Source organism: Nuphar pumila, chromosome 4 (assembly GCF_984573655.1).
Source record: "Nuphar pumila chromosome 4, dmNupPumi1.hap1.1, whole genome shotgun sequence".
Classification (NCBI taxonomy): Eukaryota; Viridiplantae; Streptophyta; class Magnoliopsida; order Nymphaeales; family Nymphaeaceae; genus Nuphar; species Nuphar pumila.
In genome coordinates, this window is record NC_143252.1 from 13,031,033 (window position 1) to 13,103,121 (window position 72,089).

General features: G+C 37.3%; 3 protein-coding genes across 3 annotated transcripts; 2 read left to right on the forward strand and 1 right to left on the reverse strand.

The window, feature by feature from the left end:
- The first annotated feature begins 11,262 nt into the window (after positions 1-11,262).
- Positions 11,263-40,577, forward strand: LOC149839415 (ethylene-overproduction protein 1-like). Its single transcript, XM_090004118.1, has 5 exons — positions 11,263-12,078; positions 12,328-14,175; positions 37,994-38,285; positions 38,379-38,688; positions 39,869-40,577. The coding sequence occupies exons 1-5, from the start codon at positions 11,897-11,899 to the stop codon at positions 40,084-40,086; spliced, it is 2,850 nt and encodes a 949-aa protein (XP_089860244.1). The 5' UTR covers positions 11,263-11,896; the 3' UTR covers positions 40,087-40,577.
- Positions 40,578-44,419: 3,842 nt separating this feature from the next.
- LOC149839416 (putative enoyl-CoA hydratase 1, peroxisomal) lies at positions 44,420-44,803 on the forward strand. The gene has a single exon (XM_090004861.1). It carries the CDS (start codon positions 44,420-44,422, stop codon positions 44,801-44,803), a length of 384 nt encoding a protein of 127 aa, XP_089860987.1.
- Positions 44,804-51,497: 6,694 nt separating this feature from the next.
- Positions 51,498-53,114, reverse strand: LOC149839417 (protein VAPYRIN-LIKE-like). Its single transcript, XM_090004862.1, has 2 exons — positions 52,251-53,114; positions 51,498-51,995 (listed from the first exon to the last, which is right to left on the reverse strand). The coding sequence occupies exons 1-2, from the start codon at positions 53,112-53,114 to the stop codon at positions 51,498-51,500; spliced, it is 1,362 nt and encodes a 453-aa protein (XP_089860988.1).
- Between the last annotated feature and the right edge of the window lie 18,975 nt (positions 53,115-72,089).

A 72,089-nucleotide genomic window follows, 5' to 3' on the forward strand; every position in this document is an offset into this window, starting at 1 on the left:
AAGTGCTTAGAGGAGGCTTATAAAGGTCAATTTTCTTATAAAATCTCAGCCTTGGTTAGATTAACTCTCGCCACTGAGGAAGGAAATGTTAGACCTTGTACCAGTGAGGACCCCACATCACTTGAAAATGAGTCAGTTTTAAAAATATATATTTTTCTAAAATCTTTTCAAAATAAAATCTTTTGTTTTCAAATATAGGATTTTAGTAATATATATATATATATATATATATATATATATATATATATATATATATATATATATATATATATATGTGTGTGTGTGTGTGTGTGTGTGAGAGAGAGAGAGAGAGAGAGAGAGTATTATGTAGCTTCCATACTATCTCCCAAACCATTCTTTTTAGAAAACATACTTGCATGTATTTTTTGCTTAATCTAAACTCATAAATGATCTTTAAGCTTTATTTAGTAGAAAACATGTATTGCTTTCAATATTTTAATATTTAGATGTGCTTTTTAACTCAACAAAAAAAAATCAAGTGGTTCGTATTGCACCAAAAACTTGATTAACTAAAAATCAAGGATTCTTATTAAGTTGATAGTCCAATGGTTTTTAGTGAATAAACAATGATAAACACATTTACATATTTAAATTAAGCAAAAAAAACACACACAAGTATGTTTTTTAAACGAGTCTGGAGGCTATATATATATATATATATATATATATATATATATATATATATATATATATATATATATATAAAGAGAGTGAGAGGTTGGATGGTGTTCCCTATGGGTGACCCGACAACATGCCCAAATGGTTTGCACGACTGCCGAAAGCCCGACCCAATTATTATGGGGTCAGGCCTGGCTCCACACTATTTGGGTCAGCCTTTCAATCTGGTGTCCTTGACCCACCTAATAGCAAGATACCCGAGAAAGCTCAATTTTGACCCGAACCCGATAGTCTAATACTAGGCCCGTATTCCCCTTCAGCTTTTTTTTTATAAACCTGGTATCTCTTCCCTCTTCCTTCTTTAGCTTTCCTTTTTTTTTTTTTTTTGAAAAATATGAAAAAGAAAAACAATTAGGAAGATTAGTATACAAAGAAAGAGAGAGAGGGGAGAGCTCCTTTCCTCCTGTCAAGTTGATATGACAGATGGTGGCAGTTTTGACAGCTGCCATCCAATTTTTTTTCAAAATTGTTTTATTGTAAAAGGCAGGAAGGGGGTGGGGAGTTGCCAAACATTTTTTTATAATAAAGGCTTGACTCAGGCTCGAAACCCAGCCTGAGCCTATCAGGATGGGCTCGGCCCAATTTTTATCAAGCAGAGTTTTCAAATTGGGGCCCTAGCCCGGCCCAGTGTTCACCCCTTGTGTTTCCCAAGTTTTGGCATGCTCTAGTGTGCTTCAGGGTCATGAACATCTCTTTCAGTCAATGTAACCCCATAGATGTGTTACACAGTTTGTTTGCTAAAAATCAGTTATGCTCTTTCCAAATAACATCATGATTTTTTAACTTATGCAAGAAGAACAGGAAAACCGCCCTTGAGATCATAAACCTAATCACATTGGCCAAGCTTGCCATACTGTCATTGTCCCGATGATGTAAACTTGTGACCATTATATGATCCAAACCATACTTTATTAAACAAACCAGGTAGTACATATATGGGATGGCATTTGCTACCCTTGAGGGTAAAGGACCCTTTAGCTAGAACTCATAGGAGAAGGTTGTTCCAAATCTGGCATCATGGATGTGTACTCAGTATGGTCGAAATAATAGGAATCAGCTTTTGAATCATAGTTTTTGAACATAAATTTTTTTTTTTTTTGAGTTTCAAAATTTAGTACATTGTAGGCTGTTAATATTTCAATCAAGGCAAAATCTCACATGTAAGAAAGACATGATCCGAAGATCACACCCACATGTGACAAGCTGGGATAAGTGGTGCATCCAAAAGAATCCTGTTTACAAGAATGGTTTCCTTGGTGACGTACATGGCATTCTGGAACTGTCATCACAAGTGCATGTGCAGCCCAGTGAACTAATTATTAAAACATGCAAAAATGGTCACACCCACATGGACCCACAACTTAAATGCATGTTAATTTATCAGTGAGCAGAAATGACTGTCAACTGAAAAAGGTTCAAGGCCACAACTGGTCTACAAGTCAAGCACATACTGACACAGTGCCAGCAAACTCCATATAGTCACTGAATAGAGATATCAGTCTAACAATGAACACACACACACACACAAGCGATCTCTGCAGCACCATTGGTAGCTAACTGAATACACGCAGTTCTTCTCTGAAACATGTGATACACGATGAGGCACGAGACATGAGTGTTGACAGCTCAATTTTTTGTAGTTAATGTGCCAACAACTGAAACAAATTAGGGGTTGGAATCTTTATCAACTTCCATGTTTAACCTAAACTCCCAAGTCACAACATAACAACTTTGGTATTTTGCCTACATTACCAATATGAACTTGCTGCATCATTTGGCAAAAAAAATTGCCATTTACTACATATGAAAAGTTGTGTATTCAAGTCTAGGAGAAAGAAGATTCTCTTCTCACTAGCACATGAACAAAGAACCTCTGATATTTCGGAAAATAAAATTATTAAGATATATCATGAAAAATATAACTTGTGAGAACAAAAAATAGCAATGTGAATTGGTTACCATGTGAGGCAGTCAAAAAACCATTTTTTTATTGCTCTACTTTGCAAGGTGGAGATGCAAAAACATCAAAGAAACCTGAATGGTAATCAAGAGGCTAGGATGCTCAAAAAAAATATTGGAGTGAAGGAGAAACTATGCAATAGAAGGGGATATCCGATAAATGATTGCACACAATTGCAAGCTACAACAGGCACACAATGCATTCAGGTTTATGCAACCAAGCACCATTAACAAGTTAAAAATGCTTTGAACCGATTGTACAAATTAAACAATTATGATATGTAGTTTTGGTTGGGGCTACTTGTATACGACAATAATGTTACAGCAAGCAAGAGGAACCAATACAAATAGAGTTTTTGAAACTGCACATTATTGCTGGCCCTTCATAGTGCTGTTCTAGCCAATTATTGGTGGAAGAAGAAATATCACAATCAACATAAGATTTGGATTATCTCAAGCTCAGGATCCACACTTGATTCTACTTTCAATGGTGTATAATTAAAAAATATCATTTAGGATATTGGATAATTGATTATCTGTCGGTTTGGTATATAAATGAAAAGTACCTCATATTTATGGTTGAAATCTTTTTTGCTACTTACCCAGCTAAATATGGCATCCATTAGGACCATGTCAAATCTGAAGAGGTTTGAGGGATGTTATCAAGTTAGCTTCCCTTGGATAGAATGGTGTGTAATGTTTCGTTGCAGGCAGTGAGCAGAAATGACTGTCAACTGAAAAAGGTTCAAGGCCACAACTGGTCTACAAGTCAAGCACATACTGACACAGTGCCAGCAAACTCCATATAGTCACTGAATAGAGATATCAGTCTAACAATGAACACACACACACACACAAGCGATCTCTGCAGCACCATTGGTAGCTAACTGAATACACGCAGTTCTTCTCTGAAACATGTGATACACGATGAGGCACGAGACATGAGTGTTGACAGCTCAATTTTTTGTAGTTAATGTGCCAACAACTGAAACAAATTAGGGGTTGGAATCTTTATCAACTTCCATGTTTAACCTAAACTCCCAAGTCACAACATAACAACTTTGGTATTTTGCCTACATTACCAATATGAACTTGCTGCATCATTTGGCAAAAAAAATTGCCATTTACTACATATGAAAAGTTGTGTATTCAAGTCTAGGAGAAAGAAGATTCTCTTCTCACTAGCACATGAACAAAGAACCTCTGATATTTCGGAAAATAAAATTATTAAGATATATCATGAAAAATATAACTTGTGAGAACAAAAAATAGCAATGTGAATTGGTTACCATGTGAGGCAGTCAAAAAACCATTTTTTTATTGCTCTACTTTGCAAGGTGGAGATGCAAAAACATCAAAGAAACCTGAATGGTAATCAAGAGGCTAGGATGCTCAAAAAAAATATTGGAGTGAAGGAGAAACTATGCAATAGAAGGGGATATCCGATAAATGATTGCACACAATTGCAAGCTACAACAGGCACACAATGCATTCAGGTTTATGCAACCAAGCACCATTAACAAGTTAAAAATGCTTTGAACCGATTGTACAAATTAAACAATTATGATATGTAGTTTTGGTTGGGGCTACTTGTATACGACAATAATGTTACAGCAAGCAAGAGGAACCAATACAAATAGAGTTTTTGAAACTGCACATTATTGCTGGCCCTTCATAGTGCTGTTCTAGCCAATTATTGGTGGAAGAAGAAATATCACAATCAACATAAGATTTGGATTATCTCAAGCTCAGGATCCACACTTGATTCTACTTTCAATGGTGTATAATTAAAAAATATCATTTAGGATATTGGATAATTGATTATCTGTCGGTTTGGTATATAAATGAAAAGTACCTCATATTTATGGTTGAAATCTTTTTTGCTACTTACCCAGCTAAATATGGCATCCATTAGGACCATGTCAAATCTGAAGAGGTTTGAGGGATGTTATCAAGTTAGCTTCCCTTGGATAGAATGGTGTGTAATGTTTCGTTGCAGGCAGTGAGCAGAAATGACTGTCAACTGAAAAAGGTTCAAGGCCACAACTGGTCTACAAGTCAAGCACATACTGACACAGTGCCAGCAAACTCCATATAGTCACTGAATAGAGATATCAGTCTAACAATGAACACACACACACACACAAGCGATCTCTGCAGCACCATTGGTAGCTAACTGAATACACGCAGTTCTTCTCTGAAACATGTGATACACGATGAGGCACGAGACATGAGTGTTGACAGCTCAATTTTTTGTAGTTAATGTGCCAACAACTGAAACAAATTAGGGGTTGGAATCTTTATCAACTTCCATGTTTAACCTAAACTCCCAAGTCACAACATAACAACTTTGGTATTTTGCCTACATTACCAATATGAACTTGCTGCATCATTTGGCAAAAAAAATTGCCATTTACTACATATGAAAAGTTGTGTATTCAAGTCTAGGAGAAAGAAGATTCTCTTCTCACTAGCACATGAACAAAGAACCTCTGATATTTCGGAAAATAAAATTATTAAGATATATCATGAAAAATATAACTTGTGAGAACAAAAAATAGCAATGTGAATTGGTTACCATGTGAGGCAGTCAAAAAACCATTTTTTTATTGCTCTACTTTGCAAGGTGGAGATGCAAAAACATCAAAGAAACCTGAATGGTAATCAAGAGGCTAGGATGCTCAAAAAAAATATTGGAGTGAAGGAGAAACTATGCAATAGAAGGGGATATCCGATAAATGATTGCACACAATTGCAAGCTACAACAGGCACACAATGCATTCAGGTTTATGCAACCAAGCACCATTAACAAGTTAAAAATGCTTTGAACCGATTGTACAAATTAAACAATTATGATATGTAGTTTTGGTTGGGGCTACTTGTATACGACAATAATGTTACAGCAAGCAAGAGGAACCAATACAAATAGAGTTTTTGAAACTGCACATTATTGCTGGCCCTTCATAGTGCTGTTCTAGCCAATTATTGGTGGAAGAAGAAATATCACAATCAACATAAGATTTGGATTATCTCAAGCTCAGGATCCACACTTGATTCTACTTTCAATGGTGTATAATTAAAAAATATCATTTAGGATATTGGATAATTGATTATCTGTCGGTTTGGTATATAAATGAAAAGTACCTCATATTTATGGTTGAAATCTTTTTTGCTACTTACCCAGCTAAATATGGCATCCATTAGGACCATGTCAAATCTGAAGAGGTTTGAGGGATGTTATCAAGTTAGCTTCCCTTGGATAGAATGGTGTGTAATGTTTCGTTGCAGGCAGTGACATTCACGTATCAGGTTGCTCAAGTTTTACCCATATCGACATTTCCAATACAATTAAATGACATGCAATAAGGGGTAAGAAAGAAACACGACCACAGTTGTCTCAGCATCAAAACTCTTTGATCAAGCTTATATGGGGTTGCAGTGGAAAAAGTGCCCCTCACTCAATGCCTACCATAAACATCCAAGCGTTAAGCGTTTGTACACACTCCAACCATTTTCAGATTATTGTATCCAACAAAATCCTACACCAACCAACATTTAGTTATCTTTAATTTCCCTACTGATGGCAAATATTTAACGTCAATCTGCTGCATTAATAAAACGCCCTGGTTGTTTGTAAACCTATCGACAATAAATGTGCAATAACCTCTCTCTCTCTCTCCAGCTAATCAAGTTATTAAATGAGCCTGCCATAATGTAACACTCTAAGGACGAGGATCAATAGTGATGATTTTTTAATGGCGACAAACAATCTCGCCGTTATTGATCAATCAATAACGCTGAGATTTTTATCTCTGTTAATTGATAAGTATTAGTAAGAACATAAATATATCATTGTTATTACTCTACTACAATCATGAATGTCGCCGCTATAGCTACATCAATAAAGTTGATATTTATGTCTCCATGAATGCCTTACCCCTGCATACATCTCGTCGTTAAAGACTTATGTATAACAGTGAGATTTTCTGGCTATTATATATTGCATTAAAACACATTAACAGATATATTTAATGGTCAGAAGATCTCATCATTATTGATAAATAACAACGACATCTAGCTATTGTTGTTATGTGATTACTATATATATAATGATGACAGTCTTTTGGTCGTTAGATATTGAGTTAAAACACATTAACAAATATATTTAATGGTAAGAAGATTTCGCCATTATTGATCAATAACGGTGAGATCTAGCTATTGTCGTTATAGGGTTACTATAAAATGACGACGGCTATGTTGGCATTATAGAGTAAGGTCAAAGCCCTCATTTGACCAACATTTAGAAAATTGTTTTAAGAGGGGGGCCCTGACGGAGGCCTCCCTCTGTTTCTCTTTCTCTCATCTCTCCCTGTCCTCTCCATGCTCTCTCGTCTCTCCATCCCTACTCACTCCGGTGAATCCCTTCCTCTTCGCTACTCAATCCAGTGACCCCCTCTTTCTTTGATGCTCACTTTGGTGACCCACTGCGCAACTCCCTCCCTCTCTCTTCCTCACTACTCAATCTTGTGACCCCTTCGCTCTTCTCTGCTCACTTTGGTGCCCCCCAACCCTGCTCGCTCCCTCCCTCTTCCTCGCTGCTCACTCCGACGACCCCCTCCATCTTTACTACTCACTCCCTCTTCACACTCTGCTCAGGCTCAATGTATAGTTATCTGACTCTATTTATTTTTAGGTTTTTGTTAATATTTTTTTATGATATATATCATTAAGCCATAAGAGAATAGGCCATTCTTCAACTTACTGTTTGCATGGTTGAGTACATTATGGATTTCATTTTTAGGGTTCCAATACATTTGATTTCAGTTGAGAGTTTTTTCTGTTTCTCCGCACCATAGAATGTTCACCAATAGTATGCTTGAAAAATCTTAACATTTTAAGTACTCAATACACATCTTATCACAAAAGCGCATCATGATCTCTTTCTTGTGTTAGAAACACATTTTTATCGTCAATAGATGGAAATTAACCATGACAATCTTGATAGAACTGAGTTTCAACATGAATATTCAAACATGGCTCAAGCTTGAGCTGAGCCTTAAGCCACCAAGCACAAGCTCAAACAATGCTTGGTTTTATAGATCAGTTTATGTGTAGGACCAACACTTTCAACTACTTTTTCTAACTAAATCATGTTTGCACAAGGTTCTGTGGAGGCTTAAAACGTAGTCTAGATGATGGGAGCTTCATTAAAACATTCCAGTGTTTTAATGAATTTGAGTTCTTTGGCTCTCTACAAAAAATTTCAATATAATTTCTTATGGTCCAGTAAACCATCATTTCAGCAAAGTCATTATGCTGAGGACAAGAAAATTCTTGTGCATATGTGTGTCCAGGTGTGTATATGCAGAAATTGAACATAAAAGGAAGTCAAAATGCAGATCAATTCAAGTTCATTGATCAAACAAAGGAATCACCTACTTGGAACCAGCCAAATTATTTTTATGCAATATGAATACCACAGTGAGGCACCATCTGTGCTTTTGAATAGCATGAAATATTGTGCAATATGCATATGTAATTTAGAAGAGAGTTCTGTATTTTTTGAATGGCATATCATACTGTACAATGCTTCTGAATTACATATGCATAACTGCTTAATACCAACTCTCAAATAGGACCAAATCAACTATAAATACATACTAAGTACAAAAACATAATCAGGCTAAACTGCATCTCAACTTCACACTAATTAAGGTTTTAGGGTTTTTTCAATAAGCATATATATATATATTATATGTGAATGATGTTTGTTTAGGTTGTTCATGTTTGCAATTAGGTTCTAAAATATTTTTTTTGAAATCAATGCTTATGTGCCTATGTGATTAGGTTCTGAAATACATTTTTTGAAATGAATGCTTATGTGTTTAGGTTCTGAAATATATTTTTGAAATGAATTCTTATGTGCCTATGTGATTAGGTTTTGAAATATATTTTTTAAAATGAATGCTTATGTGCCTATGTGTTTATGTTTTAAATGAAGAATGAACTTAATTTAGAATTTTTGTTATTTGTTACTCTTAAAATGAATTTGGTTGATCTTTTGATACGTGTGCCTTAGTAGGTCACGTGTGTTATTTTGAAATTCGTAAACACTACAACATGTCTCCATCACAAGTAGAAAAAGAAGACTCTGTATTATGAGAAAGTCCTAATTGGTTGAAGGACTCATGGCTAGACCTAGAAATTGATATAAGTGCAATTGAATACCTACCTATTGAAGAGTTGACAAAGCATTTAGGGTCATAAATGAAGTGTAATATAAATGCATGCGTTATTGCTCTCTTTTCTACCTTTATATTATTTTTTCCTCTTGGAGACGAGTTCAAAAATATATATGACCTTTATTTATATTTCATAATTATGTGTTATCTTAACTCCATGATCTTGTTGTTGTCGATCAATTGATATATCTGCAATTTATGAATCGTTTTCTCGTAATATATATCAAATTTAATGTTGTTCTTGTATGATAGTGAATATTCTTAAATGATTCAATTTTGTATAGTGTAGTATAATCTAATATTGTTTGCAACATATGTCGACATATTCACAACAGAACCTTCCTTCCTACATCTAAAATTTTTAAACTCTTTGCTTATATGATAAGTGCATATGTTTTGATTTCTAAACTCTTTGCTATAATTACTATAATTAAAATTTGATTTATGTGAATAATAGAAGTGTATATGTTTATTTCAAGCTTAGAGATGATAAAATGGAGTGTAAGAGGTTTGTATTTGAAGTGTGTTTGTTGTAAGATTTGAGATGATGTAGTGGGTTTGTATTTAAAGTGTATTTGTTGCAGGCTTAGATATGATATAGATGGGGTTTGCATTTTTTAAGTGTATATTTTTTGAAGTGTATTTGAAGTTTTTGTTGAATGTATGTTTGAAGTATATGTCATTAGTTTGAAGTGTGTTGAATGTTTTAGTATGTTTGAGGATGCATGTTTGAAGTTGAATGTTTGAGGATGTATGTTTCAAAGTGTATATTTGAAGTTTTTATTGAATGTATGTTTCAGTTGTTAATTTTAGTACATTTGAAGTTTTTTTTGAAGTATATATTTGACGTGTATGTATTTGAATATAAAAATAAATTTTTAAAACTAATCAGTAATTTTTAATTTGTAAGTTTATAGCCTATAACGACAACATTCCTGCCTTGCTGTTATAGACGAGATTCTTGTCTCGCCGTGATAGGCTGGTTATACCGGCAAGTTAATTCTCTCTGTTATAGCCTACAACGATGAGTTAATGCTCACCGTTATAGACTATAATGGCGAGACAAAAATGTTATAACTTATCCTATAACGCTGAGCCAAAGATCTTGTTGTTAAAATAACCTCGCCATTATAGGCTACCCCGCCACTATTAGTGTTCTTAATTCAGACCTTCACTCTTTAACAACAACCTATAAATGTAGTGATTATTGGTCAACAAAGGTCATTGTTTTGACAACTTATTCTTGCCATTATAAGCCAATAGTAACTAGAAATAGAACAATAGCAGCCAAAAAAATTGCGCTATTAACCTTCATCCTTATAGTGTAACTTGCTATTAACATTCATCCTTATAGTGTAACTTGCACGTCGACTATGCAACATATATGTCACTGAAAGCATGGCTCTCATCAAAAATCATGAACAGCCTGCTCATACGAGCACATTTAATCTATAAATGAGCAATGCCAATGTAGTGATATCTGAAAGTAACCACAACAGTATTGTTTCTTGGATTTCAACCTTCACCAACAATAACATATTGACAATTTACACTAATGAAATTGACGGGTGCTATTAAAATGCCAACAATAGCATACCACTCTTCTACGGAGAGGAACATTATTGAGCTCCTTGCAGGGTCCTGTTTTACCAAATAACAATAAACTAAACCGAAGACCATTGGATACCAAATTAAAAAAAGACGGAATCACATCACGAGATCTCAATATCTCATAAACAATATATAAAGCAATAAAATGTAGCTTGTATGCGAGAAGCCTTAGTCTTATATATATATATATATATATATATATATATATATGAATCAAGATTTTTATAAGTTTATTTTTTATTTTTTATTGTGTACAGATGTGATCTAGATGCTCCAACAAAATCTTTTAAAGCTTGAAAATCCAAGGCTTATAAGTTTTGTAAATATTTAAGCATAAAAAATGGCATTTCTTGATCTTATTACGCTGATCCAACAGTCAATTTTTAGCAAAATAGACCACGCTGACTGCATAGGGTTAGATTTGCAAAAACCTATAAAAATCTCAATTTATATCAACAAACAAATTTTGCTGGTAAAACATATTCCGGTTTCCTATATATGTGTGCGTGTCATAGATAGTTGGGATGTGGTTTGGAAGGAAGGGGTCCATGACGGAGAATGCTGATGGAGAGGGACGAGAGGAGACACACGACGACTTTTTAGCTCCATATTCAAGAATTTCTGATCCAACGGTAAGTAAAACCCACCTTGGTAATTCGAAAAAAAAATGGAAATTTTGTAGAGAGAAGAAAAAAAATTAGAGGTGGAGGGGGAGTTGCTTGTTTTGGTTCTAACGTCCCACATAACAACCTTCTCCCAACTGGTTGGCTGGCCGCCAACTCAAATTTACAGAGTTGTTTCGAGAGGTCAGCAATCCTCTCCTCCCCCACATCCCCTCCCTTCTCTCTCTCTCTCTCTCTCTCTCCCACCCACCATATTCCTTATTGTTATCCATCTTCTTTTGATTTATTTTTCTATATTTCGTACAGAACAATAAGAGAACCAACTCCCCACAAAACAAAAAAAAAGAAAAAAAGAACAAAGGAAAGCCCGTTGTTACAGAATCGACAGGAGAGGCCTGCATCATCGTTTGTATTCTCCTGTCGATTTTTTCTATTTTGTGCTGTCTGGATGATGCAGGCTCCAGCTCAGTGATTTGTTCATGTATTTATTCTTCGGAAACATTGTGTAGTTTTTTTTGTGATCTTTCTTGGATCATCAAATTGGTTTAGTTTGTTTTCCTTTTTTTGTAAAAGTGAGTGTTGGAATGTCGTGTTAAGTTGATTGTATTGGCTGGTTTCTTGAAAGAATCGGGGTTTCTTGTTTGATGGGGAGTTGGTGAAGGGGACCAAGGTGGGTTTTTTGTTTGTTGGTAGTTTTTTTTTCGAGGAGGAGAGAAGGGCTTTTTGGGAGAGGGAAGTTTGTGGTTGGAAAAGGATTCAAGAATGCAGAACAATTTTTTTACGACAATGTTGAGCCTTAAATTGGTGGATGGGTGCAAGGGCAGCCGAGTTTATGCTGTGAATCCTGGTGATAAGGTTCAGCAGGAGCCGCGCGCGAACCATCTCCGGTGTAAATCTTCCCATAATCGTAGCATTTCTGCCGAGGATTCTAATCTTCCTTACGGGTAATGCAATGCTGTGTCATTTTTTCCTTTTGGTAGATACTTCTGTTTAGTTTTCTGTCATTTTTCTAACAGATTTGTTACTGCCCATCTCGATGTGCTCATCTTATACGATCCTTCATTCCTTTGATGCTTACCAACTTTAACTGAGTTGACATGAGACCAGGGTTGTTGCTTACATCTTAAATTCATTTGAGGAATTAGGCTTATGATAAGGACTATACTGGTTACTGATAGTTTTAAAAATGGCAGTTTGCCTATTTCAGAACTGTTGGAACCACCCATCAAGCCCCATTTGAAATTTGTGGATTTTGTGGAGACTTTGGCCAGCATTTATACAAAACTCGAGAATGCATCAGACGATGAAAAGTCCGATTTGTATATAGAACAATTTATTGTCTTAAGAGGCATATCAGATCCCAAATTGCTAAGGCGCAGTTTGCAATCTGCACGTCAACATGCTCGTGATCCTCATAAAAAGGTTGTGCTTGGTGCTTGGTTGAAGTATGAGAGGCGGGAAGATGAGCTAGATGGTGTATCTTTTATGGATTGCAGTGGAAGAATGATGGAATGCCCAAAGGCAGCTCTAGTTGAAGGTTATGATCCGTATAGCGCCTTTGATCCTTGTCATTGTAGAAGACCACCACTGAAGCCAAAACAGCATGTAGACCCTTATTTGGGTGTGGGTGGGTCAGTTGATGTGGTCAGCATGTCGGAAGTTGAAGAGGAGTATGAAGAAGAGAGTGAATGTTCTACTTCTGATTTTGAAGGTGACTATGTCTCTTTCTGCATAGGAGATGAAGAAATTCGCTGTCTTCGTAGAAATATAGCAGCACTATCCTTGCCTCTTCACACCATGCTCTATGGTTGCTTTAAGGAGTCTTATAGAGAAAAGATCAACTTTTCGCACAATGAGATATCTGCAACGAGTATGAGATCTGTAGATAGATTCAGTAGAACAGGCAGTTTAGATAACTTTGCTCCAGATATTGTGCTTGACCTCCTACACTTTTCAAATACGTTTTGTTGTGAGAGTATGAAATCTGCATGTGACAAATATCTTGCCTCTTTTGTATGTAGCATTGAAGATGCCCTTATATTCATTGAATATGCTTTGGAAGAAAGTGCATATTTGCTTGTAGCTGCCTGCTTGCAGGTTTTCTTACGAGAACTTCCTAAGTCGTTGCACAATCCAGATGTAAGGGAACTGCTTTGCAACCCAGAGGGCAGAAAACGATTAGAGATGGTTGGCCATTCTTCCTTTGCTTTGTATTATCTCTTGAGTCAAGTAGCTATGGAGGAAGAGCTGCAATCCAACACAACAGTTATGCTTTTGGAGAGACTAGGTGAGTGTGCCGCATCACTGTGGCAGAAAGAGCTTGCCTTGCACCAATTGGGTTGTGTCATGCTTGAGAGAAAGGAATATAAAGATGCTCAGAACTGGTTTGAAGCTGCTGCTGAACTCGGACATGTTTATTCATTAGCAGGTGTTGCTAGAACAAAATTCAAAAGGGGCCACAAATATTCTGCATATAAGCAGACCAACAACCTCATTTCCACCACTACTGCGTCCTGCAAATCATTATCAGCCGCAATTGGCTGGATGTACCAGGAGCGCTCTCTCTACTGCATTGGCAAGGAAAAAATGATGGACTTGAATTTAGCCACAGAATTGGATCCTACTCTTTCATACCCATATAAATATAGAGCAGTAACACTGATGGATGACAACAAAACTCATGATGCTATTGCAGAAATTAATAGGATTCTCGGATTCAAGGTTTCCCCAGACTGTCTTGAACTGCGAGCTTGGTTCTACCTTGCTCTCGAAGATTACGTGTTAGCTCTACAAGATATCAGAGCACTTCTCACATTGGATCCTACATATATCCTGTTCCATGGACAAGTTCGTGCAGATCAGTTAGTTGAGCTTCTCAGTTATCGTGTGGAACAGTGGAACTTGGCTGATTGCTGGATGCAGCTGTATGATCGATGGTCTTCTGTTGATGATATTGGATCTCTTGCTGTGGTTCATCAAATGCTGGAGAATGATCCTGGAAAGAGCCTTCTTAGATTTCGGCAATCTCTCCTTCTTTTACGGTACATTTCTTGTTTTGTAAATGTTTTTGACATTTTATCATTGCTATTATATTGTTAAGGTGCTTTCATCATCATCTTTGTTGTCATCATCATCTTCACCATAATTTTTATTGCCAATTTTTGTCTTGCTCACAGCCATCTATATTAGCACCTTAAGCATTATTATGATTTGTTATGTGTAGCTATACTACTGCTGCTATTTTTATCATTCTTGCAAGTCATAAACCTCAAAACATTGTTTATACAGAAATCAATTTCTTCTTTTCTTTGAGTAAATTCACAAAGACAAATTGGAGAGTAATGTTCTTGAGAGGAGGCAGCAACAGCAACCACCATGGATTTATGAGCACCTGTTTGTTATGTTAAATAAGTTCTGGACTGGTGCCTAATTTATATGCTGACAAGTCCCGAAGCTAAAATGATGCTGGTCCACAGTTAGGCACTTAGGCTTCATAATCAATTCCTTTCTTAGTGCTGGCCCAAAGAGGAAAAAAAATTACAGAATTTGCTGCTAGTTATATAAGTTACTTCTCACATTTTACTGACATGGATTTCTGTACATTGAATTTGTTTTATTATCGAAAATTACTGTATTGCCTCTTATTTTGTATGAATGGAGCAGAACAACCATGTGTTCAGGCAATAGGTCATGATAGTTTTGGCATGAAAGAAAAGTTTTTGCCAATTTATATTGTATAGAAGGATGAAGCAATTCTATAGACTGGCCACCACTGAGGTTGTATCCCATGTGGTAAGCGAGGTCCTGTGTCAAGCTGGAGGCCCAGTATTGAATCCCTCTGCCACATGGGGCAGATGTTGTTCTGGTAGGGGTCTGCCTAACCCCAGTTTGCCTTTCAAAAAAAGAAAAAATTCTATAGACAGGGCATAGGTGATCAGGTATTGACAGATTCATCACTGAAGGAAAATTTTGTGTACCAAATTCAAAAACTGTGGTAACTAGATAGAATCTTAAGGTTCAGCTTTCCCTACATGGACAAAGCTTTTGGAATCAATAGGATGTTTTGATTCGGACTGGTATCACTATAATGAAACACTAGTGCCAAGAACAATGTCACAAAGGACTACAAAAAAGGCACAAACACATAAACAAGATACCACTAATGGGCACAACACAATAGGCCACAAAGGGCAAATCACCAAACACTCACAATATGAGAAGAGAGAGAACTGAAAATATAACAAATAATGTATTAAAATGCTTAAACAAGCATTAAGAAATGGTGGGGCCAAAGACCCCTATTTATACAACTTTGGGGACCAAGGGGGGCTCCCATAGAGTCGTTGGGAGCTCCCCAACGGTCATATTTATGACCGTCGGGGAGAGTCTCAATGACTCTAAAGGGGCTGATCCTTTTCCCTTGGTCAATAAGGAAAAAGAAAGAGAGAAAAAAATAAATAAAACCCAAAAATGTCCCTAGTGGACATGACTATTTACATAGGTACAAAATGACTAAATTGCCCCTATTGGGCATTACAAAAGATAGAAATATATATATATATATATATATATATATATACACACACACATATATATATATGCAGGTGCAACAAACACGTCAAGAGAGAGAGAGAGAGAGAGAGAGAGAGAGAGAGAGCAGGGGTCCTCCTCCTCCTCTTTCTTCTTTATCTCTATGGAATAGAGAGAGAGAGGGTTGCTTACCCACACAAAGAGAGAGAGAGAGAGGGCTGGGGTTGTCCTCTTCCTCTTTCTTCTTCATCTCGCTGGAATAGAGAGAGAGAGTTGCCTACCCACACAGAGAGAGTGTGTAACGCCCCAAATTTCAAACTTGCGAACCTTTTCAGAAAACAGGCGAGAGACTAGAAATATCTCTTTTCTTCAGAGTTTGTTTATGAAATCAGCGGAAGATTTTTCTTTTGATAAATCATAAGGCAAGCTGACAACTTTGGGCACGTTAGCTAAAAGAACCAAAACTCACAAGATTCAGATATCCCAACGAAAATCCGATACAAACCCATAGCGTCCAGGACGCGAGCTAAGAGCAGGAAGAAGAAGTCCTGAAGCCATCTTGCAATCACGCCATCGCCCGTAGAGTACCTAATCATCACCTGTACCCATAGAATGAGTTAGTTTCGCGAAAAACTAGTAGGTGCACAAGAGAGACTACAAGAAACCGAATTAAGTACATTTAATTCAGTAGGTCACGCAGTTTAAAACAGATATGCAGTTAAACAGGTAAGCAATGCAAGCAGGTGAATAGTGCAAACGCGTAAGTAGTACAAGCGAACAAGTAGTGCGAACAATAAGCAGTTCAAAGCAAGTAAGCAGTGCAACTGACAAACGCAGCATACGATTCAATTGATCGTAGGCTGTGAACCACCACGCAACTAGCTTGTTCTCGTTCCTAAAACGAGGTCTCTGCATTTAATCACCATCAGGACATCGTTTGTCGCTCACTACTTCTAACAAACGCTTTGTTCTGAACAACCTTAATCTATTCTCATCTCTCAAAGTCTTACGCGACTAACTGTCACCGATTATGACTCACTAAGGCATCATACTTTATCAGAAAAGCCCACCCTTCTGTAGAAGGTCCAAAACATAATCACTAACTCAAATCACTAACGATCTGATTCTCACACCTGAGTCATGCATGTAATCATGCTAAAACAGAAAGCCGAAACTATGAATTCATAGTTGGCTATCACAAACAATCTCAGAAGATCGTCACAGCTCACCCTAACTTTTTATGGTAAGCAAAAACACAAGATCCACGTCGGATCGTTCGGTCCGAGAGATATACTACCGGACAAGGAATTTCCACCCTAGAGGGTATACCTGATCTTGGACCCTACACTTCCTCACAGAAGTTCACCGTCTTTGCGGCTACCCGTTCGTGGACAGTGTACATCCTCACAGGGATCTCCCACTCTAGCCGGGTCACCTGATCTGGGAAATGTATAACCTCATAAGGAATTCCGCTCTAGATGGTATACCTGGTCTTGGACCATACACTTCCTCACAGGAGTTCACCGCCTTTGCGGCTACCCGTTCGTGGACAATGTACATCCTCACAAAGAATCTACCACTCTAGTCGGCTACCTGGTCTTGATCATACACGCCTCCGCAGATAATTCTTTGGAGATCAGGTCCTCGACAGACATCCTACTCGGTGATACACGCATCTATACAATCGACTGCTCCGAACAGTTGACCACTCTTGGGGTCAGTAGCCACAATATGGGCACAAGCATGTATATTAGCATACGCATCGTATCACTTCACATAGAAGCATATAATCCTACGCATTGTATTGTTGCCACAAGGAATATTGCAATCCTCAAATAGGCCCTCAAAGCATGCGTAAACGACACATGAGAACACACAGATATGACAATCCAGTTGATTCTATGGGCAAAGAGTAACTAACTCTACCCGTCAGCCAAACAAAACAAATGAATAAGACAAACACTCATAACAATGCTCGTAAAACATATAATTACCATAAAATGGCTCAGTCCATCAACAAGTAATTAAATTAATCGTAAGGCATAAACCATTGCATCACAAGCCATTCATAAGCAATCATACGGCAGCAGTTATATCACAATATGTAAGCAACTTATAAGACAAACGGTCACATCAATCCTAGTTGCCACCAGTTCGTAGATTACGAGCTGTATGCAATCACATCAATCATAGGAGATGCAAGCCAACAAGTGCTACGCTACAATAAGCACCAAACAGTTCGACCAAGGGATAAAGCAAGTCACATGCTAATATGTAGCAACTGGCATAATGCTATTATTATAAGCATTTAACTAGTATGAGAAACTCCTTATTACTCCGCAAAGAACTACGTAAACAGTTTAACCAGCTAGAGTAACGCCTTGACAGGCGTGCACAGCTCAACGAGTGACATACTGAACTACCGAGCAAGCAAGCGATTCAGTAGTGCAAGCGAATCTCACGACCCAACGACTAGTGTGAACGTACCTTATGTTTCGATAATTACTGGCCTGTGGGTACGCAGAGGCAAAACATAGAAACAACTGAGACTAGTTCGGGCATCTGTTATTCCATGTATTTTCAATAACCCGAATAGCTAGTTGAGTCCGCTCTAATGGGGACGGCTTTAGCCGAGAGAGGATTCCCCAAAGGTTGAAAAGCAGTGCCACAGATGCATCCAAATTCTGTAGAAGTGTTGAGCTAACTTGTGTAGCCCCTTTCCTCTTAACTCCAATGACTGGGGAGGCCGGATCATTGCCCGTGGGGTGGTTGTTAACAACCTGTCCATTGGAGTTTTGTACCGCTCTGTCCTCTCCCTTGACAGAATAACCAGAAGCGAATGGGTGCGTTAGGGGTTGCTTAACTAACGACCCATCCTATGCTGTGGTCTTTAAACCACTCGAGCATCTTGCATGTGAAGGCGAATGTGAGGCCATTTATGTGATTACAGCATTGTGCATTTAGCACTGTTCGAGGTCGCACAACCATCTCATCCGGTCATCGCAGTACTAGACGTGTCGTGCACGACTACAAGTACTCTAGGATAAAGGGGGTATAGCTCCTCAATAAAAAGCCTCAATAGGAGTGTTTCACAAAGATGTAAAGTTATCAACTTTACTTTATCTTTTGAAACAACAGTACCTTGTGCCAACATTATGCATGTGATTATCTCGAATCACATCCGCTAGCGGGGTATCTGCACGTCTCGCATGACTCGATACCGGCCTCGATAGACGAGATGCGGGTTTCTCAACAGAACACCCGCTAAGAAGTTCGCTCGAACCCCTAATTCGGGATCACCCGAGATATGCCAAAAAGGCGAGTAGAACCAGCAAGTCACGTCCTTCTAAATGCTTCGATTTAGAGCAGTCTTAGATGCTTTTGCGCAGCTCCCTAAAATCTCAAGTCGACTCTGCAGGACTGTTCACACGAAGAGCCAGGATCCTTGCGAGGTGTCCCTCTCCTTAGACGAGGATGTGTCGCTCGCTCCCGACTGAACTCTTGTCGTAAGAGGGAGAGTGGTAAATGCCCCTTGCATCCTCCACGAGGATGCCCTTAAGGCATACACAAAGAGCAAGAACCTACACGTCATCTGCAATAGCAAGGCAATACCAACACATATGCAAAAACAAGAGCCTAGGCGCAAAGCGCGATGGCAAAATAAGGGCGGTAAGCAGAAGTGCAACGCAAACCCTCGGCACAACGCCCAATGACAAGTAAAAACTGTAAGCAGAAGTGCAACACAGAACCTTTGCGCGATGCGCAACGGCAAAGTAAAGGAACTGTAAGCAGGAGTGCAACGCAAAACCTTTGCGTGATGCGCAACGACAAAGTAAAGGACAAGGATCGCGAAACCACGTCCTTGAGTTAAATGTGTACTCGTATAAATATATATATATATATATATATATATTTATATATATATTTATTTAATGGTCTCTTTTTAGTTAATTGAACTTAATTCAATTGTCCAAGTCTTCTGTGCAATCTGCTCCTACCTTGAGAGGTGACGGTCCTCGTATGCCAGCTGCGTAGGTAAGCATGAGCTCAAGCCATGAAGAGCGAGCAAGATCCACCGTTCAACCTGCGATGCTTAGAACTTTAGTATGCTAAACCATAAAGAAAACAACAGGAGGTGAGTCCGACAAGACCCGATGCGAAGCAAAACAAGGGACTTCGCTCCTTGTAGACAAGCTACAGAAACAGAGGCCAGGGGCACGAGCCCTGCTTAGCGCGGCAGGAATAGGGAAGGAGAGCCCTGACTTTCTGCCAACGAGCAGAGGCAGGGAGGCCTGCTCCCTGCCAGCCAAAGCAGACCGAGAAGAGGGGCAGAGAGCAATCGCTCCCTATTTGTAGAAGACTCAGGTAGCTAGGGTCCAACCCCTGCCGACCTGTCAGCGGACGAGGGGGGGCGGAGCGGAGCGGAGCCCCCCTGTCGGAAAAACAAACGAAGGCAGGGGGCAGCAAGGGCATCACCCCTATCTTCCAACCAGAGAGGAAGGTGGCAGCAGAGGGGCGTCGCCTCTGCTGGAAAAGAAGGTGTCAACAGGGGCATAGCCCCTGTCGGCGGGTCAACAAAAGAAAAAGAGAAGGGAAGGGGGGTTGCGCCCCTTCCCTGACCTCACCGAGCGGAGGGTGCTGAAAGGTTGGTGCCCTCTGATCGGCCAACAAGAGAGAGCAGGGAGGAGGGGCTCGACCCCTCCCCTGCCGAAAGAACCACGAAGAGGCAGGGGCTCTGCCCCTGCCAAGAAATCCACAAAAGGCAAGGGGGCAGAAGCCCCTGCCGAAAAGGTGGGCAAAACAAGAGGGACAGGGGGAGCGGAGCCCCCTGCCGACGAATGGCGACGACAGGGGGTTCTGCCCCCCTGTCAGTCGACCCAAAGAGAGAGAGGCTGGGGGGAGTCCCCCTGCTGACGACAGTCCCCCCCCCCCTGTCGGCCGATCTTGAGAAAGGCAGGGGGTAACCCCCTGCCGATGAGAGGCGACGGCAGAGGGCTCTGCCCCCCTGTCGGTCGACCCCTCACCGAGAAGAAGTGGAAGAGGAGGCGGAAGGAAGAGAAAAGAGGGGAGGTGGAAGCGTACTTGAGGTCGCCGGAGTGGAAGGCGGTGGCGGTGGGTCGTCGACGCCTTCGCAGTAGAGAGAGGGAAGGAGATGGTGGTTGTCGACAACTATGGTTGTCGGCTCCCTGCAGCACACAGGATGAAGGCGGTGGCCGACGGCGAGTCACCGGCGTCGGTGGCCGCAGGGAGGAACGAGGCAATCGGTCGGGGAAGAGAGACCGAGAGTCGAGAGAGGGAAGGAGGTTTCGAGAGCCTCCCCCCTTCGTCGCTGCGTGCTTTTAAAAGCACGCAGCCGACTTATTTACCCGGGTCGGATCCAACCCGGATCCAAAAAAAATTTATCCGATTATTACAGAGTGAGAGGGCTGGGGTCGTCCTCCTCTTTCTTTTTTATCTCGCTGGAATAGAGAGAGAATGAGACAATTATCTAAAAAAAAAACTGTCAAAGGAAGATACGTGGCCCTTGTATTGTCACATCAACTGACACTTGTTATCCTCAACCAACTGTAACTTGCTTGCCTTTAATGTTTTTTCTTTTTGAAATTTAAATCAATAACAATTGGCACTTCAGATTTTTCTTTTTTTAATATTTTTGCTGTGAAGAGCAGGAAAAAATGTGTTTTCTTTTGTTGAAATCTACACCTTTTGCTTTTTTCTTCTCTCGTATCTGGACTTGGGTCTGTTGGGTTTACTTTGACTCAGTTGGATTCAAACCTAGGTCAAAGTAAACCCAGGTTTGAATCAGTCTAGGTATATTGAGCCAAGTCTGTTTGAGATTTTATATATATATATACCCTCTCACACCCTCACACCCAAGTTTTTTTAAAGTGTCGTATCGCTGCACCCGCACCCACACTCGGACCTTCACCTATGTGACACAAATGATAAACACACACACACACACACACACACACACACACATATATATATATATATATATATATATATATATATATATATATATATATATATATATATATATATATATATATATATATATTAATACCCTCCCTTAAACTAAGAGTGAGATTACCGAAAGTTTGCTTAGGAGAAAGGAGAACCAAGGGGATGGCAAAGCTTTGGTGAAAGAATTTGCAAGATGATACTCTGAAGTGACATATGGTAGTTGAATGGTGCCCCACAAAAACTCGTCTCGAACATAATGACAGTCCATCTCGATGTGCTTTGTTTGTTCATGTAAAGTATAGTTGTTGGCAATGTAGATTGCACTTTTGTTGTCGCAATACAACTTCGAAGTAATAGAGATGAAGACTCCCATATCTTTGAGTAGGCTTTTTAACCAGACAATTTCAATTGTAGTTGTGGTAATTTCCCTATACTCGGCTTTTGTGAAAGATAATGATACCTTTTGTTGTTTCTTAAATCTGCAAAAAATTAATGATTCTTCAAGAAAAACACAATAACCTGTGGTAGAAAAACGATCATCGGGGTTACCACCCCAATCAAAGTCAATATAAACAATTAAATTTGGAGATGATGAAGAAGATAGAAATAGTCTTTTTGTTATTGTTTCATTAAGATATCTAATAATTCGTATGACAATTGCCATGTGAATAGTAGTAGGAGCATTTTGAAACTGAGTTGCACTGTGAACAACATGAGCAATATCTGTCTTAGTAATAGACAAATATGTTAGAGATCTAATCAATTGACGGTAAAGAGTGTGATCTTCTAAAGGAGTTCTATCATTGACTCTCATCTTAGTATTTATTACTTTTGGAGTCTCCACCTTCTTTTCATCAGTTAATCCAGACTTGACAATAATAATAAATGCAAGCTTCATTTGAGAAAGAACATATCCTCTAGGAGAATATGCAACTTCAATTCCTAGAAAATACCTTAGAAACCCAAGGTCAGATATATCAAAATTATTTTTAAGAACATTTTTAATAAATTCAATGCCCCTATTATCATTCCCAGTGATGAACATATCATCAACATATAACAACAAAATAGTTATGTTGTCCCCTGCATTCTTAACAAAAAGAGCTGTATCACTATAACAAGAAGTAAATCCACTATCAAGAATAAATTTGCTAAAGCGGTCATACCAAGCTTTTTGGAGCTTGTTTAAGACCATAAAGGGATTTATTAAGTTTAAGGGTTTTACCTTTTTTTATCTCAAGACCCGACGAGGGATCTATATAGACTTCTTCACAAAGATCTCCATTTTAAAAATTATTTTTGACATCCAATTGGTAGATAGACCATTGTTTGATAGATGCTAAGGCTATTAAAGTTCTTACACTAGTCATCCTAGCAATTAGAGAAAAAGTTTATTCATAATCAATTCTATATTCTTGAGAATACCCTTTATCAACTAACCTAGCCTTATATCTTTTTAGTGATCCATCACTTTTTGTTTTTACTTTATAAACCCATCTACACCCAATAGCCTTTTTTTTCAAAGGAAGAGTTACCATTTTCCAAGTGTTAGCTTTGTTGAGTGCCTCTAATTCTAGTTTCATTGCATCTACCCAATGTGAATGTTGCTTGGCTTCTTTAAAGTTTGAAGGCTCATGATGAGAATAGATCATCATTAGACAAACTATATAATTTGGGGAAAATGAATCATATGATACAAATATTTGAGGAGGTCTAACACTTCTAGAGGATCGTCTAGGTAAGGATTCCTCTACTTGGTCATCTAAAGAGAAATTTTGTAAATATATATCAAAAGCATTTTTATGCTCATTTCCATCACGCCGCCAGGTATATACACACGAATATCATTAAGATTCTCATTAGGAGAATTATCCCTTTGAGGAGAATTGTTATCACAAGCAATTTCATCATCACAAATCATATAATTAGAAACATTAGAATCATTTCTAGGTAATAAATCAAATAAAAAAAATAATCAACGTCTTTTTTGGGCTTTTGATGTTCAAATCCATTTTGGTCCTCAAGAAAATTCACATTTTTTGAAATATAAAGTTTGTTATTTTTAACATCATAACACCTATATCCTTTTTTATTTTCACCATAGCCAATAAAAGCACATTCAAAAGCTTTTGATGAAAGTTTGTCTTGTCCTTGAAAAAGGACAACATTTGCAACCGAAGATTCTTAATCTTTTGAAATTCAGAGACATGTTGAACAATTTTTCAAAAGGAGAAACATTTTTTAAAGATGAAGATGACATCCTATTTATAAGATATATTGCAAAAAGTGCGGCTTAGGCCCAAAAATTCTTTGGAATATTTTTGGAAATGAGAAGAGTTCTTGTGTTTTCAATAAGATGCCTATGCTTTCTTTCGGAAAGACCATTTTGTTGAGGAGTTTTGGAGCAAGATCTTTAATAAAAAATGCCATTTTGTTTGAGATAATTTTGAAATTTATTTGACGTATTCTCCTCTGGAATTAGATATAAAAATAGCTATATTATTTTGAAATTGATTTTGAATAAGGATATGGAATTCTTTAAAAATAGAAAAAACACCTAAGAAAGTAAACCCAGGCGTACCTAGTGAAATCATCAATAAAAGAAACATAATAAGAATATCCTCCCTTAGATATGACGGTTGCTGGTCCCCATACATCTGAATGCACTAACTCAAATGGTCTTTTGGAAATGAAGTTGCTATGTTGAAAAGGAAGAAAATGCATTTTTCCAAGAATACAATCATTGCATATAATTTTTTTTTCATTATAAAATCTCTCTAATAAAGGAAAGAGATACAAGTTAGAGACACTAGGATGACCAAGTCTTTTGTGCCAAGTGATAACATTTTTAGATTGAACATGATTACAAAAAGATTTAGATGGTAAAAACAAAAAATCTATATAATATAGGTCTCTTCTTTTATGGCCTTACCCAATCCACTTCCCGGACCGGAGATCCTGCACATAGCAATTTATAGATGAAAAAGATACACTACAATCGATATCGGATATTCAAGAAACCAAAAAAATATTTAAATTGAGTTTTGGAATAATTCTAATTTTTGGAACATAAAATTTTGTCTTTGCTTAAAATCTTTTCAAGGTTTCCTATTCCTTTAACATCTAAGGATGTACCATCGACCGTAGAAACGAATGATTTAAAAGAGTTAATGTTTGGTTCAGATAAAAGAGATGCATTTGGAGTCATATAAAAGGAGACACCTGAATCTAGAATCCAAGAAGACATACCGATTGTTGATGAAACCACGACACCGAAAGTAGAAGGTGTTGAAGAGTTGTTCCTCATAAATTGTTGAAATACTTCCGTAAGTTGAGCAATGGAGTCCTTGATGTCTCTATCACTTTTTGGTTCTTTATTTGTATTGCTTGGATTATCTCCAACGGAAGCCACCTTTCTTTTAAGTTTAGGACAATCGAGTTTGATGTTCCTGTTCATTACAAAAATGACACAAATTTTCTTCCTCCACCATTGTTGCTATAATTATTTTTTAAAAAATGAGGAGGCTTATATGTTCTCATATTATTGCCTGGTTTAGATATCACATAAACTTCATCCTCTTCTTTTCTTATATCCAAGCGAGTTTCTTCTCGGCATAGATCGACAAGAATTTCACTAAGAGGAGTTGAGGCCCTATGAAGTAGGGATCCTCTTAGTTGCTCAAAGTTGGGTTGAAGCCCATGAATAAATTGAAAATCTCTCTCTCTCTTTCTCTCCATTTGCTATTGTCTCGTGGCAATAGCATTTTCTTCCCATTGAGGTTCAAAGAGAGCAAGTTCATCTCATAGAAGGGATAAAGTATTATAGTAATCTCTAATACTCATATTTCCTTGTTTGGTTTCTTTTATTTTTTCTTGCAACAAAAAAAAGTTTAGCGAGGTTTTTTTGAGGATACATACATTTTATGAAGGATCATGCTTCATTTGCTCTTTTAAATTTGGCTAGATTAACACAAATTTTGAGATCCACATTATGCATGAACCATGCCAATATTTTAGCATGCTCACTTTCCCAATTTTCAACTTTGGATTGGTATTCTTGAATGACCTTAGCTTTTTCTTCATCATCCAAGCCTTTTTCTTCATCTCCTTTCTTCTTGGTGAGCGTTAATTGATCTTCAAGAACCGTATCACGTACGTATCCCCAAAGTTTTTTGCCTTTGATGTTGTTTTTCATAACGGTCACCCACATTGTATAATTGCTCTCATCCAATTTGAATGAGATATCAATCTTTATATCTTTATCGGCCATTACAGAAGAGAGGAGGAAGAGAAGAAAAGAACAAGTGCGCTAAAGTCACACTAGAAAAACAATACAAAAGTGAATCCCAAGAGTGTCAAACACCTAGGGGCTCAGATACCATGTAATGAAACACTAGTGCCAAGATCAATGTCACAAAGTACTACAAAGACAAACACATAAACAAGATATCACTAATGGGCACAATATAATAAGCCAAAAAGGGAAAATCACTAAACACTCACAATATGAGAAGAGAGCTATCTAAAAATATAACAAATAATGTATTAACATGCTTAAAGAAGCATTAAGAAATATGCGGGGGGAAAGACCGTTGGGGACCAAGGGGGGCTCCCATAGAGTCGTTGGGAGCTCCCCAACGGTCATATTTATGACCGTTGGGGAGAGTTCCAATGACTCTAAAGGGGTTGACCCATTTTCTCTCGGTCAATAAGGAAAAGAAAAAGAAAGAAAAAAATAAATAAAACCCAAAAATGTTCCTAGTGGACATGACTATTGCCCTTATTGGGCATTACAAAGGACAAAAATAAAAATATATATGTGAAATATATATGTATAGATATATATTACAAAAGCATAATATATATATATATATATATACATATTAACAATCACGCCATCATGGCTGTTGGCACCTGTAGATAGCAAAAAGATGAAAAAACAGTAGAAATGAAGAAAGAAGAAGGTAGATGGCATCTCTCTCTCTCTCTCTATATATATATATATATATATATATATATATATATTCCCGACCCTTGTGGATCGGCAAAGGAATATAATATATTCCTTCTTTTTTGTTTGTCCCTACTGCCCTTCCTTTCGCTCATGTATATATATATATATATATATGTATATATATATATATATATATATATATATATATATAGAGAGAGAGAGAGAGAGAGAGAGAGAGAGGGCACAGTGTTCTGTTTTCATTCAATCTGTAACTATTTACACCTTTGCAAAATAGAGTTGTGACAAAAATGCCTTGAGACTTAATTATAAAGTCTATTTACACCTATGATAAGAAAAAGGATATGAATACCCTTAATAACTAAAAAGAACACTAACATCCTCTAACATAAGATACCTTAATAACAAGGATGATATACAGTGGCCTTCATTCATGGGAAATGAGCCATGTTTCATCTTGCTTTGTACCCATGGCACTGAGGCGAATAGTTCTCCACTTAGTTTCACATTGAATGAAGGCAGATCTACATTTTTTGTCCTCTTTTTGTACATTAAGGTCACTTGGTATTTATCTATGTATTCTTCATTGGAAGAAAAGTTCAGACCTTTATCATTGCAAAGGCTTTTAACTCCTAACTTCTAAGATAGTGTTGAGATACCGAATTAAAAAGTTTATAATCTGGTTGCCTGGGACTGATATATTTCATAGAGAAGATAGGAGTTAAGCAACCATGGCATAGCCGGATTTGGTTCTGCTGTTCTGCATAATGTATTTCAGTATCAGTTGCTACCCATGTGATTGCCTTAGAACCACCTGAGAGATCCACACTGAAGGCACTTTCTGCACCCACATATAAATTGATGAATGCTGTTTACCAGGTCTTAGATGGCATAAACATTTTGTCTATTGGAATCTATTTGTAACTTTAGTTTGCAGAGTCTTGAGTTCATCAATCCATTAGTTGGTGTTGGGACAGAGAGATGTTAATATATATATATATTGTAACCGAAATACCCAGCAAGGGTATTTCGATCTTTTCACTGTAATAGGCGTCAGCCCATTAGGGGCTGACAACTTTTTTGACAACCTTTTTCACCTTTTTATTTTTTATAATTTTTTGTTTTTACTGTTGGGCCAGCTCCAATATAGCTGTTGGAGCTGCTCCCAACAGTCATAAAAATGACCATTGGGAGCAGCCCAACAGCTATATTGGCTGCCCCCTTTAGCCTCTTGTATTATAAAATAGGCCTCATGGCGTTGTATTATATCATCTTTTTTTCAAGAGAGTTTTCTATGCAATATACTTTCTCATTTGACCCTTGTGTGGGTGGTGTGATTATTCAATCAAGTGTTCCCACTTGATTGAGGTGTGTGTTCTTGCATATTCATTGGATTCGATCCATTTCATTACATGGTATCAGAGCTTGGGTGTTCCAAAAGTCGTTTTTAGAGAAGATCGTGACAATATCAAGAGGATCGTGAGCTTGGCAAAATACAACAAATCACGAATTGTTGCATCGGGAAGTGAACCACTTCGGAAAAAAGTCTTGTATTTTCTTCCTCGTTCTCTCTCTATCCACTTGTTGTAAATGGAGAATCAGAGGGAGGTAATAGTCTTCATTCCCATACGCCTAAATGATACAAACTATGTGATGTGGGCATCCATAGTAAAACATAAAATATGAGAAAAGGGACTTTGGGGATTGGTTGACGGCACCGAAAAGGAGCCTAAACTGATTCTTACAAAAATCGAGAATGAAAAAGAAGTTGCGCTTTAAGGAGAGGAAATGGCTAAAGTCATTTCCGACTATGAGAAAAGATGGAAGGAATGGAGGATGGGTCATTCCAAAATTATTAGATGGCTCATCAATAGTGTGGACATCCACGAGTGTTCTAGTTTGGCGAAGTTTGACTTCTCTAGTGATGCATGAAAATACCTTAAAGACATGTATAGTCTTAAGGATATCGCACATATATATAACGTCCAAAACAAAGCAAGGACCATGACTCAAGAAAAGATGAGCATAAGGGAATACTATAATGCTCTCTCTCTCTCCTTTGGGATGAATTGACTCTTCTTGAACCAAAGTGACATTGCCCACAAGATGTTGAACTCCGCGAAAATTAAATCAAAGCGGAGCATTTCTATCAATTCATAAATGGGTTTAGGCCCGAATTTGAAGGAACTAAATCCGTTCTTCTTCATAGAGGAGGTGTCCCTTCTATAGTTGAAACTCTTGAAGAATTAACGGTGGAAGAAAATAAATTGAAAAAATCATCCACTTCTAAAGATGAAGAATCCGTGCTTGCTATGTCAAAGCCTGAAAATCATACCAAGAACTATAAACCACCTCATTTTTTAAGAAATGAGAATGGTAGAAATCCCAACAACTATGAAAAGAGGGGTGATCATGTTTTTAAAAAGGGTGAAAATTATTTGTTATCATTGTTATGAACCGAAACACATCAAACTTTTTTGTCTCAAAAGAAAGGAGGATCATAAAGAAGACAAAAGAGTGGCTTTGGTTGAAGGGAGTGAAATAGACGACTCTAAATGCATTGACTCGCTCTCTTTAGCTCAACTAATAGAGGCACTACAACCTATGCTTAAAGCTCAAGCTAGTTCTTATTCGGGAGGGGCCATATCTACAAGTGACAATCAAGGTAAGACCTCTTGGATCCTTGACTCCGGTGCTTCATTTCATATGACCCCTAATGAGTCCATATTGATCGAATGCAAGTTTAATCCAAATGATTCTTGTGTTTCAACTGCCGATGACACATCTTTGAAAATCAAAAGTTTTGGTATTTATCAAAAAACACATATCTATCGCATACCAAACATTAGAGTAGTACCAAAATTAAATTTAAATCTTTATCGATTTCTTAAATTGCGGATTATGGTTACAAAATAGTTTTTTCATCTAATGATTATCTAATACAAGATCTTCAGTCCGGGAAGCCGATTGGGAGAGGCCATAGAAGAGGAGATCTCTATGTCATGGACAATCTTGAATTACCAAAACAACATTTTTGTAATTTTGTAGAAAAGAAAGATATAAAAATTTGGTACAAAAGACTAGGACACCCTAGTGTGACCAAATTATAATTGTTTCCATTTCTTTCAAATTGTAAAGAAAAAAAATTTGTACGTGAAGATTGCATTCTTGGCAAAATGAAGTCTTTACCTTTTGGACAAAGACACCTTATAACTAAGAATCCATTTGAATTAGTGCATTCGGATGTATGGGGACCGACTCCGGTTGTCTCCAAAGGCGGTGTTTCCTATTATGTTATGTTTGTAGACGATTATAGTAGACACTCTTGGATATTCTTTCTAAAACACAAATCAGAAGTATTTGATTGTTTTAAAAAATTTCATAGTTATATAAAGAATCAATTTAAAACCAATATTCAAATCTTTAGAACCGATTCCGGGGGAGAATTTGTGCCAAAAGAATTTGAACATTATCTTGACCTAAATGGGATTGTTCATAAAAAATCGTGTTCATACACAATGGACTTGCCGAAAGGAAGCACAAACACATTATTGAGACCACTAAAACACTTCTAGTATCTAGAAATGTTCCAAAAGATTTTTGGGCCGAAGTCACTCTTACGGCGGTCTATTTGATAAATACAATGCCTTCAAAAAATATTGAAAATGTCTCCCTTATTGAAAAACTTTGTAAAATGTATCCTGATTACAAAAGGTTGAGGGCCTTCGGGTGCAAGTGTTTTGTTCTTACCAACAAGAATGATAAACTCTCTCCTAAAGCAATTCCTTGTGTGTTTTTAGGCTACGCCGAAAACCAAAAAGGATATAGGTGTTATGACATTGAAAAAAACAAATTGTATGTTTCTTGAAATGTTACATTCCTTGAAAATGAAAATGGTTTTAGCAAAGAAAAAATCTAAGAGAGTTGTGATTATTCGTTCCTCTTTGACCTAGTCAATGATAAGTGTGAAAATATTTATGAAAGTGAAGATATGCATGAGGCAAATGAGAATGTGAGAAGGAATCTTGATGATATAGACCTATCTCACAATAATTTACAAACCTATGCTCGACGTACCGAAGGTCACCCACCATATGCCCTAGAAAGATACTCTCAAAACCAAAAAGAAGATTCTTCTAGCCTTAGAAAATCTATAAGAATTTCAAAAGCTCCTAGTAGATTTGTATCATATGAACATTATCAAGAGTGGGTTAAGGCCATGAACAATGAGTTAGAAGCATTAAAAAGAGCAAAAACTTGGGAAATCCAAACATTACCTAAAGGAAGAAAAACTATAGGATGCAGATGGGTATACAAAGTAAAAACCAAGTACGATGGAACATTAGAAAGATATAAAACTATGTTAGTGGCCAAATGATACAATCAAGAATATGAGATAGACTATGATGAGACGTTTGCCCCAGTCGCTCGAATGACCACTGTTAGAACTCTCATTGCTATAACATTGATTAAGAAATGACCTATATTTCACATGGATGCTAAAAATGCATTTTTAAACAGTAATCTGGATGAAGAAGTGTACATGGATCCTCCACTAGGCTTGACTTTAGCACATGGAAAAACTCTTCGGTTACGTAAGGCCTTATATGGATTGAAACAAGCCCCCAAAGCTTGGTATGATAGGTTTAGTAATGTGATGACATAACTTCATTTTAAATCTTGCTTTACTGACACTGCATTGTTTGTTAAGTCTTCTAATATAGGAATGATAATCCTACTTCTTTACGTAGATGATATGATAATTACATGAGATGATAAGCAGGGAGTTAACCATATCAAAGATGTGCTTAAATCCAACTTTGATATGACAGATCTTGGTTTTTTACGATACTTGAAATAGAAATCCTCTAATAGGTTTAGTAAAAGCATGCAACTAATGAAATCATGTGACAAAATAAAATGTCCACCAATGAGAGTCTTTAACAAGAATGTCAATCAATAGGTACAAAATGGACATGGATAAAAGTGAACCACAAACAAGTACACTTACAAATGATCCAAGGCGCCTTCAATCACGAACTGAAATGTCCACCAATATTAAATAGACAAACACAAAAAAATGTTCTCTAAGGAACACACACTCACAAGACCCACCAAGGGATACACACAAGAAGGCTCACAATTTTAAAAATAATATTTTATTGAATATCACAAGTATGCAAAAATCATAACACTTAAATCTCATTCAAATACATGTAAGATAATGTTCATTAAAGAGTTATAACACAATCACAAGGGCCACTAAACGACCGACAAAAGAACACATAATAACATGCATATTTTAAAAAAAATTACAATGCATATAAATTCATAAACCTCATAGAGGAGTTCAACATAAATTCCTCAAGGATGAGAGCATAGTACTCATAAAAGAACAAGTTATACATAAAGAAATTATGCTCAAAACCTTATGCACAAATAAACAAACTCATTCATAAATGGGTATGGAAAGACTATCATAAGTGCACAAAATTCAAGTATTCAAATTTATAGCAAGGTATCCATGATCACTAAGACACAACCACATATGATACCATGTAAGAGTACACAAGTTAAACAAAATCTCATAAGATCATACTTGTGAAAATCACACAAAACCATTATTAAAATAAATATTTTAAATCATTATATGATATTTAGCAATAAAGAAACAACACTAATATGAGTTCACCAATGTCCAATATAAGGATGAAAAACATGCCATTATGTATGATTTCATATTTATTGTGTTTTTCATCCTTACAACAACAACAACAACAACTACGCCTTCATCCCAAAACACTTGGGGTCGGCGATATGAACCAAAAAAGAAAATCATTCTGGGTCCTCCACATGAATCCTTCTCCTCCAATCATTTCTATCCAATGCCATGTCCTCGGTGAGGTTCAAAGCATTCATATTGTTGTTGTTGTTGTTGTTGTTGTAAGGATGAAAAACACAATAAATATGAAATCATACATAACGGCATGTTTTGATACTTATAACCACAAAATGTTCAAATAAAGTATCTAAGTGTTTAGAACACATAAACTTCAAAAAAACATTAAGTCACATACTTACACATTAAAAGGATTTATAAAAGCATTCACATGCATAAATATTATTTCACAAAATCCTTATGAAAGCATTTTAATAAATTAACACAAATATGAATGCAATTTCAATCTAACAAGTTTGAAAGATACATTTAAATTTTTTAACAAATAATCCCATATACCCAAGGGATTTCAAGAAAAACCAATTGTTTACTAATAAACAAAAACAACGTAAATTTCAAAAAAAAAAAGGTTTTGAGAAATAACAAATAATTTTTCACATATAAGAAAAATGAGTGTTTCTCATGCATAAAACATGAGATAGACAATTTCAAAAGATAATTATATATATAAAGATTTAAGATACATACCACGTCAAGATCTTCCTTGAATTCAAGCTATACATCAATCATTATTCCTTCACGAAGCACAAACTCAAACCAAAGAGTCACAAGACCTGAAAAAGAAAAATACCAAGAAAATTTTCTTGGCTCTGATAGCATGTAATGAAATATGCGAAAAAACAAAACAAGTGCCTCAAAGGGCTTACAATAACATAAACACAAAGTACACATGCACAAGTCCACTAAGGGACAATACAAAATGCCAACATAGGCAATACAAACAACCACTATGGGCAATACCATGCATTAAGGCGCAAGAGTAAGAACAACAATAATACATGAAGTAAGAAGAAGAAATGGGGGCAGCGCAACTAGTCGTTGGGCTAGCCCCCAACAGTCATATTTATGACCGTTGGGCACCCAACGACTAGTTGGGCTGTCCCAACAGCCATATTACAATTATTAAAAAACAAAAAATAAAGAAATGAAAAATGCAAAGTCAGCCCCTACTAGGCTGACACCTATTACAATGTGAAAGACTGAAATACCCCTGATGGGTGTTTCAGTTTACATACAAAATGAATATATATATATATATATATATATATATACATTTTAACACTGACAACGTGGAATTCCTCAACATTTGGGTACTGTGGAGCTACTTGTTGGGATTCGTTTTTATAGATATTGGTCAGCTGTCCTAATGAAACGGTTGCATCTATCATTGGCTGGATAGCCTCTGATAAATTGGTGGCATGTTTTGTTCTTATTGTTTTACATATCTTTTTTCGGTATGTCATAGGATATGGGACCAAAACTCGAAAGCTGAACGATTGATGATCTATTCACCAAAATTGAACCACCACCTGGTTCATCTTACCCTACCATAAAAGCCTTCTTGGTCAAGTTTTGGTGGCACATCCTTGGATAACAACAACAAACAACAACAACAACTACGCCTTCATCCCAAAACAATTGGGGTCAGCGATATGAACCAAAAAAGAAATTCATTTTGGGTCTTCCACATGAATCATTTTCCTCCAATCATTTCTATCCAACGCCATGTCCTCGGTGAGGTTCAAAGCATTCATATCCTTTCCTATCATCTCCATCCAAGTCTTCCTAGGCCTACCCCGACCTCTTTTAACTAATATATTTTCCCATTTCTCCAACCTTCTAACTGGAGCATCATTAGGCCTTCGCCGAATATGTCCAAACCACCGTAAACGATTCTCTCGCATCTTATTTTCAATGGGTGCAACACCTACCTTCTTACGTATCTCTTCGTTCCGAATCTTATCTTTTATTGTATTTCCACACATCCATCTAAGCATCCGCATCTCAGCTACACTCATTTTTTGAATATGATGTCTCTTGGCAGCCCAACATTCCGTACCATATAGTAAAGCGGGTCTAATAGTCGTCCTATAAAACTTTCCCTTCAACCGCAATGGCATTCTACGATCGCACAACACTCCAGTAGCACTTTTCCATTTCATCCACCCAACCTTTATCCTATGATTTACATCTCCATCAATTTCTCCATACTTTTGAATGATGGATCCCAAATATTTGAAATAATCATTCACCGGTATATCTTGCTCACCAAGCTTCACTACACTCCCATCACTACTTCGTTGCTTACTAAACCGACATTCCATATATTCAGTCTTACTCTTACTCAACTTAAAACCTCTAGCTTCCAATGTCTGTCTCCATAATTCTAACTTAGCATTAACCCCAGCTCTAGACTCATCAATCAAAACAATATCATCAGCAAACAACATACACCACGGTACATTTTCTTGAATTGATCTCGTAAGCTCATCCATCACTATTGCAAATAGGAAAGGGCTTAAAGCAGATCCTTGATGTAACCCAACCGTTATCGGGAAATTGGTTGTCACCCCTCCACAAGTGCGGACATTGGTTACTACTCCTTCATACATATCTTTAATTATACTAATGTACTTGAGAGAAACACCTTTCTTCATCATTGTCCACCAGAGAACGTCCCTAGGTACTCTATCGTATGCCTTCTCTAAATCAATAAAAACCATATGCAAATCTTTGTTCCTCTCTCTATATCTTTCAATAAGTTGTCTAAGAAGATGTATAGCTTCCATAGTTGATCTTTCAGGCATAAAACCAAATTGATTCTCCGATATCATGACAACCTTCTTCAACCTAGACTCAATCACCCTCTCCCAAAGTTTCATAGTATGACTCATGAGTTTTATACCACGATAGTTTGTGCAATCTTGTATATCACCCTTATTCTTATATAAAGGCACCAAAGTACTCTTCCTCCACTCATTAGGCATCTTATTTGTTCGCCAAATCAAGTTAAAAAGATTTGTCAACCATTCTAAACCTTTCTCTCCCAAGCATTTCCAAGCCTCGATAGGTATACCATCTGGGCCAACTGCCCTTCTTGATTTCATTTTCTTCAAAGCCTCTGCAATTTCTTTCTTTTGAATCTTGCGCATGAAGTCACGATTTATCTCATGAAAAGGAATGGAGAAGTCTCCAAGATCTTGAGCATGACTATCATTAAATAGTTTATCAAAATAATCTTTCCATCTCTCCTTAATCTCCTCATCTTTGACTAAAACCCTTTGCGTTTCATCTTTGATACATCTAACCATACCCAAATCCTTCGATTTCCTATCTCTCATCTTTGCAAGCCTATAAATATCCTTCTCGCCTTCTTTGGTATCCAACTTGTCATAAACCTCCTTATATACCTTAGCCCTCGCGTTTCGAACAACTTTTTTAGCTTCCTTCTTTGCTATCATATACTTCTCCAAATTCTCATTATCACGACTCTTACTTAGATTTCTATAACACTCTCTTTTAACCTTAATAGCTAATTTGACATCCTCGTTCCACCATGATGTATCCTTACCTAGTGGTGCACCGCCTTTAGACTCACCCAATACCTCCTTAGCTACTTTTCTCATACCACCCGCTATCTTATTCCACATTGATTCTGAATCCTCCTCGAGACACCAATCAACTTCCTTAACTACCTGCTCTACAAACATTCCTTGTTTAGCTCCTTTCAGTGCCCACCACTTAATTCTAGGATCTATCCTATGTCTATCCCTTTTGCGGCATTGTCTAATTCTAAGATCTAAAATTAAGACTCTATGTTGTGTAGCTACACTTTCTCCTGGTATAACCTTACAATCGATGCAACAACCCCTATCTCTCTTTCTAAGTAGGAAAAAATCTATCTGACTCGTATTAACCCCACTTTTAAATGTTACTAGGTGAGACTCCCTCTTCCTAAACCAAGTGTTTGCTAAGATCATATCATAGGACAAACAAAAATCTAAAATCCTTTCTCCACTTTCATTTCTTTCTCCTATACCATAGCCTCCATGGATATTCTCAAATCCATCCCTACTAATGCCTACATGTCCATTAAGGTCACCGCCGATGAAAAGCTTTTCTCCATAAGATGTCTCTTGTACTACTCCATCTAAATCTTCCCAAAATTGATGCTTAATGGAATCATCTAAACCTACTTGAGGTGCATAAACACTAATAATATTAATAATATCCGTACCTAATACTAATTTAATAAGTAAAATTCTATCACCCTTCCTACGGACCTCAACTACATTATCTATAAACTGACGACTCATAACAATCCCTACTCCATTCCTATTCCTATTTATTCCTGTATACCAAATCTTATATCCCCAAGGTTCTATCACTTTAGCTTTCTCACCTACCCATTTGGTTTCTTGAAGACATAAAATATCAATCTTTCTCCTACACATAACATCTACTAACTCTACCAACTTACCAGTTAAAGACCCTATGTTCCAAGTGGCTAACCTAATTTTATGGTCTTGGACTAACTTCTTTACCCCCACCCGTCCAACAAAGTGAGGGAACCCTTGCCTATTTGACACCACACCCGGGCGCCGGTGTGACGCGTCGCTTCTGGGCGACGACCTAGCAACCCTTGCACATTTATCACTGCCTCCGGGCCTAGAGAGTACAGCGCGTCGCTCAGTAGGGAACGCCCCAACGAAATTCTCATATTGGTTCATTTTCATAGGATATGACAGTTTTTATGCTGGCTGTCACAGGCCTACCGCAACCCTCCTCCTTTATCCGGGCTTGGGACCGGCAGTGTATAACTACACAGGCGGAGTTACATCCTTGGATAACATAGAGTAATATTATTCATTTGATTCCCACTACTGTCCTTTCTCCACATATTTTCTTGACATAGATAACTTCAAATTGAAGCTCTCTCTCTCTCTCTCTAACACACACTTTGCCATTTTTTGATCTTTGTTGGTTTCCTTTTTTCAGATATAGTCCTACAGAACTTAAAATAACAAGTCTCTCATTCATATTGTCCCTCTCATCATGAGTCATCCCAGTTTTCATGCAATCTATTTCTTACTCGCCTCTTCTCGCTGCTTAATGCTGTCATTGGGTTCTCAGTTCTCTTAAAAAATTGGTTTAGTTCAGGACATTATAGTTAGAGATGCTTTTAGTTATTCTGTAGCTTTGCATGCCTATTCTTGTCTCTTGATGATTTATTCTTCACCAACTATTTGTGGCTTCACGGCAGGTTTTAGGTGTCATTCCTTTTAAACATCCACATGAATATAATTCACTAACTTACCTTAGAGTTCATTAAATTTTTCTGTCATGGTCAAAGGGGTTTATGGGCTGGTACTCCTTTGATTCACTAGAGGGATTTCCTGTCTTGATGCTGAAAGCCCATTTCACCAGAATAAATTTTATTCTTATCAACCATTGAATTAAAAACATAAAACGTGGTCCTTTACTAGCTTTATTCATAATTTTATTTTTTTACTGATTTGTCCAAGCGAAATATTGAAATGTCTTGTAGTTATTGCATCATGTTTAGAACTGGAGATTTCCTTTGCTAGTTATAGGTTTTTTGCCTGAACTTCAAAATTTTCGCCTTTTGGTACTGTATCTCCTTGTTTAGGTTAAATTGTCAGAAGGCAGCAATGCGTAGCTTACGTTTGGCTCGTAACCACTCAACCTCTGAGCATGAACGGCTTGTTTATGAGGGCTGGATTTTATATGACACTGGCCATCGTGAAGAGGCACTGGCTAAGGCAGAGGAGTCTATTGCTATCCAAAGGTCATTTGAGGCTTTTTTCCTCAAGGCGTACGCGTTGGCAGATACGAGTTTAGATCCGGTATCATCATCCTTTGTCGTCCAACTTCTTGAGGAGGCTCTAAAGTGCCCATCTGATGGTCTTCGAAAAGGACAAGTTAGTATGAATCACAGGAGATGGGGTGTTATGCTAATTTGTTGCATTGCAACTTCTTTATTTCTGACACTTTTGTGATTGCTGTCCCTTCAGGCATTGAACAATCTTGGAAGTGTCTATGTAGATTGTGGTAATTTGGATCTTGCTGCAAACTGTTACATAAATGCTCTTAATATTAGGCATACAAGAGCGCATCAGGGTCTTGCACGTGTGTATCATCTTAAGAATGAAAGGAAAGCAGCCTATGATGAAATGACCAAGCTTATTGAAAAAGCAAGAAATAATGCATCAGCATATGAAAAACGTTCAGAGTATTGTGATCGTGATTCAGCAAAGAGTGATCTAGATATGGCTACACAACTTGACCCATTGCGGACATACCCCTACAGATATAGAGCTGCAAGTAAGTTCATTCATTCAAATTCAAGGGCAACTTCCTTTTTAGAACTATTGTTAATATTAAAGTTATCTTTATGAACAAAAACTATTCTTTAAAAATAGTTATTATGATTATTGAGGCAAAGTGTTAAATTACCTTGCTGGTATGTGTTCGTCTTTCATTGCCTAGTAACATGATGATGCACAGACACTATTAGAAGATGAACCCAGGTGCTCACAAATTACTTGGCATTCTTGAAACAGGTCTGATTCCCTGCTGTAATGCTGTGATGGTGACCAATCAATGTTCACAAAGATAAATATTTTTATTTTATTGTCTTTTAAAATGGGCATGCTGTCCAAATAGAGTTTTCATGATGTAATTCCTTATTTAGATGCTCTCAGCCTATTTTTATCTTCCTGCACTCAAAAACTTATCTAGGTTAATATGGAAAACTAACTTAGGGAGACCCAAAGAATGGATCTTTGGATAAAGAGGTTTATTCAATTGGAAAGTGTCCTCTTCAAATAAGATCAATTACTGCATGTTTCTGTTATTTTTTTCTTTTTTTTTCCTCGGATGGAAACTGCATGTTTCTGAAACTATTCATGGCGCTTGCATGAAGAAAGGAAAGAGGCGTACATGGTTAATTAAGGGCATTGTTGTCCTTCCTGTGATTGGCACATGGTTTCTAAATTTTATTAGGTAAATCGTGATGGTTTTGTAACCGCAGTCTGATTTTTTGGCTAGATAACCAAATAATGTGCTGGCTGTACTGGAAAAGTTTTTCAAGCTTATTTTGATCATAAATTTTTTTAATGTAGTTTGTATCTTAAAACATTTATTAAAGACATAAGAGTTGCATTATGGTCAAGGATCATTTGTTGTATATCAGTGATCTGATGTCCACTTTTTGTATTGGCTCTTCATGTTGAAAAACAGGTTGTTGTTGGAGGAACTCGGAGAACCGTAGTATATTTTTTGGAAACTGACAAATCTCTCAATAAATCATGTCATTTATTGGCGTTGACATGATAATTTTAACTGGCGGAACCTAGCCAAATTTTTTAAACTTCTTGAGTGGGTTTCCTCAGGAAGCTGGATTATTCCCTTGTTTTCATGCCTCTTAGTCATTGAGTGCTGCTATATGTTTGGTCATTTGTATAGTTACAACACCGTACATTATTATCTCCTTTATTTTCAGTTTTGATGGATGACCACAAGGAAATGGAGGCTATCACAGAACTTTCAAAGGCAATCGCATTCAAGCCAGACTTACAGCTGCTCCACCTCCGAGCAGCTTTCCATGAATCAATGGGGGATATTGATGCTGCCACACGTGATTGTCGTGCAGCTTTTTGTCTTGATCCAAGTCATGCAGACACAGCTGAACTGTATAATAAAGTTCGTGGCCAAATGTGAGAACCCAAATAAGTTCTTGTTAATTCTGCTGGGAAAGGTGCTGCCAACTGCCTGCATGAAAATCGTTGCTTCAACTCATCTGGGGTTATTTTGAGGCACTGCAGCTTGCATTTGTGAATGAAATGAGCGGAACTGAGATCCACCGTTGTAGGTTCCATGATCTTCACTTCAAGGTCTGTTTGGGCAAGCGAGGCTAGTGCTATCGTGAGCCTTTGATGGAAGATGCATGCAGTGCACAAAATATACTCTCTACATGTCAGCAAGAACGTTAATCCTGGTGGAGTTGATGATGATGGTCGCCGACACCAACGGGAATCAGATGGAACTTGTGGAGAGAAAGGTATTGAATGTTGAATATGGTCAAAGTGAGTTGCACATGTATGATTTTTTCCTCCCGTAAGGTGATTCCAGCTATTCTTGCAAATTTCCATATCATGATACAGAAATACATTTCATAATTATTTCTCCAAGTGATGGGTTTTCGTGAGTTAGCCTCTCTCTCTCTCTCTCTCTCTCTCTCTCTCTCTCTCTCGTGTGTGTGTGTGTGTGTGTGAGGGGTGGGGTGTCTGTGGTGTGACCTGTGACATGGATAACTCCCATGGGGTGACTTGTAAATCAACAAAATTGAGTGGTAAAAGAGAAAACTTTCCTGTTGAGGACTTCTCTTGGATCATGTTTCAACATGGTAGTCGGATCTGATTCCCTGCATGATAAATCAGAATTCAGAAATCTCCTTCCTTTTATACTACACATTGCAGAGTTGCAGGATACAATGAGACTTCCAAAGGTAAAACCAGAGTGCCCCCATAAATATGAGCCTTTTTCTTTATTTTGTCTTTTGCTATCACATCTATTGAAATTTAAAAAATGTTCAATGGGTAGTTCAGGTCACATACCAAATATGATGGAAAGAATTATAAAACTGTTCTATATATGGTTTTGCAAGAACTTACGGGATTCTATATTGGATTTAACTCTTGTACTATCCATTCGCAGCTTAGAAAGTAAGTGTCTCTGTTATGATTCAGTAGAACTGGCAGTTTTAGACAAAACAGCACTGCATGGTCAACAAACCACAATGACTTTCACCATCTATCTCTCCTTTAAAGGTATATTCTTGTACATAAAATCTTTGGAATAACACCACCTTCACATGACGCATGATGTATCATAATAGACTTGCACCATTAGGATGACATAGGAATGGCCTCACAGATGCACGAGCAGCACAAGGAATAAGCTTCTCAGTGATCAGTTGTACAAAGCTAATAAGTTGTCTCCAAATCTGCTTGAACTGGTCTTGAAGCCAAATTTCTGCAGAAACCTATCATAAGCATGATCTGGCAACACCGCACTATGAATGAAGGGCTGAAAAAGATCAATGTTGTGATGGAATTGAAGGGTCACTGGGCTCAAAGTACGGCAAGTGGGATTTGGAATGACATGCTCATAAATAGGATTTTCAGAAGTCAATTCAAAATAAAACTTCCAATGTCAACACATGCATTGGTCCATTTCGGTCGACTGAATTAAGAAGTGAAGATGGTACATAGTAAGAGTAGATAATGATTAGGAACTATGTTCATTAGACAGAATTAAGGATGCTGATGCTGATGATGCAGTTAATCTGTAACCATCACAAATTTCATTCTCGCTTCCCCGGTGGTTCAGTTCAAGGATGAGTATTTAGCAGCTATATCTGTGCTCATGCAGTATAAGTATGGTTACTGCAAAGCATAGGTGTGGCTACTGCAAAGCAATATAATGGCTGGTTAGCACAGACTCAGAAGAGTTGTTTGGAAGAACTTTTCAGAATATCTAGAAGAAACAAACTAAATGCAGTTGTAATCTGCAATGTACAGTTAGAGGCTATTCTAGTGTGTGTTAGTAATTGATCCAGAAAAGTCGAATCCCCTTCGATCTAGTTGTAAAGCTTGGCTTTGTAGTGAGGATGCAATAGCCTATTTCCTGTGGTTTGTTAACAAAACACAGAAAAAGAGATATTGCATAATGTTTACAGTAAAATATCCCAGCTTATCCATTAACCTGGATAAAATGGTGCTTCTGAAAATACCATTCAGGGTAGATATCTTTTTGGAGAACCAACAATGACCAAAACTGAATTCTAGGATGATGCATTCTTAGTTTGTCAGGAACCTGTATAAATGCTATTTTTTACAAGGATACCAAGGGAAGTAAGCAGTAACGATTTAGGTTGGATGTCCTAAAGAATAAAGTCCATTGTACAGATCCAATTGGATAGTCAGCCAGATCTGATGAGGGGTTTACATACCCTGATTGATGAGACTGATGAAATTCACGTTTGATAAAATTATGAATCCAAGAAAAGTTTTCTAAATGTAAAATCTAGGGTCTATAAAAGGAAGGAATATATCAATAATGAGATCTCTTCTCACTTCAAATGTCGCCTAAGAACATGTTTGTTTTATCATGAGAAGTACCTTCATATGAAAATTATTTCGTGTGAAAAGTTCTCATCTGACAAATCTTTATCTTTGTCTTAGGTGATGAGAGAACATTTTTTGTTTGTTTGTTTCATAAAACTTTAAGATCCTTACATATTTGGATGGGATTCAGTTGTGGCTTAAAACTATGCCCACTATCAAAACAGGCCCGTTTAGTCTTTGCGTGTCAAAGCTCCAACGATGGGATTCATATTTGGGTTTGATCTGTATATGATATCGAATCAGCTCTGGTTTCTATCGAGCATAGAACATGACCAATAATCACTACAATGGATTGTTTAGGACTAGGACCAAAACAAAACCAACAAGAAAGTTTCTCACTCGGGCAAGAATTGTGAAAACATTTACACATGAAAACAGAGGGCAATGAGAAAAGAATCTCTCCTTGATCGGCTATGCACGGGTTTTTTATGTTTGTTTCAGGAATGAAATATTAGCTGGTTTTCATATGAAACTGGCCATTTTGGCATAAAACAAAAGTATCTCCCAAGGGGCCTTTTGTCAGATCCCCACCCAAAGGAAGCCACTTTCCCTTAAAAGGCACACCCAAAAGGGAAAGTGCTTCTTTATGGGGGATGTGTAAGCCTATTTTGATAGTAAAAAGATGTTTTTTTTGTATTTATTATGTTGACTACAAAACATATTTCTCCTATAGATGTTTGTTTGGAATCTTTTAGGAAAGAAGCCCTCTTTCATAGGAAATGGGGTCTTTTTCATAGAAAAGGACATGAAACAGACACATAGGAAATGACATGAAACAAACGCCTCCTAAGAATATAATCAAACATGCGGCAACGACACTGGCATTTTTCAGGCATGCAGTTTGATATGCACAATATTGTAAACGGTTATATGTGAAATTAGAGTGTGTTGGATTGCTTATCCAAGCTTGGACAGAACACACTGTCTTTGTCCAGCACAGACATGTTCTTGTCCAGGACAGTACACACTGTCATTGTCTCGCATTTGCTTTTCACAGAGCAGACAACTTGGACACAAAATGGGTCGGATAGTTTTGTTTCGGACCGTATGACCCAGATCACACAGGAGATTTGATGACATCAACAACATAGCTCCTCGACAAATCCAAAATATCGGTTAGAAATAACTGTGGTTATTAACTGTTCACGATGGGATGGATGGCTTGGATATAAAACTGCCTAATTATTGAATAAACTTGAACTTCAACCATGAGACACAGAAAAAACCAAGGCTCCTTGAAGTTTTACACCTACAAAGGGAAGTTGGAGATTGGACAAGTTATTGAATCTAAAAATTGGATTCAGTATGAGAATTGGATTCATTATAGGCTCCAAAACCATTGTAGCCATAGGGTCATACTTATGGATTGAATGGGCCATATTTGTGAACTTAATTAGTGCACATCTGTGCATTAATTGGTAGTTACAAAATACGGTGGGCCCATAACACAGTGGTAGTTATGTTGAAAAGGTAACGGCTACCCGAAGGAAGGCCATAAGAGCCTCGCACCTGTGCACAAACATAGAAATATAGAAATAGATAAAAGTGTGATATCTCCTTGGTGCAGGCAGTTTACCGAAGACCTTTCATCCTCTTTGTTGCTCTTTTGTTTTTCTTTACACTATCTATAAGTGGTATCATGGTATCAGAGCACAGGTTTGTATGGGGAGACTCGTCGGTTGCCATTAGGGGTTGCAGATCACCGCTCGAAGCCACCGATCATCGATAGCTGTTCACGGAAATACACCTGAAATCAAAACAGGGATAAGCGGAGAACGAAAACCCAATGTCTGAGGCAGATGATTTTTTTTTTTTTTGGTTTTCTACCACCGCCTAACGGGTCCTACAATTCCGAAATGGAATCGATGGCGCCAGAAAACTCACCGATCAAGATCAACGTGAGGCTGGACGGGAACGCGTGGGTGAAGATCAGTCGGCCGAAAACACTCATCTCGCTGATGAGACCAATGATCATCGACCTCGGGAGGGGATTCCGATTGTTTGATGTCAATGACTCAGTCAAAGCGATCATGACCCATGGCATCAGGAAGGCATTCTGCTCCGGTTTTGACATGACCACTGCAGAGGGCGTCTTCAAAGGGGAGCCTCAAAGGATAGGAGCCGTCAGGGTTTTTATGGTCATCGCCGGATTCAAGATTTGCCTCGTCTGCAACATCCTCGTCACTAGAGCAGACGACAGGGGTGGAATGGCAGGCCTGGAGAAGAAGCAGAAGACGATGATGGCATAGTCAGGGCAGTCTGCCGTCCGATGAGGTACTCCTCAACCCGCAAACCTCTCTTCCTTTTTTGTGTGTGCGACGTTGTCGGCTGAAGGAACGACGAGGAGCGGCATCGCCCTCTTCCCCTGGTGTTTTTTTTCCTATGCTCAAGTTTGTCCCCGGTGAGGATGCAAGCGGGATGGGGGCAAACTGTAGGTTTTGATCCCTGGTGGTGATGCCCCCTTTTCTGTGTCTTGCATTGGCGACCAACGAACGGTGGGTAACCTCGCTGGAGGGGGTGGTTCTCCTTAACGACACCTCCTCCTTCAACATTTGTTTCCCCCCTTTTCCTTTTTGTGTTGAAACCCTAAGTCGATGGGTTAGCTTTAAAAAAAGAAAAAAGAAAAATAGGGTCGGTAGTGGTGTTCCTCCACCATCAACCTCCATTTCTCGGCTGAAATCCTGTTAGAAATTGCAAAGGGGAAGCAACGGTGCATAGAGGCGCCCGGAGGTGCGGACGCTGCCAGAATAAAGGCAACATACTCAAAAAAAAAAAAGGGGATAGGAAGTGGATTAGCGGAAGGCGGAGGAATATCCTCCAGTCGTCCCACTAGACCTCTGCCAGTATTGCAGTAGCAAGAGGAAAAAAAAAATGAAAACAAAGATCTCTCAGTGAAGTCGAAGGCGAACTAGAGAACCCCTTACGAACCAGAATAAGGACTCCTTTGAAATCCTTCAATCTGAAGAGAAGAAAAATCCCGAATCACCGAGCTCGCTCCCTCCGAAGTCCTACCAAGGCTCCCCCCAACCAAAGCCCGACGAAAAAGATACCTGATCAACGACATTCAAAGAAACCAACCAATCGCAGCAATGAGTTCGAATACTGAAATGTTGGGAAATCGGCAATGGATGGGAACGCACGGGAAGGGGAACACATGACACGGCCAGAGGTGTAATGAAGAAACATAATAGAGGAAACACCCAGATTCGCAATTCAAGGTTCGGGAATCGAGGTGACAATCTTGAGGTCTCTGCTGAAGAGATAGCAACTGACACTTCTCAAGGAACTGCACTGCCTAAGGACCTCAAAAAGGTGAACATCTTTAAAAACTGCCTTTCTTTTTCAATTAAGCCCATTACAATGGGAGGGCAATCAGTTAACCTGGACAGTTTAGCCCCCATGCACTTTAATACCCCTACTCTTGGGTCGGATAATGTCATCCATAGGTACTATATGTGTACTCGATCCAAATATGGATCTAAGTTGTCGCAGAAACGGGCTCCGGGGAAGGAAACCTAGGTTTCATTTCTAAAATTAGCAAAATATCTAAGGGAAGTTATAGACAAACTGATAGCATCCCTACGTTGGCAATAGAGTTTTATTTGAATTGAGACCAAGTATGCATTCCAAGATTTTGTTGGTTCAGCATAGTGCAACATTTGAAAATTTTTGAATCATTGATTGCAAGTTGAAGCTGGGTATACTACTCGGTGTGGTCTGCCAATGTGTGGTTTTATCAACCAGAGGCCTGCCAATGTGTGGTCTACGGCTAAGGGCTTTTTTCTGTTGGCTTAGAAAAACCAAAAGTGTTGTGGGTATAGGAAGCTGCATCGGTCATAAGGTTATCAATGGACAGGATTTTATATGATATCCAACTGAATCTGATTCTATTTAGCTAGATTTGGTAAGCTAATAGAGGAGGACCAAAAGAACTCTCCCCTCTACTCGCTAATGTCTCAAATGAGGATAGTCTCATAGAACATTAGAGGTTTGGGCCTTAGATGGGCTCGACGTCAGAAGAGTGAGGAAAGAAAAGAAAAACATAGATGAAAAGAAAAAAAAATGAGAAGAAGAAGAAGGGTCAAGAAGTTTTGTTTTACTTTTAAAGTAAAATTATTCAAAATTCCCTTCTATTTTTTTTTTCTAAAATTCCTCTCTAATGGTTTAGTTATTACTTGTTCTAGTTGGTAATTTTGTTAATTTATTCAATTACCGTATTACCCTTAATATTTTGCAGAAATTCTTCTCTATTAAACTTAAATTCAAAATTATCTTTGTTCTTTTTGGTAATTTCTTTCTATTGAGTAAGATTATAGAATTATCCCTGTTACTTTCTTTCTGTTAATTATTCTTGTGCCCCTATATTTTTTTGAACAAGGTCCCTATTTTTTTTGAGAAGTTTCAGAAAAGGTCTTTTCCTCTAGTAAATAACGGAGACAGTGTTGCATATTCTATTTTTTTAAAATAGGTTTCGATTTATTGTTTTATTTCATAATAGTTCTTTAACTTTTCAAACTTTGCAGAAAAGTTATTTTAATTTGTTGAAAACCTCACAACGTTTATTTTTGGCATGACCTATTTTAGATCTAATTATAATTCGAATTGAGGGCAAGTTTAGATCCAGATTAACTTGATGGGATCCAAAAATTATTCATTGCTATAATTGATCTATATGTGTGTGTGCCTTCTATAGTACCTCTTTGCATTTTTTGATTATATGGATCTAGTTTTTTATCCAGTTTTATGATGGATTCAAATAGTAGCATGCTAGGTACTTTTTGAATCTAAGGGAGGACAATCCTTTGCTTTTTGTGGTGTGGATGCCATTTTGATCCTAATAGATTCGGTATGAGATAATATTGATCCAAATAATTTTTATAGGGCAAGTTGTATTAGAATAAAACCTATTGGATTTGTTGTTTTGGTCAATATTGGATCTGATTAGTATTGAATCAGATATTTTGGACCTAGTAAGGTGATATAGACCTAGTTTGATCCAATAAAAGGATATTGGGTATAGTTGAATGTACATGGATCTAGATAGTTCAAATTGATTAGGTATAGATCCAGTTGAATTAGTTTTCAATTCAAACATTGTTATTAGATCTTGTTGAACTTGAACGAATCTAGTGTTGGGTTCGGATGCCCGAATATGGGATATCGATCTAGTTTTGATCCAGTTTTGTGATAGATCTGGATAAGTATAAATTATCGTATATGGGATATGGATCTAGAGTTGATCCAAGATTTATGATTGGATATGAATAAGTATAATGCCCGAATATGGGACATGAATCTAGATTTGATTCAAAGACAAATATATATATATATATATATATATATATATATATATATATATATATATATATTGTGTCAGATATATTGTATAGATCTAGATTTGATCCAAGTTTTATATTGGGATCTGGATAATATCATGCCAGATATTTGAACCTAATAATCACATATATTTTGTATGGGTCCTAATTTAACACGGTTAGATCCAGATAAGTAGAATGTTGGATGTGTAATGTGGATTCAGTTGCATTTGAAACATATGGTTGTGGATATGGATTTAGATTATGGTCAAATCCTGTGTGAGTCATGGTTTTATTTAAGCTTGTATGTATATCCATTTTAATATGGATCGTGTTGGACTTGATAGATAACATCTCAAGTCAGATTTTGATATAAACTCTTATAAATCTAATGAATATATATATATATATATATATTATAGTGGATCCAGTAATGGATTTAAACTTAAATGTTCAAGTTTGTGGTTTGATTAAAACTTTGGAATTGACTTATCATATTTGACATATCCAAATGATAATTAGATAACTCTTATTGGAGATGGATCTGGTATATATCCAAATTGGATTTGGATATAGAGATTTATACTTTACTTTATGATGAAAAACCAACCTGGTCTATCCTCATGATGATGGTGATATATTATGAAAGGACAGTCCAACTAGTGTATATAAAACAATGCATTAGAATAGTGAGAGCTAAATTATAATTTTACACATGCATGTGAGGATATTTATTTGTATATGATGATAAATAATCATTATAAATAATATTCCCTATGGTATGCTTGTATAAATGCATGAATTGATATTTTGTTTTCATGATTTAAAAAATTATGCATGAAATGCTATATGGTGTTGGTCAGTTACATTTATGACTATTTGGATCTGGATATACTGATCTAAAATGATCTGCATGTGAAAAGTGAGAGTATAAACTATGGTGAAAGTTTTAAAAAGTAAGAGTATTTATTATGTTTTGGCAATTCATAGATTTGTAAATTAATAAATTCCATAGTACTCCACTAATGTGTATGATTATGATATGGTTATGGAAGAGTCACAATAACCTCATGACTATGTGAAACCCACATTATAATGTATTCACTTTTTTTTTAGATCTAAGGACTGCATAACTTAGTATACAGTGAATGATAAATACTTGAAATAAATTGTTGCACATTAAGGATGATGATAAAAATTTATAATATGATGGAAAAACAACCTAGTTTGTGAACAACCTCATGATAGAGATATCATGAAGAAAAAATCCAATTAGTGTATGTAAAACCTCATGATGTCATGGCAAAAGCCATATAGTTATGTAAAATGAGTGTGATACATAATGCACCGGTTATGATACAATGTGAAGGATGTTAAATCCAGAATTTGGATCCAGTATGAGAACTGGATCCAGATCTACTGTGGTCATAAGGTCTCATGTATAGATTGAATGGGCCACATTTGTGGGCTTAATTAGTGTGTTATGGGTGATTATATTTGTACATTCATTGGTAGTTATAGAATGTGATGGGCCCATAACACAGTGGTAGTTATGTTGAGAAGGTAACGACTACTCCAAAGGAGGCTATAAGAGCTCAACACCAAAACAACATAGGAATAGATAAAAGTGTGATATCCCCCTTGATGCAGGCCGTTTACCAAAAACCTTTCATCCGCTTTGCTTCCCTTTTTTTCTTTACACACACCACGGTTTTATATCTATTACAAGTGAGCCCATCCCCAATTGTCCTTCACGGACGGTTCCTTCGTCATGAGAGAGAGAGAGAGAGAGAGGAAAAAAGGTCTTGCCAGCCGCATCTGAGATATAAAGCCGTTGGCTCATAGATGGACTAGATTTTCCCATGTTCATGGTAAAGCTTATCAGCTCCCATCAAAAGATCTTGCTTCCAGGAAGTGGGAGGGATACCATGTTCATATATATAAAAGAAATGTGTACCATGCACATGCAGCCATGTTTCTACTGGGACACTGCGTACCCATTTTGGAAATCTTAGAAATCACCACAATGGGGGTTTCTGTGTTAACATGTTTAAGTTACATCAGGGGGCATGACCAACTGAAACTTGTGAGGTGCTCAAAGTTCAACTCATTTAAAGCTGATAAAATATCAAGAGCAACTTGAACTGGGGGAGCAAGGATGATGCATTCACATTCGCACCATTTGGGTACTTTTTTGTTGGCAGCATCTGTTCTGAGGTCTTCGTCTTGTTATATCAAACGTAGCAGTCATCTTTGTCAATTTTCGTCACGAGAAATTAGATTTTGGAATTATATAATCCTCCTTCAGAGAATCTTATATGCCAACAATAATTTGCCTCTGACCGGTGACTAGGTTAGTTTTGTTTCTGAAAACTCTCTCTCTCATAATTGAGAGGTTAATCTATTTTATCTCCTAGATGTCTTAAACAATTTAAAAAAGCATAGTTGCAGGTGTTTGCTTAAACTGAATTTACAAGTATGTTCTGTATAGATTGGTAAAAAAATATGCATTAGATAAAGCATTTTTCCCGTTTAAAGCCACATGCTTTTAGAAGGGTTAGGAGATCAAATTAGTCAGGACCCTCTCTCTCTCTCTCTAAGAATTGATGGCCAGGTTACTTTATTTTTTTCAAGTACACATAATCAGGCACAAAGAGATTATAGTAGTTACTATTACGTACGTATGTCTTCTGTGGAAATATTTACTATTTAGAAGAAAGGTGCATTATCTATTTTCTAATTGTACTTTGAACACTAAGAATATTTGAGAATGATGGTTGATTTTCTGGAAACCAACATGAAGTAGGCCAAGTTCAAGAACCCCTGGAATTCCTTTTCAACCAAAATTTACCTGTAAACAAGATTCCTCCACAGCTTTACGCTCCACAAGATACGCTTGATCTATTTACCACCTTTTCAACCAAAATTTACCTGTAAACAAGATTCCTCCACAGCTTTACGCTCTACAAAATACGCTTGATCTATTTACCAATTCATCCAATTTTTGCCTTTGTTGCGGAGAAGACTACATAATTGTTAAGATGACTATATAAAAGATCTAATAAGGATACTACAAGGATGAGAGTCAATAGTGGCGAATCGCTATTGCTCTATAACGGTGATATTTCTCTCCAAGATGTCACTGGCAAAAAGTGACTTATGTTGATCAATAAGGGCGATATTTTTAAGTTGTTAAAGGATGAACCAATACTAGCAAAAAAATCTTGCCATAACTAAAAAACTAATAATGACAAAGTAGTTTATAACAGTGAGATACCTGATAATGGTGAGATCTCTAGCTCACCGTTATAGGCTACCCATAGGTTATAACATTCCTTCTCAGTGTTATAGCCTATAATGTCTAGCATTAACTCACCATTGTAGGTTATAACAGGGAGGATTATTCGTTGTTATAGGCTATAATGGCAAGATAGGGATTTTGCCTATAACAGCTGCAAATTTAAAATGCAAAATTAGTATTAAAAAAAAATTACATTAAAAAACTTACAACTGAAATATACATTAAACACAAAGTTCCTGTACACTTCAAACATTCACTTCAATGTAACACTTTGAACTAGATTTTAGAAACACTCGTAAAGATAATACTACCAACAACTCACAGCAATTACAATGACAGTGATGACAATGACGATGGTGTTGATGCCGAAGAAGAGGAAGATAAGGAGGTTGAAGATGAAAGGCATGAAGAATCAGCACCCTTGATCAATAGAAATTTTGAAATGAATGAATAACCCATGGCTTCTGCAATGTAAAGAGGTGTAGCCCCTCTCTTAGTGACAGCATTGACATCAGCTCCCTTGCTGACCAACAATTCAACTGCTTCACTACTGCCCCCCTCCACTGCACAGTGCAAAGGAGTATGTCCTTCTATATCTTTGCAATCTACCTCCATACCATATTCCAGTAACAAGCCAATTGCCTTGACATGCCCCTTGATGGCAGCACAGTGCAAGGAGCTCCATCCATATTGATCCTTCCTATTCAATCCTTTGTTTGCACTAGATCTTCTCTTTTCCAAACAAGACTCCAAGTCCTTTACATCACCCTTCCTTGCTGCTGCAAGAACCCTATCTCCACTCTCTAGCATCTCGACAACCGATTTCTGCGAATTAAAAAGTATATTTTAAGTTGCCTCTTTTACCAAGAGTTGATTGTCATCCAAACAACAATATCACTAAATCAGATTAATCATTAAATTGTTTCATAGCTACTCGTCATCCAATCAGTAAAACCAAGTTTTTAAAGTTTCTAAAAACAGGGTTTTGCTTTAAAAAAAAATTTCTGCCAGTTTTTTGTAAAAACTAGTTTTTTTTTTTACGTCATCGAAGCAACCTTTAAGGTTTTAAATGCTACTTACATGCCCTTTTTCTTGAGCAACATCTATAGGAGAATGACCATGGATGGTGCAAATTTGTGCATCAGCACCCTCTTCAAGAAGCAACTCAACAATTGTTGTGTCTCCGTTGGCTGCCGCTCTGAACAAGGCAGTGCGGCCATCGTTGCTCTGTGCATCTTTTCGAGCACCGACTTCGAGGAGCAGCCTCACTGACTCGACATGACTCCTGCTAGAGGCGATGTGTAAGGCTGTCCTTCCTTCTGAATCCCGAGCCTCTATGTGGGAACGGGTTGTTGCTTGTTGCTTTATCAATTTAGACAAGACATCAACCTGGTTCCAGAGCGCGGCAAAGTGGAGGGCGGTCCAGCTTTTAGGATTCCAACAAGCTGAGGCAGCTTCAAGCAGTGCTTTAGAATCATTGTTCTCCTGGTGGGGCAGCTGTCGCTTGAGTATCTGCCAAACAGCATGTACATCACCATTGGCAGTGCAGTGGCGCAGTAGAAGAGCACCAACATAGACGGCATGCAGCTTGACATCAAAGGTGAGAGGTTTGCGAACAAAGAACCAATCGAAGACAGATTCAGCTCGCGAGTCCGGTGAGAATTGCGCGGTCTTGATCAGGAACCTGTCAGTAGTAGACCTGGGGAAGGTGGGGGGAAGATGAGATTGAGGCTTGAGCACAATTTGGAAGGAGATATGGGAAAGTGGCTGGATAAGTCCACTTGGTGGCTTCACTAGGAACTTGTCAGGGGAGGAGGTCTGAACCTTGAAGGCAATGGGAGTGGTCCGGCTGAGGGACCTAAGGTTGATGGTGGTCTTGCACTTGCATTCCAATTCAAAGTCTACTCTAACCTCATCCTCAGCCACTTCAATCAAAGGCTGCATCTCCTCCATGAGAGATAGAGAGAGAGAGAGACCTTTGTTCTTGGTTTTGGCTTGGGGATGGGCGGAATGTTTTGTAGTTACCAAGGTGAGAGCTAGAGGAGCAATGTGCAAACAATAGATGGTGTTTTGTGGCCATTTTGTCTTTTGTTATATCGGTTTGCACTAGGCTTTTGCATCATTTTCGGTTTATGGGACATGATATTTCTCTCACAAAATGACTGGGTAGTTTGCCTGGGCCCCTTGGCCCTGGCAAAAAACTTCTTGGATGAGATGACGGAGCCAGCCACGAGCTGGGTTTAATAGGGGAAAAGAATGGGCAAATCACAGGGTGTTCCAAAGATCAGGTTGGCAACTGTCCTCTCTAATGAATGGTTAGAAAAGACTGCTTGAACCATAAGAGAGCCTTAGAACTTGGGGTATCAACAAGTCGGTTTTGGTTCGGACCCAGGTGAAACCAAACTTGGACCAGAGTTTTGGGTATGATATCGGGTCCAGACTGGGGTCTAATTGAGTCTACTATAATAGAAACCATACCCGAATCTGATGAAAACTATATGAATCAGACTGGAACTATACCTGGCAAAATAATATTTTTTTATCATTTTTACATTGAAAAATTGTGGGTCATAATCAAAACTCGAGTTGGGTTGAGTCTGGTCTAAAATTTCACCAACTATGCCCAGGTCCATGTATTAATCGGACCTTCAGGTCTGGACTCAAGTCTTAATCCCGTCTTCTTATTTGTCCTCATACCCGAACCTTATAGGGTTTGGTTCGAGTCGGGTCATGGTAAACCAGACCTGTTGACACCTCTACTTTGAACAGAGTAGGTATGCGTGAACCAACAGTAATTGAAATGATGATTCCAGTGCCCCCCACGTGAAGCAGTATTGACATGATGTGAAACAAACACAACCTTTATCATTGTGACCAATGTTGTAAGTATCGGTATTGGCCCTGAACGTTGGGCCACCGATTCAGCTGTATCGGTATGGATACTCAGCTGAATCGTTCTGTATTGGCCTAAAAACAATAGAAAGTTATTACATGTCAATAATAACGTTACACATGTTAAAATTATTAAAATGATATTAAAAAATATTTTTTGATACTTTTTATATTTATAAAAAAATAGCCCAGTTAGACCTGCAGCGTATCGAAATTCTGTCGATACACCCATTCTGATAACATTGACTAGGACCTCAAGTGGCTAGAACAATGTTGTCAGTATCGGAATTGGCCCTGTATCGTTTGGCCAATGATTCAGGTGAATCGGCCCGATACTGCTACTCAAGTGAATAGTTTTGAAGCGTCCAAAAAAAAAATATGTATCAATCATAAAATAAATTTAAGTATTTTTTATATTTATTAAAAAATAAACGATTCAGAAGTGAAGTATATTGATTTTCTGCCGATACAACAAGTATCGGCCGATACCCACTGATATTGGCGCCGTTGGGCTAAAAGGCCCTGTAAGCATAGTGACAAAAGTTAAAAACGGCAAAATCTAGGTAGGCAAAAAACTAGAGGGAGTTTGAAAATTTTCATAAATCTCTCATTTTTAGGCAAAATCTTGAGAATAAAAAATAAATTTAAAAATATAAAAAAATAAATTTTATAAGAAAATATAACTAAAATACATTTAAAAATACAAATCTCGGGGGTTTTCATGATAAATATCTTTTAAAAATATAAATATCGTGATATTTGTCACGGTTTGAAAATCTTGTGAGAAATTGCAGTTTTAAACTTTCAGGCAATTTCTCGCTATATATCGGCGATATATTATAAAAATATCACGATATTTGTCACAGAGCCTGTAAGACATGCAGGATGGGCCTGACTTTGGTCTTTCACACCAAGTTTTCATTTTTATTTTAGAAACATTTACAAAAGCACGCTTAACTTTTGGCTTATTTACAATACACACCTAACATTTGAAATACCAGAAATACATCCTAACTTTTGATAATTGCTTTGTTAACTAGGCATGTATTTGTAATATTTGAAAGTTTGGTGTGTTTGTAAATAGGCTAAAAGTTAAGCATGTTTTTTGTATTTTTTCCTTTAATGTTTTTACTAACAAGGAAGAGAAGCCATCGATTTTTTGGAATGCTGAGAGCCCTGTTTGGGCGCCCTCTGTGTAAAAACTTATAGGCTTTGACAGTGAACAGGCCGAGTCCCGAGTATATGTGACTCAAAAGGCAGAAGGTTAGGACCGGCTGTGCTTTGACAGTGGACGGAGTCAAGGCTCAGTATATATTCATGAATAGAATAGGTATGATGCTTGAGGGGTGCAACCGAAAGCGTCTAGTCTCGCAATGCCAAACTGCAGGTTCGAATCATAAGCAGTCGATGCAAAATTATCCTATGAAGGAACACATTCATGGTGTTTTGGAGTCCACTCATCCTATATATGAATGAATGGTATCAGAGTCTGCTTTGAATCAGAGCTACTTCTGACCTAATGCACTCCATATGAATTACAAATTACGAATGGATTTTCATTTCTTTCTTTTTTTACATAATAACGCTGGGGGGTTGCCCCGAATTGCTATTAAAATGATAAAAAATCACTTATATCTGATTCTCACTTAGTCATAGGCTTTGATTAACATTAAATGTGGGGTCATTTGTTGGAGATAACAATACGTTGAAGTTTTTTTTTTTCTTTTTGGATGGCAAGCTGGGGGTGGGGTTAGGCAGACCCCACCAGTTATTATTCAACGTATCATTGGGTTTTTAACCTGCAACGTCCGACCACAAGGAGACTTGCACATACAGCTCCTACCAACCACCCTAAGCGCTGTTGGTAACCCATATGAAGTAAATACTTAAAGCAAATCATATCGGTTGGACAAGTATGATATATACATGCATGATGAGGATTCATAACATATTTGTGTGAACCTCCTCACTTTCACATAAATATTTGTGTGAACCTCCTACTAGAGTTAAAATCACCTAAAAGATTTATAATATATTTGTTCGGACCTCCTTAAGTTGGTACAAATATATTGCAAACTTCTAAATACAATTAAAATTACTGATGAGATCACAACATATTTGTGTGATTCCTCACAATTGAGCCATATAATGATCACAATGGCATCCCGATCGGAGAGACTAAATGCGAGCCGGAAAGCATCACCGGGGTGCTCTGCAGGTTGCTTGGAGGCCTCAACACCCTCGCTGGCACTCTGGTTCTCCTGCCACCGTGCCTGTGCGTGATCCGCCACACTGCTGCAGAGGCGTCACCTAGGTTCCCCTACTTCTTCAATCCAAACCTATGATTGTACATATTATAGCTTATTAATTTACCGTAAATAACGTGTTGGATTAAATCTTTTTTTTTTTTTTTGTGTGTTTTGTAAAACTAACCTTACAAATGTGATTTACATGTTTCACTTAAGTAGGAATCTTACTGAATGGAGCATGTTGAACACATCTATGAGGTTAGATTGAATCAAAACTTGTGCATAGGAGATCCATAGGCATTTGTACGTAATGGCTTCATCACTAAAACATTACCCTATATATGATAGGGGTGATCCTGGAGCACCTACTCCCACCTAATAAAAGCTTCAAAATTTCAAAAATTTGAGTATTTTTTGTTGATCAGACCCTACAGATATGATCTGCAATCATTATTGAGTGCAAACAAGTTTTGGATTATGTGATTATGACATACATGAAGGATTTTTATGATCTTCAAAAATCAATGTCTAACAATGTACTAAAATTTCATGACTTAAAAAATCTTATTTTTATGTCTAAAAAACATGATTCCTATCCAATAAACTATGTTTAAGTACATGGTCTGATTGAGAAGATGCAACCTACAACTATGATTTCTACTAGGTGGAAGTAGGTGCTCCCCTAGCATATACATTTTGGTACAAATGATTCTACCTACAATCTAGTTTGAATCTCATGATGCAAGTTGTTTTGACACAATCTAACCACGTAGATGTATTCAACATGCTCGATTTAGTAAGAATCAACTCTTGGATCATGTTTTTTTATGAAAATTATTTTTCTGAGTAAAAAAAATTTGATACCTTCATGGCCATTGATTTTTGTATCACTGAAAAACCTGTATACAGGTCAGATTCCAGTAATCTGAAAGTCGGTTCCTACTAAACAAAACTTGTAGACCACATCTAGGCATTAGCTGTGAGAAAAAACTTATCTCCTTTTGCTATATAGTTCTCTCCTTTTGCTATATAGTTTGCACCTACAAACAACTATAACAAATCTTATATATATATGGGAATAATGTGTAGCTTCCAAACCCCTTATCTCCTAGATAGTCCTCGACCCCTTTAAAATACTTATTGTATGTGTTTTTTGTTTAATCTAAACATGTATATATGTTTATCATTATTCAATCACTAAAACCATTTTTTGTTTGAATCAAATTAACAAAAAATCTTGATTTTAGTTAATCTAGTTTTTGGTGCAATATGAACCATTGATTTTTTTGTTGAATTAAAAACACATTTAAACATGAAGAATACATGTTTCTACTAAATAAAGCATAGAAAACACATGAATTTAGAATAAGCAAACAATACATGCAAGTATCAACGTGGAAATCTGCTTGTTTGGTAGGAGCTGTTAGTGCACGTCACCTTGTGTTGGGACGTAGCAAGTTCAAAACCCAATGGTACCTTGTGTAACCGGTGGGGGTCTGCCTCCAACTTTGCCTAATACATGCAAGTATGTTTTATAAGGGAGTTTGGGATGGTCTGGAAGATAAATGGTTTGGAAGTTATACATCGCTTGTTATGGTGGTGATGACAATGACCCTTTAATTTAGTGCATGGCAGAGCATTTAAACATATCCCCAAACATGAATTGGTAAGAATTAAGCTGCAGTTATTGACAGTTATTGTTATGAAAACCACACATAAAAATGAAACAAATCATAAGAAAAAATAAAAAGGAAAAAAAATATAGAGAAGACACAAGATTTAGGTGGTTCCACATTCATGCCTACATTCATAGATGAAAGAGGGAAAAGAAATCACTCACAAAAATGAAGAATACAATGGTGCTGGGGATACAAGATCTCTTGGAGCCCCAAAAATCTAATATACCTAAAACTCTTTCATCTCCTAAAAGAGAGAGCTCTCCATACAAGAAAAAACCTTAGCTGGTATAAGAGAAAAAAAATATAAAAATAGGGCCAAGCTCATTCCTTCCACTACCACACACTACCATACCACAAACCTCATTGAAAATTTTCATTATAGAGTTCTCAAAATATTTGTGGGAGCGGGGAGTAGGACTACAGAAGTTACAAGTAACAGAAGTAGCTGGTTTATCTATTCAGACATATTGTCTTATTTAATTTCGAGCAGCCAACAAAACCAGTTCAAAATTTTGGTCTCTTAGGCATTGTGGCTTGAAACCTCTTTTAATTCAATATTCCAAAATCACGTGAGACCTTTTTGATCTCTGTATGACCCTATTACTAAAGAAAAGACAGATCAATAACATTATTGAACCAGCATCTTCCAGAAGGTGATAATTTTTGTTTAATAACAACCATAGGACGACAAAAGCAGAGGGTAATATTAATAATCAGCGTTGCAGTGGTAAACATGCAAAATGCAACACTATGGTACAGAGGCAAAAATCTCAAGTTGAAATTCTTGTAAGGTAATATGACAAGAAGCATCTGATGCTGAAACGATTGTCATTACTAATGTTTTGGCCTCATTGCTACTAGAACCATCATGCTCTTATATGTTGATCTAGAAGATTCCCTCTTTATATTGTTTTTTCTTTTAGTTAGATTCCTAATTAAGTTCCTCTACAGCTAGTCTATGCATTATATCTATTGTGCTTCATTGGGAAAGGGTAAACCAAGTATTGTGAATGTATCATTGTAAGGACTAAAAATTTATTGACTTGGTTCCAAAACCCTAGAGTCTGATTTCTTTGATAGAAAAGATGAAAGAGTTTTGGGTATATTGGGTTTTTGGGGCTCTAACATTGTATTGCAGGCACCTTTGCATTCTTCACTTGTGTCAGTGAATTTTTTCCCCTCATTCATCTGTGAAGGTGTCTAAATGCCGAATTAAGGGTCTGATTGGGATCTAGGAAATGGGATAGGAGTTAATGCATTTGGCAAAAAGTTGCTCAAACTACCACTTTGGTGGCTGTTTGGAAACCGGTAGCTGGGATGGAAAAGTTAATGCATTTGGGATAGAAAGTGACATTGTATTTATACTAAAGCATGAAATTGACAGCTACCACCTGTAGGATGTGGTAGCTGCCAAATCCAGGATTTTGCATCTGCCACTTCCTGAAATGCCACTTCCCATCCCAGCTACTAGTTTCCAAACAGGTCCTAAGTAAATCTCGTGTCTTCTCTATTTTTTTTTCTTTGTATTTTTCTTGTGGTTTTCATAACGATAAGTGTCAGTAATTTCAATGAAGCTTAATTCTTGCCAATTCATGTTTGGGAATATGTTTAGATGTTCTATCATGCACTGAATTAAAATTAAAGGATCATTGTGATCATCAGCACCATAATAAGTAATGTATGTTTATTTTGGGGACCGTTCCAAAATCTAAACCAGACATCAGTCCATTTCATGCTACCGGTCCAACGAATCTCACGGGAGCATTGAAATTAACAAGACATGTGAGGTACTTTTTAGAAACAAAACCATAGACTGATTCTGCTTGTGGCAATGGGTAAGCCCATAAGACGGTTCCCCATTCTTGCAGGTGGGTCATGAAAGCATTAGAATCTAAAAAAAATCATAAATAAGGGAGTTTTTCTCTTATTTATGATTTTTTAAAATAAAAAAATTTCAAGATTTTGCTCTATCCACCAATAGATAAGGGATGTACTCCCGTCCAAGTCTTAAAATAACATGGACTCACCAAATTCATTAGGTCAACCGAACCAACCAAGATCCATAAGTTAAACCTCATATTTATTCATGTTTCACCTAGTTCAACGTAATTGTATCCAAATAAGATGCGTATAAAACTGAGTTATACATGGATAGCTTTGGGATCAAGTAGTGTCCACTGGGTCCATAATAGCTAGTACGGATTTTAAAAACTACGATTTTCATTCAACTAAGTCTATTTTGGATACTTTTAAATCTTCCAAATCTTAAGATACTAAATGAATTGTATCCCTACTTTTCTCCAAGGCTCGGCTGCTGCAAACCACTAATCCCAATAAATCAAGCCAACTCTATCGTAAGATGCTAGTTGGGTTAGAGACGTCACGATCAGGGTTGTCAATGGGTCGAGTTTGACCCGGACCTGAATCATACCAAACACTATAGGGTCAGGGTTTGGTGATAAACAAGGAGGTCCGATTAGAATCAGGTTAGACTGAACACTACAAGAAAATTGTTAATTAGCGACGGAAATTTGCGACGAATTTTTTTCGTCGCTAATTAGCGACAGATTAGCTAGAGATACAATCTGTCGCTAATTCGCGACGGATTAGCGAGGAAACAACTTTTATCGCTAATCTGTCGCTACTTAGCGACGGATTAGCTACTGCAATTTTTTGTCGCTAATTCTTATTACAAGAACACCATTTTAGCGATGGATTTAGAGAGGGAACTCTGTCGTCGCTAATTAGCGACAGAATATGTTCTGTCGCTTTTTTGGTATTTTGATTTACGACGGCTTAGCGACGGAATTATTCCGTCACTAAATGTTGCGTAAATCCCTAATCCCATCCCTCTTTCTCTTTTTCCTGTTTCGCTGTCTTGCTCCCGCCCGCCGCCCTCTCCCTCCCGCCGCCCGTCGGCTCTCGCCACCGCCCGGCCGCCGCCGCTCGCCAGCCGCCGCTCCCCGTCCACCGCTCCCCGTCCACCGCTCGCCAGCCGCCGCTCGCCAGCCGTCCACCGCTCGCCAGCCGCCGCTCGCCAGCCGCCGCTCGCCAGCCGTCCACCGCTCGCCAGCTGCCGCTCCCCGTCAGCCTCCCGCCACCGCCCAGCGACGCGCAAGTAATCATTTCCGGTACGGTAAGTCATCTTCATTCTTCTTCTTCTTCTTCTTCTTCTTCTTCTTCTTCTTCTTCTTCTTCTTCTTCTTCTTCTTCTTCTTCTTCTTCTTCTTCTTCTTCTTCCGACGATTCCTCATCTACATTTTCTTCTTCTTCCATTAATTCTGTATAAAACAGAATAAATAAAAAAAAACAAGAGAAATAAAAAAGAAAAGAAAAAAACAATAGATCGAATTAGCATTTGTTTCTCTGTTTCCCATCTTAAGCATCTGCAAAATTTTTTAATCGGTTCATAAATCTGAGTTTTTATTTTCATTGTTTGTCGATTGTTGTTGTTCATTGTTAATTTTTCTTGTTTTACAGTCGTCAATTTCATGTTTTTTTTTATTTCTTGTGTTTTTTTTCTGCATTACACTTTCAGTTTACATTCAATTGTCTCTATTTGTTTTTAATTCAGTGTTTCTGCATTATGATTCAATCATCATAATAGATTTGTGTTTCCTAATTCTCGAACTATTCCAATTCCTGTTTTCATCTTTAACATAAATCTGATTTTCATTTTATGTCTTGTTTGATGTCAATTTTTTATTTTTTTATCATTGTTGAATTTCCTGCTTTTCAATTGAGTCGGTTCCTGTTTGCTTTCTTTTTCAGCATTGCATTACCTGTTTTTCTTTTCTGAATTTTCAGTAATTTTCTGTTTGCTTTACTGTTTACATTAGGTATAGTTTTTAGTTTTTTTTTCTGTTGCTAATTGTTCCTGTTTTTAATTTCTGGTTCTAATTTCCTGTTTTTAATTTTTACCTGTTTTTTTTTCTTTCATTCAAAATTTTGTTTGTCCAGTTTTATGTTTCATGCTTTTATCTGATTTTTTTATGTCTATTTCATTCAAATTTTATTTTCCTGAATTTTTTTACAAGTTCATTTTTCTGTTTTCCTGTATTTCAATTTTCAATTGTGTTTTTCTCGTTATTTTCTTGTTTCATTTTTCTGTGTTTGCTTTTCATCATTGCATTTCATGTTTAGATAATTCCTTGTCTGCATTTCTTGTTCTGCTAATTTTTGTTAATCTTTTAGTTTTTCATTGTAAAAGTTTTGTTTAGTCTTTTTGCTTCCTTTGCATAAGTGTTTGTGTTTCCCTAATTAGCTTCAATATTCATTGCAGTACATTACTTGCACACTTTATTTCATCGCATTTCATCATTAGATATATCATCATCAGTTTAGTTGTTTTTTGCATTGCATAAGTGTTTGTGTTTCCCTAATTAGCTTCAATATTCATTTTAACACAGTGTTTTTTGCAGATTTCTCAACGGAACTTGCTTGTGCCCTGCCACCCATGGTGAGTAAGTGATGCAAGCGCATCACATGTTATTTAATTTATTGAATGTAACACTTTATTGTTCACACACTCACTTAGTTGTTGATATCTAGGACTGCTTTGTTGGAGTTCGGAGATCATGCTGAGCATGATTTTAATGTATGAATATGGAAGTGTTCTTATTTTTGAAGTACGGAGTCCATGCTAGGCATGGTAGTAGTTAGTGGGATATTGAAGTGTGTTTGCTGCAGGTACATGTTTGACATTTGTTTGATATGAATTATTTCGATATATTGCAATGTTTGATGTGATTGTATCCATGCTTACATGTAGTTATTTTCAATTTGATTATGTCTTCCATGTGAAATTGTATACTGAAAGCATGCTTCAAATGAATGTATCGTGTCATGAATAGTTTGCACATGAAAATATTAAGTTATCAATGCATGCATCATAATTCTTGTGATTGTATGACATCATATATTGTATGATAAATTTGATATTTTCTTCATCATAGCATTCTGATGGTTCTCTTTTAACTGGTTAGGATACTATTTATAACATCATACGACAGAATGACTGCAAACCGTGAATGGATGTACCGTAGGATAGTAGACAATGAGTTATCGCATGAATATATGGATGGTGTTGACAGTTTTATTGAATTTGCAAAGGCAAGTGTCAGTACAGTAGATCCCACAGGTCGGATTAGGTGTCCCTGCAAGATTTGTAAGAATAATCGATTTGTAGAACCTCATGGCGTTAGACATCACCTATACAGGAAGGGTTTTGTGAGTGATTATCAGAACTGGACGTTTCATGGAGAAGAATTTAGAAACAATTTTGATGCACAGGTGAATGTGGTGCACGATAATCCATATACGAATTTGATATTTGATGTCGCAGGAACAGAACTGGGTTCTGCTATGAGTTCTAGTGATGTAAGAACTGCCGTAGATGAAGAATCACCAAACGATGCAGCTAGTAGATTTTATGATTTACTTAGAGATGCTGATGAGCCACTTTGGAACGGTTGTGAGAGTCACACTATCTTGTCTGCAGTTCTTCAACTAATGAATTTGAAGTCCGAGTATAATTTGAGTCAATCATGTTTTGACCGTTTGTGCATGATTGTGAAGAGTATGTTGCCTAAAGATGAGAAATTGCCACAAAATTTCTATCGTGCGAAAGTTATGGTCAACGCTCTAGGTATGGGTTACAAAAAGATTGATGTTTGTCCAAATCACTGCATGTTGTATTTCAAGGAGCAGGAAAACGACATATCATGCCCGTCATGTAGGCATTCTCGGTTCAAGCCAAAGACAAGAGGCAATGGTAGCACGAGATCAAAGGAAGTTTCATACAAGTCGCTCCGCTACTTTCCTATCACTCCTAGATTGCAGCGATTGTATATGTCTTCAAGGACAGCTAAACACATGAGATGACATGCAAATAAAGTTTGACATGATGAAAACAAGATCACGCATCCTGTTGACGCTGAAGCTTGGAAGCACTTTGATCGTACTCATCAGAACTTCGCAATGAAAGTGCGAAATATTAGACTCGGTATATGTACAGATGGATTTAATCCATTTGGGGGTAGATCAACTTCATACTCATGCTGGCCAGTATTTGTAACTCCATACAACCTTCCACCAAGCTTGTGTATGAAACGTCCAAATCTTTTCTTGTCTCTGTTGATCCCTGGTCCGACCTCACCTGGCCAAAATCTTGATGTATATCTAAGGCCATTGATTGATGAATTAAAAGTACTGTGGGATGACGGTGTTACCACGTATGATGCCCACAAAAAACAAAATTTCAACATGAAGGCCGTTGTTCTATGGACAATCAGTGACTTCCCTGCATATGGTATGTTATCTGGTTGGAGCACACATGGGAGGTTGGCTTGTCCGTACTGCATGGAGGATTTCAAAGCTTTTAGATTGAGGCATGGAAAGAAGCCTTGCTGGTTTGAGTGCCATCATCGATTTCTACCCAGCGATCATCCATTCCGACGTCAAAAGAATGCATTTAAAGCAGGCACAACTCAAACGGAAGGTCCATCCTCAAGATTGTCTGGCATAGAGATTCTAAGAAGATTGTGATACTTTCCAGATGTATTAACAGATGCCCGCAGTTCTACACCCTTCCGTGGATTTGGGAAGGATCACAATTGGACGAAAAAATCTATTTTTTGGGAACTACCGTATTGGCCGACCCTATTGATACGACATAATTTGGATGTGATGCATGTAGAGAAAAATGTGTTTGATAATGTGTTCAATACAGTAATGAATATTAAAAGAAAAACGAAGGATAATCCGAAGGCCCGTATGGATTTAAAATTAATATGTAAAAGACCAGAATTGGAACTCAAAGAGTATAATGGCAAAGTACTGAAACCAAAGGCAAAGTACGTGCTCGGACCTGATCAAATAAAACATGTATGTCAATGGTTGAGACAACTGAGATTTCCAGATGGATATGTCTCTAACATTGCTCGGGCTGTGAAGATTGACGATGTACAGTTATATGGGTTGAAGAGCCATGATTGTCATATCTTTATGCAACGATTGATACCCCTAGCATTCCATGATATGTTAGACAAACCTATATGGGGGGTATTGTCTGAGTCGAGCGGATTTTTCAGAACATTGTGCGCATCGGAGGTTGTTGTATCAGATGTAAAGAATCTTGAGGACTCTGTCATCACCACTGTTTGTCTGTTAGAAAAGATATTTTCTCCAGCATTTTTCGATGTTATGGAACATTTGATCATACATCTGCCATATGAACTAAGGGTTGGTGGCCCTGTGCAATATCGATTGATGTACTCATTTGAAAGGTATATGTTTTTTTATATTTGTCTCTTTAATGACAGATATTTAAAATTTGAAATGTATATTCTTGTCAGATGCATGTTCGACCTAAAAAAAAAGGTTCGTAATAAAGCAAGAGTAGAAGGCTCTATTTGTGAGGCGTACACTTTAGAAGAGATTTTAAATTTCTCATCTATGTACTTCGAACCTCATATTCCAACACGTTACACATGCCCGCCCCGTAACGATGATGGAGAACAAGTAACTGTAGCTGACAAGCTGTCGATATTTCAACCACTTGGGCATGCATTTGGTAGTTGCCGATCAAGGCTATTGACAGATCGAGAGCAAGATGCATCACACATCTATATTCTTTTTAATTGCTCAGCGATCGACCCATACATCGAGTAAGTATATGTATATGCAACTCAATTATAAATCATTTTATGTTCTATATGTGGATACATGGCTCGGTAATATAAGTATTTGTGGTTTGCAGACGATTTGATCTAGAGTTGCAAAGCGAAGTTTCACATCTCACTGATGCAGAAGTACAAAAAGAACGTGAAACTAAGTTTGTGGAGTGGTTGAAACAGTTGGTAAAGAAGCTAACATAAATTTTGTACTTATAAACAACACTAAGTTACTTAATTGATCGTGATCACAATAATTGTTTATGTCTGTGCGTAGGTTCGCCATGGTGATATTAACGATCAAGGAATATGTGATTTGGAAAATGGTCCGACCAAAGTTGTGCAATGCTACAACGGGTATATCGTAAATGGTTATCGATTCCATACAAAAGACTACGGTATAAACAAATCAACGATAAATAGTGGCGTGTGTGTCAAGGGTAGCAGCTACGGTGAAAATGAACATGATTACTACGGTGTTATAGAGGAAATAATGGAGTTGACTTACTTAGGCATGAATAACAGGGTTACGATATTCAAGTGTCATTGGTTTGATCCAACTGCAACAAGACTCGACAAAGCTTCAGGCATTGTGGAGGTGAATCATAAATCCAGGTTTGGAACATATGAACCATTCATATTAGCCTCGCAAGCTCAAAAAGTTTATTATACTTCATATCCGAGTATAAAAAAGTCAGATAGAAATGAATGGTGGGGAGTTTGCAAGGTGAAATCGAAACTATACCCCGAGTATGATCAGTTACAGAAAGATGAGTTAGTTGAAGACAGTGATTACTATCAATCAGATGATGTCTATGACTTCACTTATGGTCACGATGTTGCGCATGATATGCATGTCATATCTCCATTGGCCGATGAAACATTCATAGAGGAATGTGATCCAAATGATGTACCAAGTGGATGGGCAAACAATGAAGAAGAAGAAGAAGAAGAAGAAGAAGAAGAAGAAGAAAGTCAAACTAGTGACGAGGAAGAATTCTCAAGCTAGTGAGCAAAATCTTATACTACAAGCCTCTATTTAAATGCGTTGTAATATTTGATGTGAGTTGTATTGCAATACTTGGTGTGAATGATTAAAAATTTTATTTTAATATATATTAATATACTTGTTACGAATGATTCGAATGCATTGTAATACTTGATGTGAATGAATTCAATTATCTGAATGTATTATAATTTATGCAATTAACGAATGATTTGAATTAGTGCAATACTTGATGTGAATGATTTGAATTATTCGAAAGGGTCCCATTAATATATTGAGCTGGGTATGGTATGTAAAATTTCATACCAGGCCTGACCCAAGTTCCAAATAAGATCAACAATTTCTCAATATAAAAAAGATAAAAAAAATATTATTTTATCGAATATGGTCCAGGTCTGGTTCATGTAATCCTTATAGGATTCAGGTATGGTTTCTCTTATAGTAAGTTTGACTGGACCAAAGTTTGGACCTGATACCAACATCTCAAATCAAATCTGAATTTGGTCCCACTAGGATCTGAACCAAAACCGGACACATTGACATCCCTATTTGCAACTACTTCACAAATTTTAATATTGCCCACTATTGTTTGTCAGCTCCAGAGTCTAGAGTTACTTATGGTTAAATGAGAAGTAACATCCACTTCTAAGAGAAGGCCCAATAACTCCTACTAATGCCTTTCAAGTAAAATACTACATATATCAAAGATCTAGAGATCTAGATCTACCTACAGATGTGTTGAGATTTAATTGGTTGAAGGTTTTAGGCTTCTTTTTTATTGGACAGAGGTTTTCTGACTTAGGAGCTAATAAATCAGGATGATATGATAGACGTAGGTTTTTTGGAGTTCCAGAATGAGGTCCGGCTTCATTGCTCAAGTTTTTTGAATTATAAGGATAGGAATAAGAAGGTTCTAAAGGTTTATCCTGCACGTAAATCTGGACCAAATGTGCCAAATGTCATGTTAACCACACAAAATTAATGCTGACGACAATCTCATTTTGGAATACTTCTAACGATAATCAATAGTTTCAAATGACTTTCTTGATGTTTCATTAGCTACTGAGCTATGACATGTCTGATAGGTTGATTTATTTGGGCTATAACTTTCTATATGAATATAAGTCAAGGCCTAATTTGATGTGTGGAAAAGTTAACATCCTCAACTTTATTCCATTTTTTTTAGTACAAAATCAAATTCAATCCGTTAGAATTCATACCTAAAAAATAAGGTTTTTAATGAACAGCTCACCTTATTTTGATGGTAACTTTTGATTGAAATATAAGATTGACTTGATCTTTGACTTATTTGAAAGGTGAAATCCTTGGGCTAAAAGCTTTTGAGGATGCAGTTTTGAAGGTCAAAAGCAAAGTTGAAGTTAACAAGTCTTTAAAATAGGCCGAAACCATTAGATTTTGTCATATAACTCTTGAGGTGTCTACGCACTTTAATATGAAAAGTTTTTATTTATATTCCAAGAATAAAAAAAAATATGGACTTAAGTCCAATTTTTTTTAATTGTATGCAATTTGTCCATGCAGTAAGCAGGGGGGCAAACAGGGGTGTAGCCAAAAAAAATTATTTGTGTGATAGTTGGGGGTTCGGGTGCAGCGCCCCCGAAATTTTTTTTTTTGAGATAAAATAAAAAATGGCTACAATTATTAATAAAAATCTATTTCATATGTACAAATCAAACTATTTGCTGCAGTCAGGGCTGGGCTAGGACTGGACTGGGCTACAAAAATGGATAAAAGTCTATTTCATATGGAATCAGGGCTGGGCTAGGACTGGGCTTTAAAAAAAACAAAAGGAAAAAAATTAACGGTTTCGGGAGGCAGGACTGGGCTACAGCCCAGTCCTGCCCCCCCCCCCCCCCTAGCTACGCCCTTGGCAGTAAGGTTGCCAAATAATATATAATTTTCCTCTAAAAATTTAAGTAAAAATGAGTGCTTGATTAGCACTAATGGAAGGTTGAAATCCATTTTCTCTTAATCGGGAACTTCTTTTATTTGATATATGATAAAGTGGATTAAAGACAAGGTTAACTAAAAAAAATTTGTACTTTCATATTTTTTTTTTGAGAAAAGTTGCTCAAGTTGACAGCCACATGGAACTTTTCAGTGAACCCAACGACTCAGATTTTATTTCCTTGGTGGGAAAAGTGGACATCTTATCTTGCAATTGCATTAGCACCTACAAATGGCACCAGCCCGGTAGGCCTGCCAGACAGGTCTGGGCCTTCATTTTAGACCCAACCCAAGTCAAAACCAGGTTTCTAGGCCCACTCGTTTCTAGCCGGCCTGAAGTGGGCGCACTTTATATATATATATATATATATATATATATATATATAGAGAGAGAGAGAGAGAGAGAGAGAGAGAGAGCAATTCGTCCACTATTACGTTGGATAAAAGATCTCCCTTGATCGCATGTGAGATCAATGGCATACTTTTTTTTCACTGAAACAAGTATTTAGTGATGGTTGCAACCACCATTAAAGACCTTTTTTCACCCAGGTCTAGCAGTGATCAAACACCGCTGATAAAAGTTGTTTTTGTATCATGTGGTTCACGACATTTTGCATGTTCAACGTTACTTCCCTCCACACACACGTGTATGTGTGTGTATATATATATATATATATATATATATATATATATATATATATATATATATATATATACACACACCGGTCGGCCGACTCGCTCTCTCTCTCTCAGTGCAGAGCCGAGTTTTTTTTTTCTATACCTGTAACCCGCCGGCAGCCATGGTTGCTGCTCAACTGTTCAACTGAAAAAAGAAAAAAAAGGGAAGAACCTTACCTTGCTGCGCCGACCGACTTCCCGGTAAGCTCCTCCTCACCCTGCACTTTCTCGTTTTTTGTTTTTCCTGTGTCGCCCTCTGGTTTTTCCGATGGGTGAAGAAGACGGTGCGTAAGGGCTTTTATAACCCTCACCCCAATCCGTCGATCGTGGAGTGTGAGGTTTATCGTCATCCCCCCCCCCCCGCCCCCCCTCATTTTTTCAATCTCTCCCACAAGAAGGATGACTGCAGGTATGATAAGCTGAGAGGTGCAGCGTCTTTAGGTTATTAATTTAAAAAAAAAAATGCTAAACTGTAACACCCGTTGCACCTGACTCCCATATGTGTTGTGAGACTTATTGATGCTAAAAGATCAGGAATGGAATGCTTTGGTGTCTAAATGAAGTCAAACTTAGCCAGTGAGAGGCATTTGTACTCACCATTCAATTTGATGATAAGGCTAACCACAAAGTGTTATACCACATCAAGCTGTATACAATGTAGATGTCCTGATTCTGTGTACAAAACAGGTCTTATTTGATCATTCAGATCGGATTTGGACTTATCTGTTAACTTTTCATTGGAGTTGAACTTTAATTGTCAATAAAGTTTTGCATGAGATGTAAGTTCAAACTGAATAAGAATTGGTCAATTGTCTAATTTTCACATGCCACATCCTTGTTTTCAATCACCTTTTGCTGGATAAAACATTAGCTACAAAAATTAAATTCAGATCCAACTCAAACCTCTTTGGATCCAACTTGAATTCAGATCATGACTGTTGCAGAAACAACTGCCTACCTGCCACAAGAACTCTCACTAAACAAAGGGCAGCAGCTTCTTCACACACTAACTTCATCATGTACTTGGAATTATAGGTACCATTGAAGCAAAACCACTAGATCCATAGATTACCAATCAAACCTACAAACAGAACTTGTTGCAGTGGCATCGAATTGATTCCATAACATTAAATTTCCTCAAAATTGACTCTGCTCCTCTTCAAGAGATTGATAACAGGCAAAAGCCGCGGTCAAAGGATCGCTTGAAGTCCTACAAATTGAACTGACAGATATACCACCAGTTAGTTGTGCCAATGCCGGAGAGGTTGCCGCTTGCATCAAAGAAGGCAAGGCCAAGTTAGATCAACTTAAAGTGGTCGTTGTTGGACTTAATGGTGGTGTAATGCTCCTCTTACATGCTTTGCATGGGAAGATCAGAACCAAGTCAAGAAACTTCATGATAAAAAACAAGAAGCGAGAATAATTATTTGAAGGAAGTTGCCCACATATCTTGCATAAGATTAAAGGCTCATACTTACCTCACTTCGATTTTTGTGATGAATTTATTTTCTCCTTTTCTTTTCCCTCTTTTTTTCTTAATTTCAAAAAGTCACTTTCTTCACTTTATTTTTCTGCTCTTCCCTTTAAATAAAAAGTTTCTTTTGAATTTGGTTTAGTAATGCCCAAAGTTAAAGTTATCAAAGTACTCAAAGTACATTTGCATTTTGCACATATATTTTTAAAAAGTGATCTAATAACTGAAAAAGCGATATCTTCAAAATATTACCTATTTTGAGAGTATTGCACTTCATCAAAGTATTATTTTGACAAAAACGACTTTTGTTTTGCATTATTTTAGTTAGTTATAGAATTTATACAATTCTGCATTTTAATATTTTATTTTATATAATATAATATTTCCAAAAAAAATCATGTGGAAAACTTGAACTTTTTTTTAAAATATTACAAGATTTCCTGGACAATATTTTACTAAAAACAAGATTTGTGACAATGACATGGATTTCTTTTAATACCAACGCTATCAACAAATATTAGGAGTCCTTATGGGTTGAGTTCATGTGCTGTTCATTCACAAATGAAATTCAGCTTATGGTCCTTATGTTGTGAGAATTTTTATAAGTTGAAGTGGTCTATAAAAGAGAAGTCGTGTCTAGCCATTTGGTTAAAATTTGGGATAGTGCCACATCCTTGGCCAACATTGAATATACAAGGTATTCATATTCAGATTGCCTCATTCAGTTTCTCATCAGCAGTTGCTCTTGCCATTGTGATTCAAAAGACCAATTGGGAGTTTATTGTGGCAGGGGTTCAGCGTATATCCCCAGATCGCCTTTTACCAGAAATTCAGCTGTTGGATGATGCTCTAAGTCTTGCCTTTCTTGGGGATGCTGATATTATTATCTCTAGCAATAGCAAGCTTTTTAGAACTTGGGTTCGTTAACTTAGTGAGGGGAGATCTGTTGGTAACAACTTCACAACATTAAATCAGCTTTCCCACATGTGTTATGTCACTTGTTCTAATCCTTGTTTTAAGGTTTGTAAACTTTTGAAATATGTTCCTCAGATGGGGGATCGTGTGGTTTGCAGCCAACGACCTCCAGATTTTGTCTGACTGACCCTCTTGTGAAGGAGGGGCCCTTAATTCCACTAATTCTGTTATGAAAAAAAAATGAGCACTGTTTGATCTTCAAAATCAAACAATAGAATGCATCATATTTTGTTGGATATATTTGAGTCAGACATGTGATTCCTCCCATACATATGCAGTGACAATTTTATACAGCATGATATGTGGCTCTTATGTATTGCTTCTT

What these genes read in the sequence shown, in the direction of transcription:
- LOC149839415 (XM_090004118.1), top strand. Translation starts at nt 11,897, where the DNA reads ATGCAGAACAATTTTTTTACGACAATGTTGAGCCTTAAATTGGTGGAT. An exon ending in GATTCTAATCTTCCTTACGG is followed by an intron (nt 12,079 to 12,327) that starts GTAATGCAATGC and finishes TAAAAATGGCAG; the next exon opens with TTTGCCTATTTCAGAACTGT. An exon ending in CTACAGATATAGAGCTGCAA is followed by an intron (nt 38,689 to 39,868) that starts GTAAGTTCATTC and finishes CTTTATTTTCAG; the next exon opens with TTTTGATGGATGACCACAAG.
- LOC149839416 (XM_090004861.1), top strand. Translation starts at nt 44,420, where the DNA reads ATGGCGCCAGAAAACTCACCGATCAAGATCAACGTGAGGCTGGACGGG.
- LOC149839417 (XM_090004862.1), bottom strand. Translation starts at nt 53,114, where the DNA reads ATGCAGCCTTTGATTGAAGTGGCTGAGGATGAGGTTAGAGTAGACTTT. An exon ending in TTGCTCAAGAAAAAGGGCAT is followed by an intron (nt 51,996 to 52,250) that starts GTAAGTAGCATT and finishes TTTAATTCGCAG; the next exon opens with AAATCGGTTGTCGAGATGCT.